General features: G+C 32.4%; 2 protein-coding genes and 2 long non-coding RNA genes across 4 annotated transcripts; 2 read left to right on the top strand and 2 right to left on the bottom strand.

Moving 5' to 3' along the window:
* Positions 1 to 17,730: 17,730 nt before the first annotated feature.
* LOC115874761 lies at positions 17,731 to 18,171 on the top strand. The gene is made up of 2 exons (XR_004048888.1): positions 17,731 to 18,017; positions 18,105 to 18,171. It is a non-coding gene; the product is annotated as an uncharacterized LOC115874761 (long non-coding RNA).
* Positions 18,172 to 20,157: 1,986 nt separating this feature from the next.
* Positions 20,158 to 20,449, bottom strand: LOC115874760. Its single transcript, XR_004048887.1, has 2 exons — positions 20,295 to 20,449; positions 20,158 to 20,235 (listed from the first exon to the last, which is right to left on the bottom strand). It is a non-coding gene; the product is annotated as an uncharacterized LOC115874760 (long non-coding RNA).
* Positions 20,450 to 43,014: 22,565 nt separating this feature from the next.
* LOC115874481 (zinc finger protein OZF-like) lies at positions 43,015 to 44,301 on the top strand. Its single transcript, XM_030889630.1, has one exon. It carries the CDS (start codon positions 43,015 to 43,017, stop codon positions 44,299 to 44,301), a length of 1,287 nt encoding a protein of 428 aa, XP_030745490.1.
* Positions 44,302 to 50,941: 6,640 nt separating this feature from the next.
* Positions 50,942 to 59,678, bottom strand: LOC115874758 (microsomal glutathione S-transferase 1-like). Its single transcript, XM_030890037.1, has 3 exons — positions 59,315 to 59,678; positions 59,140 to 59,219; positions 50,942 to 51,507 (listed from the first exon to the last, which is right to left on the bottom strand). Exons 1-3 carry the CDS (start codon positions 59,441 to 59,443, stop codon positions 51,264 to 51,266), a joined length of 453 nt encoding a protein of 150 aa, XP_030745897.1. The 5' UTR covers positions 59,444 to 59,678; the 3' UTR covers positions 50,942 to 51,263.
* Positions 59,679 to 72,089: the final 12,411 nt, after the last annotated feature.

Below are 72,089 nucleotides of genomic sequence, written 5' to 3'. Positions count from 1 at the left end.
ACATGGCATGAATTAGTACTTACAAGTACAGCAGCAGAAAAGAAATTTAGGTCTTACATACTTGTTAAAGAAGAACATTTACAGGAAATAAATGATTATAAGCCGCCTAAGAGTACACAATCACCCTCAGAAGAAGATGCTGTGTAAGTATAAATATCACTATAATACTATATTATCTGACAAATGAATCTGAAGCAGCAAAAGTAAAGCAAACAAAAATCAGAGTTTTTTTTTCAAGTTTAGTTATCTACTATAAATTTTATATACCTATATTAAATGTCTAAATTCTAGTTGGTTGATTCCAGCATATACAGGGTGTTTCAAAAAACATGTGCCATCTCTCGTGGGGAGACTCCTCATGTACAGGGTGGACCATTTTGGTTGTTTCTATAGGCTATCTAGGAAACCGTGAGAAATATTCAAATTTTGATACTGCAGTCTCATTTGCTTATGTTTGTTAAGCTCAATATAACATTCAAACATATATTTCTCAAAATTTTCAAATTTACTATTTTTTTAATATTTAAAATGCACACACTTCCATAGACAAACAAATAAAAAGAGACTGGCAAATTAAATGGCAAAGAGAGGGACAACGTTCCCGTAGCGCATCACAGAACGCAAAATTTCATTCTATTTATGTTGATCTGCGCATTGCGTCTATTGGGCCCACTATCTCAGTCTAATATAACAAGAGAGAAAAAAGCAGCCATATAAAACGTAATTTCTAAATAGAAATTAGAACAATCAATCTGTGGAACAATCGCCTTTCGTTTTCGTCATCATGACAACCAAGATGACAACATCATGACAATTTGTCATGTTTGTTAATATGTTGTTAATTTTTCTTTTGGTGATTTATCTTTTTTTCTAAACTCTCCATTTTATTGACTTATGAATATGGATAGGGAACAAATTCCTTTGTTCCATATAGGTACTTATATTTTGTTACTTATAATTTTAGGTTATACTATTTATTTGTTATTTTATTTGCTGCAGGAGCCAGTATCATCTATTTTTTATATGTATTGGTACCCCCTTTCTCTGATAGATATGTTAAAGACAACCTGTAAAATAAAAGTAAGTAGTTATATTTATCATCTTATTAAGAAAAAAGTAGAAGTAGTAGTGTCAAAAATATTTCGAACCTCTCTTAGCATAACAAATTAATACAATTAATTTTTTTCATTTTTGGGTAGATAGTTTATAGCTGGTTTATAGTAACCAGAAACTTTATTAATATACCTATTTTACTTTTGTTTTAGGATTAAAACTGGACTTGAAAATGGTCCAGGATCATGATTTTCGTAAAGTCTTCTTTGCTTGGATATTCACTTTGTTATTGCAATTAGGCAGTTTTTTCGGGCTTCGGTGAACTATCCTGACACACGATTTTTCTTAGAAAATGAAGTTTATGTTACTTTAAAATGAACTTCTTGGATTCTTTGGCTAAAATCTGATGCGGAAAAACACGTTTCATATAAAAAAAACATTCTTAAAAATGTTATTTTATTTTTATAGCAAATTCCTGGGCAAATTCCATAACCGATACTGAACACAAAACATCCCCCTTTAGAACTTCGTCTGTCATGTTAAGAAATGAAAGTAAATAATAAAGCACCTCTCGTGTTTGTTCGCACGCTAAAAATTTCAATTATTGCCTGTATATATTTTTTAAATTTACATTTTTTTAATTGTAAAGTAATATATTACATTTAAATGGAATATATTACATAACAATTATGTCAATTACAGGATTACAAGCTTGTTTTTTAACATTTTTTAAATAAAACGAATTATAAAATTTCAATATATGTATATTTGTCGTAGGTATGAAAAAAGTAAAATATAAAATGGACAAACGCTTACTTACATTGCAATAAAACTTCCACTTTTCGTTTTGCAATCTAAACGCAATTATTTCTATTTCACAAATAAAAATATCCGACAACACTAAAATCACTGAAACTTCCGCGGCTGACAACGAAAACTGAAAAATATAACGGCACTTTTTGTTTTGGACCTGCATATCAATATAACGCTGTACCATTATTGTATTATTTTGAAATAATATAAAATATCTAATTATAACTTGTAAATTTTAATAGTTTAACATGATTTTAACTATTTCTGACATTAACTAACTTTTTGTTATCAAGATGACATTTTAGACGGCAACTGACATATATGTCATAATATTTATATTTTAAATATGTAAATATAATTTAAATTAATATAATGCAACTTTATACTAAGAAAACATTTATACATTCACAAAATACAACAAAGTATAATAATATAGTTTGAAAACAATGAATATTGAGTTAAAATTAAAATAAAAATTAAAAAAGTTAAGCGCGACCCCTTGTGTCAAAATTAGATAATTAAATTTTCGCAGTTTTTTTCACCATTTGATGACCGGTGGCGCCTCTAGTGTTTGTTCGGGCGGTTGGTCTTTTACTCCCGCTTATGGCCATTAAAGAAAAAGTTCTAAAGGGGGATGTTTTGTGATACTGAAAGAATCGCGGACTTGTTTATATCCGTTTCTATGTTTACGCTGTCAGTAGTGAAGGTCGAGTTTAAACAAATATTGCGAATTGATACATGGTTGTCAGATCAGCTAGTAAATTATCCGGAGTTTCATGCATATTTTTTTAAGAAAAAAATGACGTCATAGGTTTTAATTTTTTTTTAATACGAATTAGATTACTTTAGTTTATCAAATTGACTAAATTACTGCCGCGTTGCGCCGAGACAATTGCTATAGTTATAGCTCTAACAATGAAAACACGCTGTAAGCTGTAATCCACAAAAGCAAAGAAAACACGCTGTAAGCGTGTTTTCATTTCTTTGGTTTGTGTTTGACTCAGGTTGACTTGGTTTGGTATTGGTTGGTTTGGTTTGGTTTTGTATTGGTTGGTTTTTTATTGGTTGGTTTTGTATTGGTTGGTTTTGTATTGGTTGGTTTTGTATGGATTGGTTAGGGTTTGGTCGGGTTGGTTTAGGTTGGTTTGGCTGTTTTTTTTTCCTTTTTATCTGTTTGGTTGATATTTTGGTTTAAACAAGCGTGTTTTGTTTGCTTTAGTTTTTTTTAGTTTTCCCATTCACACATTACCAACGCATTTTTATTATTAAAAATTGCTGTTTTTTTAAAATAAAAATAAAAAACAGAAAAAGAAAATTCAGTATAACTGGCAACATTGCTTTTCCGTTTGTCGCTGTCATGTTAAATCAAGTGTTAAAATTCTCTATAACGTCAAATATGTGTCAAAAACTACTAAAATTCAATTAGAATATTTTAAAATTCTGTGCATAATCTCCATTTATTTTTATTTAAAACTACTACTAAAAATGGTTACTTTTTGATAAAAAAAAGAAAAATGCAAAAATCGTGTGTCAGGATAGTTCACCGGACCCGTTTTTTCGAAAATGAAATGTTTAATGCCCTTTAAAAAAAATGGCCGATCGTTTCCTGCAACAGTCAGTTCTTCTGCATTTAAAATTGGTAGGTGGGTGGAATAAACACTGTTATTTTTTGTTATTATATTATAAAAAGTTTATTTATTTTTATGTATAAATAAATATGTTTATAAAACAGTACAATTTTTGCTTTTTTTATAATTTCCCTTATAATAGTAGTATTCTTTCGTTCTGAAAGAAACTGCAAATTTTCACTTAAACTGATTTATTCCCTACACCACGTTCCCTTTACATGGTATAGGGAATAAATCAGTTTAAGTGAAAATTTTCAGTTTCAGAATGAAAGAATACTACTAATAGTGGATAATTTAAATTTCCCGCCCGCCAGAATGTGCGTAATGTCTTACGATACGTTTTATACCTATCTCTTTCTTTTTCATATAAAGCACACATAATAAAGAAAGATAGCAATAAAGACGTACGTCCTGCCATTGTCCTGCTAATTGGTTTCAAAATTGTTATTCTGAGTGGCGCTACGGGAACGCGGTCCCACTCTTTACCATGGGATTTGTCAGTCTCTTTTTATTTGTTTGTCTATGCACACTTCAATCTGTTGAAATGAAATGTCACGCATCCATCAAAGGTATGCCCCGATCACCATGACAACCGTTTAGTTTTTTACTCGGCGCGGCCTACTACTAACTGGATATTTTAAGGAAAAATTGAATCTTGAGGTTAATAGTGAAAATAAATATATAGGGTAGCGCAATGCATTCGCCTCGGTTGATTATACGAAAACGGAAAGATGTAGAAACAAAATATTTTAGGGATATATGTGGGGAGACAACGTGCACAATTTAAAATTATTTTGAAATATACAGGGTCTCAGAACTAAGATCCATACCAAAGTTATATTTTTTCTTATGGAACACACGGTATTTTATATAATTTTTGGATTCTTGGGCGCAAAAAAAGGCGTTTATTATAAAGGTTAAATATGTTTAAAATCTTTAGTTTTTGAGATATTTAAAGATATTTAAATTTACATGCTACAATGGAATAGACTATTAACACCCTGTACATTACTTTTCATAATTAATTCTTATGCTGAGTTTAAAGGTAGAGAAATAAACTTTACTGAAAAATGGTATTGGTTCCTTAAATTTATACAGGGCTATCAAAAGTTGCTGATCTATTTTAAGGATATATTTTATATAAAAACTTTGTTATTTCAAATGTTTGGTTTTGTTTGGTTGCCTGTATTTTTTTAAATAAATCGAAGCAATTCAAATGCTCTTTCAAACTCTATTAGGGTTTCCTATATCTATATAGCTCAGATTTTGAATAAAAAGCGATTTTTAAATAAAATTGTAATCAAGATGGCTGGTGTCGCCATGGCAATTTTCTAGTGACAGTTAGTAACTATTTTCAAAGTCGACATTAGTTTATGGACATTATTATTTATAATTTATAACAGTTTACTTAAATTTACCTACAATAGTTAAATAAGTAAGTATTCATTATTTATCAAGAAAAATAAAGCAGTATCTGCTGGCGGAACGAATAGATTTGGTTTGGTTTGGTTTGTTGGATGTTACTAGTGATATTATTTTGTGAGAAAAAATTGCTTCTTGGCCTCAAGGGCTTATGCTCAAAGATATCCAAATAGGAATCTTCCTGAGTTTCTTTGAAAAACTTCTTGTCCTATTTCGCCAGGTAGTGTGGTTTATAAAAAACCTATTAGGCAGAAACCTGTCGTTGGAAGTGAAGAAAATGAATTTGCCGTAATTGGCTCTTTTATAGAAAATCCATGTATCTACAAGTCATCGTAAAACAATTCAAAGACTACTTCTTCGTTTTTCTTGATAAAATAATAAACACATATTTAATAAATTAATATTATTTATTAAACTATTGTAGGTAAATTAAATAAAAATAAACTGGTATAAATTTAAATAAGGCCATAAACTAATTTCGATTTTGAAAATAGCTACTAACTGTCACTAGAAATATGCCATGACAACACTAGCCATCTTGATTACAATTTTATTGAAAAATTGCTTTTTATTCAAAATCTGAGCCTGATAGGTATAGGAAACCCTAATATAGTTTGAAAGAGCATTTAAATCTGCTTCGACTTATTTAAAAAATACATAGTGTTGCATTTGAAATAACGAAGTTTTTATGTAAAATAAATATTTAAAATAGACTAGCAATTTTTGATACCCCTGTATACATTTAAGGAAGGAATAACATTTTTCTGTAAAGTTTATTTCTCTACCTTTAAACTCAGCACAAGAACTAATTCTGAAAAGTAATGTACAGGGTGTTAATAATCTATTCTATTGTAGCATACAAATTTAAATATCTTTCAATATCTCAAAAACCAAATATTTTAAACATATTTAACCCTTATAATAAATACCTTTTTTTGAGCCCAAGAATCTAAAAATGAAATAGAATATCGGGTGTTCCATAAGAAAAAATATAACTTTGGTATGGATCTTAGTTCTGAAACACCCTGTACATTTCAAAATAATTTTAAATTGTGCACATTACCTCCCCACATATACCCATAAAATATTTTGTTTCTGCATCTTTCCATTTTCGTATAATCAATCGATGCGAATGAGGTGCGCCACCCTGTATAGTGTTATATATTTTCGAGAAGCCCATGCCAAACTGAATCAGGAAATTTAAAAATATACAGGGGGTTGTATTAAAAAAAAACATATATAAGTATAGTTAATATCTAAAAAAATATTTTTTTCGAAAGAAGTCTGACTACGCCACTGTATTCTACACAGAAAAGTGCCTTTAGAATGTTTAATTCATTTTTGCGTAGTTGTTGAAATAAACAAACTATCGAACATCTTCAAAAAGTACAAAATTTGAGAATCCCCCTGTAGCTTCGAAACCGATCAAGATAGCCACGATCCGTTTGCGCCATTGTGATTTTTTCAAAAAAAGAACCCGAGACTGCAGTATCAAAATTTGAATATTTCTTACAGTTTCCTAGATACCCTATAGAAACAACCAAAATGGTCCACCCTGTACAAGTCTTACTAATCTTTCAATTTATTATAATTTTCTTCCAAGTACTTTTAGTGATTGGAATAAAATTTTGACGGTAAAAGTTACTGTAAGTACTACATATTTTAATGCTAAAAAAGTGTCGATAAATTCATCAGGGACGTGCATATGGGTTATATATATATATAAAGGATTCTACAGCTCTGGCTGCCTTCCTTCCATCAACCGGGTCCTCCATTCGTCTCGATCATCCCATGTTCCCTCTCGTAGTCCTCTCCGATGCATAGACTCGTCCACTTCATCTCGCCATGATCTTCTTGGCCGCCCTCGCTTTCTTCCAATCGGGCTCCACTCTGTCACTCTGTTAATCCATCTATTTTCCGCCCTTCTAACATGACCGTACCATACCAATCTTTTCGTTTCTATGTACTTTAAGACGTCGGTCTTTCTCCCCATTCTTCTTCTTATTTCCTCATTCGTGACTCGGTCTCTTCTGGTTAGTCCACAGCATCTTCTCCAATACATCATTTCGGTGGCCAGAATTTTTCTTTGGTTGTTTTTGTTTATGACCCATACTTCTGCTGCATATGTCATGATACTCTGAATAATTGTTTCATATATCAATGTTTTAGTCTTTTTCCTGATATTTCTATCCCAGATAACGGAGTGCAGTTGTTGTATACAGGATCTTGTCTGTCCAAGTCTGACATTTATATCTTCTTCCGTAGTTGCGTTTTTTCGATAGTGTAAATCCCAGGTATTTAAAGTTATTGGTTCCCTTTATTTCCAGGTGGTCTTCTATTTGTAAATCAGCTGTATCTTCCTCTGTTGTCATGTACATGGTTTTCTTCAGATTTATTTCTAGTCCTACTTTTTCATACTCTTCATTTAGCTTCCTGAGCATATAACTTAGATCTTCCTCATCCTGGGCCATCACCACCTGGTCATCTGCAAAGCAGAGCGTGTAAAGATGTTCATTTCTTAGAGGGATTCCCATACCTTCACATTTGCGTTTCCAGGTTGTCAGTGCATGTTCCAGAAATATTTTAAATAATGTTGGCGATGTTGGACATCCCTGGAGCAGCCCCTTCGATGTTGTTAAGCTGTTTACTATCTTGTTCCCTACTTTTATGTGTATTTTGTTGTTCCTATATAAAGTCTTCATTGCATTTGTGAGTGTTATCGGTATCTCCAGTCTTTCCATCGCTTTCCATAGTTCTTTCCTGGGTACAGTGTCATAGGCCTTCTTTAAATCGATGAATGCTAAGTGTTCTGGTTTGTTCTTTGCTTTTTTTTCGTGCATATGGGTTATTACTGGAATATTTTCAAAAAAAGATCATGTGCGTCACTGACTTTTTTCTTTTGATATCAAAATTGTGTAGGCCGCTTAAAGCCAATTAAAAGTTATCTCTTTATATTTTGTTGAATTTGGCCTCCTTGATGAGAGAAACGCAATTTTATTAATGACAATTAATAAAAGTAAAATAAAAATAAAATTAATAAATTATATATATGTATACCGGGTGCGTCTCAAAAGTGGCTCACCCCTATAACTTTTTTATTTTTTCAGATAAAACAAGGATATTTGGTATGTTACTATATAACATAAATTGGGGGATTGATTGACGTATTCAAGTGTTTTCGGTCACTTCGGAAATGACTACAACTTTTGTTTTTGAAATGGCACCCTCGGTATTTTTTTACTATCATTCATATTCGGTCATTTTCTGACACACTGAATCGAATGACATATCATATGTCAAATTTTTACATTTTAGCATATGGTTTATTTGAAATTGTAACATGCGGTTCATAACGACAATTTGACTCAAAATACCAAGTGTGTGGTATCAAATTATTCGTAAAAAAAATGCCTTTTCCAAATATGCTAATGAGCCACCCTCGTTCCATTTAAAAAATTTGAGATATGATTAAAAATACGATTTGGGCATAGACAAGACATTAGAAACATTAGACAATCAAATCTATTTTTCCAAGGCTCCTTGATTAAAAATTAGTGTTTTTAACACAGCCATGGCACTCTAGATTGAAATTTAAAATAAAACTTGTTTTTGAGTGACTATGTCAAAATTTGACATAAGATATGTCATTCGATTCAGAATGTCATTTTCTATTGAATAAAGTAATAAAATACCGAGGATGTCATTTAAAAATCAAAAGTTGTAGTCATTTCCGGTGAAACCGGAAGTGACTACGCTACGGTGAAACCGGAAGTGAAATCTTAAAAAATAAAAAAGTTATAGGTGTGAGCCACTTTTGAGACGGACCCGTACTAATTTATTATTAAATATTATTTTAGTTAATATTATTTAGTTATCATTACTATTAGTCTAACCTACAGCAGTTTCAAATAAAAAAAATTGGCGCCGGGAGGCACGTATAGCCGCCCATACTAAAATATGTTAATATCTCGAAAACTGCGACTTTGACTGATTTTGATGTTATTACAAATTTTGTTGCAAATATTATTCCTAATCTTAATTTGAAAACCGCGTTTCTCTAGCTACTGTAATTTTGGAGTTACGATTTTTTTAAATTTTTAACCCATACCCCCTTACCAACCCCCCACCCCCACCAAAAACTAATGGCCAGATTCTCGGGTGCCACAGTATTTTTGTGCCAAATTTGGTTAAAATCGGTTCAGCGGTTTTTGAGTTATTCTGTTACAGACGGACAGACAGACAGACAGACACCATGAAAATATTTTGTATTTAGGTCATTTATGACCCAAATAACTCATTTTGAATGAAATTAAAAAACTTTTTTTTGCCGATCTTAATAGCCTACCATACCTATTGGTATGGTCGGCTAATAATGGTATTTAAGATAATTACAAAAAACCTAATTTTAAAAAGTTTAACATCCTGTAACTCTAAAAATATACATTTCCATACACATGTTTATAGGAACTTTTTTCATATTTTTTGATGAGAAATAAATAAGTACTTACTTAAAACTTTCGCAAGTTAATGATATTAAATTTTTTTAAAGGTTTCTATTAGACTTGGATCAAGGCATATTAATAAAATTGCGTTTATATCATCAAGGAGGTCGAAGTCGTCAAAATATCATGAGACACCTTTTAATTGGCATTAAACTGCTTACACTATTTCGCTAACAAGAGAAAAAAAAGTCAGTGGCGCACATGCTTTTTTTCGAAAAATATTCCAGTGATAACACATATGCACGTCCCTAGTCGCATTTATAGTAACTTTTATCCTCAAAATTTCATTCGAAATGCTAAAGGCACATGGAAGAAAATTCTAATAAATCGAAAAAATATTAAAACTTTAACACTCTGTAGTTACAAAACAAAGCAGAATCGGACCTATGTATGTTGATATGAAAAATAAATCTTATTTTAACGTGAGGAATTTAACAATAACTTATTTATTACCAATAACACCCATCTTAAACCAAATTGAAAAATATATGTAAAGTGCACCTAGATGACTAAACATCTGTATGTGCAGAATTAAATCTAAATTTTATTTATGCTATATAAACAATCAATGCTGATATACAATTGAAATGAAGTTATATTAAAAAATATTTTAAATAGACGTCCATTTATAAAAAAAAATAATTTCATTCGCTTTTTTTAAATTGATTACATTCACATAACTGATTAAGTTTTTAGGCTTTTTAACAAATGAACAATACAATCAAATGAACTTAATCCAATATCCAAACAATTATTATATGTTAAAAGTATAAAAAATATTTTAAATAGATGTCTATTATTTACAAAAATAATAACCAAACCAAAATCAAAGGAAGAGGGTTAAGTGTCAAAAAAAGGTTAGATATGTTTTTATTTAAATATGAATAACTCCTGACGGGGTAATCGGAATCCAACAACCTGGTTTTTTTAAAAGAGCGTACCTTACTCTTTATTGTAGATAGCATTTAAAAATGACTTAAGGAATAAGACTTCTTCGTCTGGCACAGTCTTTAATTCTCCTGAAGATTTAAACACTTACTTTGTTAATGTGGCTAAAAATTTAGTGAACACCATAACTCCTTCCCATGATTCACTTTCATATCGCCCTAAAGCAAATGAGAATTTACACAGTTTCTTCTTCACGCCCGTAGCATTAGATGAGCTCCGTAGTACAATTAAAAGTATTAAAAATAAATTCTCATCTGGGACTGATGGGCTTACTCTCAAAATGTTCTCTGAAATTCCGGAATGCACATTAATCTATCTTACTACTTTAATTAACGAGTCATTCCAAAAAGGAGTTTTTCTAAACTGCCTTAAGACAGTAATAATTATTCCTCTGCATAAAGGAGGAGGTAAAGGTCAAGCTTCGAACTATCGCCCAATTTGCTCTCCTGCCCACATTATCTAAGATCATTGAAAGATTGGTTAAAAAAAGGCTTCTATCTTTTTTCCTTAAATATAAAGTACTTTCTACCCATCAATTTGGATTTCTAAGTAACAGTTGCACAAATGATGCTATGTTCGACCTTTTTAATAATATATACTCTAGCCTGAATAACCATCACTCTACAGCCACAATTTTCTGTGATTTCTCTAAGGCTTTCGACTGTGTAAATCATAATATCTTAATTAACAAATTGCAATACTGTGGATTCAGGGGAGTGCCGCTCGAATGGCTTAAGTCGTATCTTGGCAACAGAAGGCAGCTTGTGAGGATTGATACGTATATGTCTTCTTGTAAGCCTATAGAATGTGGTGTCCCTCAGGGTTCAGTACTGTAGCAGCCATAACAATGTGGGGAATCTTATTTGGTCGTAGCTCTACCTGGAGAGTCAGTTTTTTATTTAAATCTTTTTTTGCGCCTTGCATATTTGAATTCGATTCTCATTTTACTCTCGCTACTGTACGCTGAAACAACTATTCTTATTGTATTCATTTTATTATCCTGTGGCCATAAAGTGTAAAACTGTACTTTTAAAAGTTAGTAGAAAGGCTTGATAGGTAAGATTGTACCATATATATAAAATTTTCCCCCTGCTAAGTAAATGTATAGTATTTTAGATACCAAGAAGAAGAATTTTGGAGTGTTTGAAGAGTTTCTTTTGACTTAAAGCGAACCCCTAACCCTTTATAAGAGTTTTGTTACATCTTGGCTACCCAACTACGGCCGAGTCTAAGAATGGCAGTTCGACGAACACCTCCTGCTGATAACAGTCGAAATTCACCACCCTTAACACGTCTGGGGGCGAGAAGAATGAACGAGGAGCTACAAACAACTCCCACATTTTCCCAGCGAAACGAGAGCGTCATTCCAGAACAGACTTCAAGTGGAAGACAACCTACTGGAACTGTCCGGCGTAGGAATATTCCAGAAAATGAGCGCATTCCTCTTTCGAATGCATCCAGAGGTTTGCCACGCTATCCTACACAGAAATCACCAATATATACATCGGGCATGGATTTTCAAGGTAGGAACATTCCATATTTTTTGGGTGAACAAGTAAAAGTTCCTGATTCTACAAGAATTGCACAACAAACTAATCAACACCCACGCCAACCACCACCGCCATATGATAATAGGGACTTTAATAACTTAGATAGTTTTATAAGAAATATTGTAAATCAATCTATAACAGATACCTTTAAAAATAACAATCAACAAACTTTACCTTTTCAAATTGATAACATTAGCGAATATAATAGAATTTTAGCAAACATAGATAATATGCTTCCAGAATTTCATGGTAATAATACGTTACACCCTATAGATTTCTAGAAAATTAAGTTTTTATTACAGAGAAATAATAACCTCATTTCTAGAAATAAAATTTTATTGGCAAAAAATTACAGGGTAGAGCTAAAGCGTGGAGTGAGGCATATCTTAAATCATTTCTTACTTTTACAGAATTTGAGGAAGCATATTTAAGATATTTTTTTTTTTTTTTTTTTTTTTTCAGAAATAAAATTAAAAATTTGGCAAGGAAAGTATGAAACTGGCTCTCAAGTAGACCATTTTACAAAATACGTAGCTATGGCACAATATCTCAGACCACCCCTGTCTGAGTTTGAATTAATTCAATGTATAGCCCGCCATTTTCCGGTAAATATATTTAGCGCTATAATAGGGCTAAAGAAATTGTCCGAAGTAATCCCAATACTGCAACAAGCGGAATATTATAATCATAGAACGGTAGACAGATCAAATTTTGGGTCGCGTTATGAAAAGGATAGGTTGGGACCCGAAAGAAAAAATTATGCAAATCGAAACGTATCCGCGGTGGATTTAGTGGACGATTTAGGGGTAGCGAATTTGGAAATATCGGGAAACGAGCCGAGCCACAGTCTTTAGGGCCGGAGACAACTGACAGTGGCAAAATGGCGCTCGCAATACCAAATGTAATATGGAAGAAGAGCCATGGGGCTCTGACTGTGAGTTTGACCATCTTAACATTGAAAATAAAAACACCAGTTATTACTGTTTCACTTTAATTTTTCTTCCAGCACCACTGACAGCGGCTCAGAAATATCCTGCATATCCGGTGACGTTTACGCTCAATTGGGAGATTTTCAAGAGAAAATTCCTAGTTTTCCGGTAACGGGGATTCGTATTACAGGGGCGTTTAAAACAAAACAACGTAAAATAGCGAAACAATTGTTTCTTGATTATAAAATAGCTAATAACTATTTTAGTTATGAATTTTATTAATTAGGCATTTAGTTTTTCCGATAATTTTAGGTATTGATTTTTATTTTCAGTGAAAAGTAAAATAAACTTAGAAAATAATACAATAACATTATTAAATTCTAATAAAGAGTTTTTTACAGTCTCAACAATTAATACGATTCATTTTTATATTCCTCCGAGCGATATTAAAAAAACTAGAACGATAGCCTTAAAAAAGAATATTCCTTAAATACTTTAAATACTGATCGAAATGGTTTTAATACAGAATTTATAAACGAAAATAAATCTTTAACATTTGAACAAAAAATCAGTTTAAGTATCTTCTCTTGAAATATAAAAATATATTTGATATACCGGGGCGAACCGAATTGTACTATCACAAAATTAAATTGATTAATGAAACTCCTTTTAAAGTTAAACAATATCCTATACCAATTGCACATCGTGAAGCTGTAGATAATGAAATTAAGCGAATGCTTGATCGGGGGGTAATTGAAAGGGCTTCCACCCAATATATTAGTCCGTTAGTCACAGAGGTTAAGAAAGATGGGTCGGTTCGCGTCTGTTTGGATGCGCGACATTTAAATCGGGTATTAGAAAAAGAATACGAGTTACCACGACCTATTGATGATATTATGAAGTCTTTGTTCGGGAAACCATTTAAAACTAGTCTTGATTTGTCGTCTGGATACTGGCAAATACCTCTGCGCCCAAGCGATAAAAAGTATACGGGATTTTTGGTTGGTACTAGGTGCTATCAATTTACGGTGTTACCTTTCGGACTTTCTACCGCTGTTTCTTCATTTTCGCGATGCATTTCTGAGTTATTGGGTTCAGAGTTTGATGACTTTGTTATACCGTATCTTGATGACATTTTGATAGCTTCCAAGAATTTTGAAGACCATTTAAATTATTTGGATCAAGTTTTTTCCCGTCTGAACGAAGCTGGGTTGACAGTTAAATTTCGAAAGTGTCACTTATGCCAGAAAATTAAATTATTGCTGCTATCAGGGCACAATAAATAATATAGAACCTGATCCTGAAAGAACAATTCAATGTGTTCAGGATTATCACAAACCGAAAAAATAAAAAGATATTCAGTCATTTTTGGGACTATGTAATTACGATCGAGGGTTTTGTGAGAATCTTTCGGGCGTAACAGAACCTTTAAGTAAATTATTAAGAACAAAAATAAGTGGGTTTTGAATACTGGACAGGACTGGGCTTTCGATGAGTTAAAACGGTTACTAAAGAATGCTACACTACTATACCACCCCGACAATACTGCCACTTATTACGTACAATCTGATGCTAGTGATTACGCAATAGCCGCTCAACTGTTTCAAAGGATAGAGGGAGAACGACGAGTAATAGCGTACGCTAGTAGACTTTTACTTGATCGGGAAAGAAAATACACATCCAACGAAAAAGAAATCTTGGCTTTTGTATTTGCGTTAAAGAAGTGGCGAATTTATTTATTAGGACGTCATTTCGAAGTGCTAACCGATAACCGAGCTTTATGTTATATTCAAACGTGTCGGTTACTCACGCCTCGGGTAACTCGGTGGGCTTTAGCTCTGCAAGAGTATGATTTTAAAATATCTTTCGTTAAGGGTTCGGAAAATAAAATAGCCGACATACTATCGAGAAACCCTGGTATTCGTTATTCGGTTCCGGGTGAGAAGTGTTTTAAAGTGTTTTCCTCGTCGATCAAGTTTCCTGATAAGCTGAACACGTTATTAAAAAAACTACCTGCCGCGCAAAAAAACGATAGTTATTTTGGGACAATTTATAAAAGTTTAGAGAATCAACAACTTGATGAAAAAGATAAATAAATTTGTTCTTAAAAATCAATTGCTTTTTGTAAGAGAATCAGACGATGAATCCTACCGTTTGTGCATTCCATCAGAATTAAAAATAAAATTATTTATGATTATCATGTTTCTTTAGGTCATTTTGGAATTTTTAAAACAGGGAGTATTTTAAAAATGATTTCTGTGGAAAGCAAGTATGTTTCGTGATATCAAAAAATGCTTAAAAGCGTGTGACATTTGCCAAAAGGCAAAATTGAGTTTATTACCAAAAGCTCCTCTTTCTCCTGTAATATCCGAGAAAAAAAATGAAATTATTAGTCTGGATTTATACGGACCGTTACCCCAGTCTACAGGGGGCGTTACATTCTTATGTGTGATTGTCGACTTATTTACGAAATATGTGACATTATACCCTTTAAAAAAGGCCACTACCAGAGCTATTTTAAACCGTTTAATATTATTTTAAAAAAATGGGTAAGCCTGAAAGGATATTAACTGATCATGGTTCGCAGTTTGCGTCAAAATCCTGGTCACACACTTTACAACCTCTTGGAATTAAAGTTGTTCATTGTTCGGTAAGACACCCTCAGTCAAACCCGGTTGAAAGATACATGCGCGAATTAGGTCGTCTCTTTAGAACATATTGCTTTGAGCAACATACGGCCTGGGCTAAACATGTACGGAAATTTGGTCAGTTTTTTAATTCTGTGGTGCATGAATCCACAGGCTTTACACCTTCCGAATTACATTTCAAGGAACCGCTTACCTCTTTTACACGAGAACTGGTCGATTATCCTGATAGTCCTAAGGTGCTTAGTTATGAAAAGAAACTTATTTTAGCTAAAGAGATCTTACAAAGCCGCGCTGAACGTCGGAAGATATTACACCCTGGTCGACATTATAAAGAATTTGCTACTGAAGATCTGGTGTTGCTTAAAGCGAACCCCGTTTCTTCAGCCCTATCATCAAAAACCAAGAAGTTTCTTCTTCTTTTTGAGGGTCCATATCGTATTAAAAAGAAGGTAGGCCTGTCAACTTATATTTTAATTATGGAAAATACCGACGAAGAGAGAGGTATGTTCCACGTGTCTCATTTGAAGCCTTATAACTCGGATGTGTCTAGCCTAAAAGAGTAAAGCTACTTTTATTTAGACAGGGGGCGGTTGTAGCAGCCATAACAATGTGGGGAATCTTATTTGGTCGTAGCTCTACCACCTGGAGAGTCAGTTTTTTATTTAAAAAAAAAATCTTTTTTGCGCCTTGCATATTTGAATTGAATTCGATTCTCATTTTACTCTCGCTACTGTACGCTGAAACAACTATTCTTATTGTATTCATTTTATTATCCTGTGGCCATAAAGTGTAAAACTGTACTTTATTAAAGTTAGTAGAAAGGCTTGATAGGTAAGATTGTACCATATATATAATTTTCTGCTAAGTAAAGGCGGGGTATTTTTAGATACCAAGAATAAAGAATTTTCGGAGTGTTTTTCGAAGAGTTTTCTTTGACTTGAGCGAACCCCTAACCCTTTATAAGAGTTTTGTTACAGTACTTGGCCCTATTTTGTTTCTGGTGTTTATCGACGACATTGCAAATCTAGACATTAGCGGTAAAATTTGCCTCTTTACGGACGATACTAGTTTCACTTGGAGCGATTATAATCTCCTATGCCTCAACCTTTCAAAAACTAAAGTTTTGTCATATAAAAGTACTATACAACCTTTTGTACTTAATAACACCACTATTGACGTCGTGGACTCTGTGAGATTCTTAGGACTTGTTGTAGACAACTCATTAAAATGGGACTTGCACATCGAAGCTTTATCAAAGAAACTAAGCGCTGCCTGTTTTGCGCTAAGATCAGTTTCTAAGGAACTTAACTCATCAGCCTCTAGAATGGTCTATTATGCCCTATTTGAGTCGCATCTTCGTTATGCCCTTCCATTCTGGGGTACTTGCTGCGCGACAAAATTGGATCGTATTTTCAAACTTCAAAAAAGAGAGAGCAGTTGGATACTTATTGGGACTAAACAGTAGAACTCACTGCCAGAATTTCTTTTTAAAAATTCAAAATACTGACTCTTCCTTCTTATTCATTTTTGAATCCGTTTGCTTAATCCGGCAAGCACATATTCTCTATTCCGAAAGGCCTTCTCACAACTATCCACTTAGGGATGCGGAGCACGATATTTATCTGCCAACCCCGGCTTAGCTAACCCCGGCTTATCTGCTCAGAACTAGTTAAGGGCTCAATACTGTTCAATGCCAAGAAAATGTACAATCATTTGCCTTCGAATATCAAGTCACTCTCATTCTTTCCCGCATTGCGAAATGCTTTCAAAGCTCTGAAATGATACTTACTGGAGAGAGCCCTATATGCGGTAAACGACTTTTGTTGATGTTTAATCATGGACAATTTTGAATTTTTAAAATTTTGATCATCTCACACACTGGTTAAAGGTCTAGTATTTAATATTTAATATTTTATAACTTTGATTTTATGCGATATAACATGATTTTATTCATTTACAGTTTTCCTTTTGTAAAATTTTCTAGATACGCCTGTGTTCTGCAATGTCCATATATGTTTTATTTGTAATTTTATGACGTAAATTTTTTTTAATTGATTGTATGACATTTTTTTTTATTATTTGTAGATTTGTTTTTGTGCTTTTTTGTTTTGTGAATGCTTTGTCGATGAAGCTGTTTCGGTTTTTTGTACAATAAAGCGTTTTTTTTAATATAATAATATGCGTTTGACAGTATAGACTAGAGGGCGCTGTCTTTCAATTTAACCTAAAGTCCCTAGTATGGAGTCTAAAAGGAGGAGGCGAATCGAACGCAAAAATTATGGGCCCAGTTTTTGAGATCTAAATGAAGTTCGAAAATCGCCGTTAGGGGCGCTTGTGATGATTGGGATACTAGAAATACACAGCTTCTTATGGCAAGAATAACTATTTTGTTATAAATTATAGAGCCAAGTTAATATTTTGGCATATTTTTACCAGAGTTAGCTTTTAGAAACGTGGTTTTTCTAATTGAGCAATGTGCGTGGCTAAAATTGTGAATACAAAACCCTAAATTTGAGTTTGAAAAGTTAGTTATGTTATATTAGATGCCGGTTTAATATATCCTTTTCCTAAGTTGATATTATAAAAATGTTTTATTATGTGGTTCTTTTAGTGCATACACGACCGAAGAAAAACATAAGCTGCTAAAATAAATCTTCCCTAGAACTGTTGTACAAAAAGATAGAAGTTCCAGCAACAAATTTATCACCAGTTCAACCTTTGATTTGATGTAAACAGTAATTCAACAGTAATTGTTTCTTGATGAGAAATGCGAACGAAATAGTTTATGGTGTGATTGTGTTAGTGTTTTATTAATAGTTTTGTTGATGCAGTTTAAAGGTTCATAGTTTTTCATTAAAAACATTTGAAATTGACATGTTTAAATGCAGTTTAGTGTGATACCATTTAATAAACATTAAAAATCTGAACTAGTAGTGGTTTTATGGCGATTGACAGATTGAATAACGAAAAATTAAGAGTATTTTATCAGGAATAACTTAATCATAAATGGAAACTGAAGACGAACGTTACCATTGCACCCTTCGATCGGTGTTATCTATTCCATAACTTTTATAGCTGAAACTAGAGAGTAGGTATATTGAGCTGAAACGTTTCCTGTGTTCAATAGCGTTTTTTCTAGCGTTGAATTGTAAGTTTTAATGTTATTAGCAAAGTTTTGCAATTGTCACTGTTTTAGACAATTAAATTCAAGATATATTATATTCAATGTCACCTAATAATTGTAAAGGTTTTTCTATTGATATTCACTTTATTAATATAAGGTAGGTTTGTAACAAAATATTAATAAATAATGTACTCAGTTTATTTTAAAAGCACAAAATACAGAGTTGTGAATATGTATATACGCTGACTTATTTCATCATATAAATATTTATTTAGCAATATTAATACATTACAACTTTTGTTTCTATTAACTAATTCCACTAAATTTAATAAATAAAATATACAATATATAAATTTAATATACAATTTAGAACTTAGATATTAAATATCTATATGTACTATGCCAAAAATAAAACAGGAACATCATATTATATCAAGAACACAAAAAATTACAATTTAAAAAAAAATTACTCCTAAAAAAATACCTAGCTACACACATACCTACATATTAATTTAAAGAGCTTACTCATATTCATAAAAACTATTCTAAATGGTTATATACAAAATGTTAAACATTTTTTATATCAAAAAAAAAAATATTTTCAAATTATTTCTTATTATTCCTCAATGAAAAAGAGTCTTGCGACGGCTAGTCAAAATCTAAATAATTTTTATAATAAATTTACAATCTGACATATGCAAACTATTTTCAAATTTGTGAACATAGTAACTCTACTGTCTGTAACATCAACTGGCACATTAGTAATATAACGAAGAATTTCATTCTCATTCTCAAAGTTAGGTTCTGAAGTTTGATTTTCAACATGATTAATAGGCAGACCTTTTACTTTTTTGAATTAGAAACTTTTTCAGTTGCTTCACTCCTTACACATGGTGGCTTCCTCTTTCTTTTATTACTAGAGAAATATGAAGTCAGGTTAGGAAAAATTCTTGGAATTGAAACCTCCTTTAATAATGGTCTACCCCGCTCAATTCTACTGATAGTTCCGTCAGTTAATTTGATCTCATAATGAGTCAAAATATCTTCATCTAGAAAAAGTAGTTCACAAACAGCATCTTTGCTGCTAAGTGTCTTGTCTGATCTAGGTATCGCCTTTTGCCACTGCTGTAGCAAGCTAGTATCCTAATAAAAGATATATAATTGTTAAATAAAATAAAAAAAACATTTTCACTATTAAAGCTGTTATTTTGAGAATACGATCTTGAAGTATAAATATTTAATATTCACTTTCAATAGCACTGTTCAAACTGTGGTTAATATAGGTACTTGTCAACAGGTAATTTTAATCTAGTGGGGTATTAAATTATTTAATTTTATAACGCGGCCTCCTAGGTTATGTTATACATGTTGATTTTTAGGCTATATTCTATTAATTTGGTTATAATTTAATCTGTACAATGACAGTATATAATTTTAATGTTTTTCTCTAACATCTATCCATAATTTTTATAAATAAATAGTCATACTACTTACATTAGGAGCTTTGAAAAGGCTTGGGTTTCTTTCACTCTGTTCTTTATTTGCCTTGTTTTTATTGGGATTCCCACTTGTACAGCCAGGTACAAAGCAATTTCTACCACGACTCATTGTTGTACTGCTAAAAAATCAGTAACAACTATAAATTTTATTAAAAACACAATTAAATCGTATACTAACAATGAAAATGTAGTATCCCAGTCGATCGCAGTGCCTCTGCTGTCAAACCGAGGAAGCTGCTTAAAAGTGGGGACAGAAATTTCAAATTTGCCCATTGCCGATAAATCTCCTTTTTTAAGCCCTCCATAGTCCCTAGATATATAAAGTACCGCAATTGGTTTGTTCAATGTTATTGGCGCCAAAATGGCGGATTTTTGGGGTATTTCTGGGAAAACTGTAGTGGTAGGACTGTTTAAATGTCACATTTGTCTGAATTTGTCATGTCAAATGTTGAGAAGCTGTCAATTTCAGAATAAAAATATTTATCCACATATTTTAAAAAATAATTATAAAACCACTAAAATGCTACAAATTTATTAGTTAATAATGTATAGGCGTCGATATCTTTAGTGAAGAAATATGTATTACAAGAAAAGGCCGCCATTTGATGTGTTTTCTAACATCGTCGATATTCAATACAGGTTAGGTAGTGGATTGAATTTATTTTATGTCTAGTGAATATTTTAACAATCTTATTTGTAGTATAACCTATTGGTACATAAAATTTCATTGTAGAACAAGACAAGATCACAATAGATCTGGGAAGGTCGCAGTGGGTCAGGCCCAGATCCACCTCTAGAAATCTAATATAGAACAAGACAAAGACCTTACTTGCAAACTACCATACATATCTTTTTAAAAAGGATGCTAAATGTAGTGTAAGTGAAATCTTTACGTAATCATTCCCTAAAAAGTTTAGTGTAGTTTAGTTTTCAACATTTTGCAGTAATAAGTTTAGATAAATCTACAATATATTATCATCAGACCAAAGGCAGGATAATTACTTAATAGAATAAGTTATGTTATGATACATATATATATATATTTGGATGACATCGCTTCAGGTGGTTTTACCAGTCAGTACTAACAGGGATATTTAACCAAAATAATGAAAAAGTCAAATTTGATCCTAATAACAAGAATGTTGTTTATGAATATGCTAACTATAGTTATTTTCATGGACTTAAATAGATGAAGTTTTATAGTATTTATTGATAGTAATTAATATTTTTTGTTCATATTGTACTTACTAATAAAAAGTAAAGAATATAATGTAAGCATGTAAAGTTATATTTAAAATAAAAAAAAAAAAAAAAATGTTATAAATAAAAGTGTGTGATTTTAAATTTGATTTTTATACATGGCATAAAATTGTTAAGATTGGCTTGAAGTTTTACATATTGTCGAGGTAAAATTATGCCTACTTAATTTATGTATAACAATAACTACAGTTATTTCAATGCTAAATTTTATAGCAGTATAACTTTTTATAATAATGATACTTAAACATTATGACTATGACACTTGTCGTTTAAAAATATAACATTAAATAGCAGAGCAGTATTTTAATTGAATTATGTGGTATTAACTTGCCTTTATTCAACTAATAATAAATTTATATAAAATCACTCCATAACATACAAACCTTAATTATACAGCACACATAAAGAGCCCCTATGCGTTCCAAGCTTCTTTCTAAGTTATTCTTGAATTAAGTGCACAATTACATACCTAAAATGCTGAAACTACCTGAAGTCATACTAACTGAAACAATCTTTCTATCAATATATTAATATATTTCAAAATAGCAGGTATGTATCATATCAATTTAATTAGTCATTTATTTGTTTCAACCATGGTTCAAAATATTCTCGTATAAAAGCCGGCCTTCAAATTTAAGTTTGTAGCTTATTCCTAGATTCATAGTTCCAAAGACTTTCGTTAAATCATGCTTATTTGTCAAAACTAACTACAACATAACTGGTATAATAGGGAAGGTTTACTTATGGTATAGGTAGCCCGTTCTCATCAACAAACAAAGTTTTTCCAATTGTTTCGACTGAATTAAGTAATTAAAATTAAATGTTATTCTAACTTTATTTCTTCTTACCTATTAACTTACTTCTGTTAGCGTACTTTGCGCTAAAAGGTAACATAAAATAAATGCTAATACAACTGAAAAACACTTGTACGGAAACCATTTGTTTATAACCTCTTAACACCATATAGGCCTAAAAAATTAAATTTATGAAATTGAATATTAATATACAACCTGATATTATGTTAAAATGAGGGTAAATTGTAGATAATAAACGTAATTCTATTACAATTAATAAATATTTTAATTTACGGCTTGCCTGTCAATGTTGGTCGGCCATATTGGCGCCGGACCGACCAGCTGCTTAAAAAGCCGAAACAGCGAAATGTTGGCCTCCTTTTTAAATTTGCCGCTAGTTTTGGCGCCAAAATGGCGGTAATTGCGGTACTTTATATATCTAGGGACTTTAATTTAACCTATAGTCTGTCCAACGAGAAGATCCTTGACAGTGATAGATGTGTCTGTCATTTTAATTTCAAAGTAGTTTATTTTATTTTACAAAGAAATAAGTTGGTACAACTAGAACGCATAGATATATTGAAAATATGGAGTGTAGAGGTAAGGAGAAACAACTCCGTGCATTAAAATATGGTCAAAAAAAGGGAAGAATTAGGATGGCGCTGCTGTAGCAAAAACCTAAAATTTAAGACATGCGCCGAACATTTTTAGAACAGCTGATTCAAAACTCAAAAGACATAAATATTTAACGTGAAGCAAACGCGAAGTCGCGGGTTTAAAAAATACAAATTTATTTTTATGTCACATGAAATAAATTACAGATTTTTATTCAGCAGCAATAGACTAGGCTCTTTTTTATTGCTCTCATAAGTTATTTCGCAAATGTCATTCAAGACGACGAAAACATTATTCTGATCGTTTTAGCTTAAAATTAATGTTATTATAATTAAGAAAAAATTATTTAAAGTAATAATTGGTGATGGGTTTAAATAAATATAATGCAGCTTAAAATAACTTAATAATCTACATTTATTTAGTATAAAAGTAAGTCAACATGTGGTTTTATTATCAATTATTCAGAAGCAATAGACTGAGCCTCTTATTTTTTTCGTAAATTAAAAATTAAAGTTATTTCGTAAATCTCATTCAAGATGAAAAAGCTGCTTAAAATTAATGTTAATTATAATTAGGAAACTTTATTTAAAGTTTAATTGATGATATGGAATTTAATAAATATAATGCAGGTCAAAAATAACGTAACACATTTTATTTAGTATAAAAATTAAGCCAATATAATGTATTTTATACTGTACAAGTATTTATTTACGTTTTGCCATCGTAGTTGCCATTCATTCAGAATAGTGGATTTTAATTGTTCTGATAGTCGGATGGCTTAACTACCTTAATATCAACTACTTCTAGACAAGAATCGTGTGCAGGATTATCTTTTTTTTCACTCCCAGCTATTCCAACATGGCTTGCATGGCTTCTTGGACGTGGAATAATATACCTTATAGCCCTTCCAGATCCTCATGTCTTCCTTGTAGTTCACCCAATAGAATCGTTCCTGCAGCTTCCTCCTAAGTTGGTAGTTGCTATTCATTCAGAATAGTGGATTTTAAATATATTTGTAGTCGGATGGTTTAACTATCAACAATAACTACTTTTTAATAATTCTTTTTTCAATCCTTTGCACTATAATTTGCATCCCACGTATTGTAATATTTTCCTTTGAATTTCGTTTCCTATTGTCCCACGGCTTGAGACGTAATGTTATAGCCCTTCCAGATCCTCATGTATATCCCTTTTCCTTGTAGTCCACCCAATAGAACCTTTCTTTTAGCTTCCTCTCAAGTTGGTAGTTTCCATTCATTAAGAATAGTGGATTTTAAACATGTTTTGTACTCGTATGGTTTAACTACTGTAACATCATAAATAAATTGTATACCAACACATAATGGCCAAACTTCAACAGACTGTAATATCCATAAACCTCATCAGAAGAAAATATTTTTGTCTAAAGTTTTTTTTCGTTATTAGAATAAATTACCTGGAATTTGTTAATTCATTACAACATTGAATAAAAGATGCAAAGTGTTTATACATTACCATAATAGATACCATTTAAAATTATGTGATAGCTGTGCTTGCTTGTAGGATCTAGACTGATAAACTCAATTTCTTTAATTGATATAACCAATAAAGTAGTAATGCGTTGAAATTTTGTTTTTGACGCAACAAGGTCCATTATTTCCATTATTTGATGCTGTTATTGCTCTACAAAATGTTGATCTCTATCAATGGATGTTTATGTGTATAATATTACTATTTATGTGGTATAATAATACTGTATGATCGAAAACACGGCGTGCAGTTGGCTTGAAATGAACATCTGGATGACATCTATATCATTTTACATATAAATGACAGCGATCTTCATTTATTTCATAGGCATCGCTGACGCTGTTTTTCATTCAATCAAATTGTACTTACGTATATAATATTCATTTAATGGTTCCTGTTTTAGTTGTTGGTGTTCATATTTTGGTTTTTTATTCTGTTGTTGCTCTACAAAATGTTAATATTTATGTGTATAACATTACTCTTTCTTTGTATAATAATACTTTATGTGTATAATATTCATTTAATGGTGCCTCTCTTGCTTGTTGCTGTTGTTGCAACTCAGAATTTAAATTAACCTGAGGCAGTAGGTAGAGCTTCATCCTCCAACATTTTCCTATGTAAATACTGCAAGTGGACAGTATTTCTGATGATAATTTTATCATAAACTTTAACATCTTGTTCTTTAAAACGAAACTGCCATACCTTATCTGTAGATTTTAAAGCAATATCTAAATGCTTTTGACCATCGCTGTAATATAATTCTTGTTTGAAAATCAATACCTAATATTATCCTGATGATTTTGATTTTTGATAGATTATTAAAATACAGCACTTACAGTTAACTATATTTCTTGAAAGTACCTACAACTTTATTTATTTCCTACTTTTATTTGTTTATAAAAATGCCAACAATTTGTGCATGTCTGTCAAACTTTAAAATCATTAAAAATAAATTTTATTCAGGTTGTAACTTTATAGTAAGGATTGTAAAATATACTTTGTAACATGTATGTCAATAATCTTACGAAAAATGTTTACTACACTTTTGATTGACTCATGGTACAAAGAAAACAAGGTATGATCGATAGCGGCTGCAATTTCGTTAAGTTTGCGCATACCACCTGTGACGTCATATGCCAAACAAAAAAATATCCGTATTGTTCAATTGCCACTAATAAAAAAAGACCTAAAATAGGGAAGAATTAGGACATAACCAAAAAGTTATGTCAAATCATTGAGCTTGACATTTGGAAAATTATTTTCACATTTATTATGTCATCTGTTTGACAATATGAAATTGGCGCGGGAAGCTTGCCGACCAATGGTGCCGTTTAATCACCTGTGACGATTTAATGGACCAAACCTGCTCGCAATATACATACCTAAGTATTCTTGTATTATTGTGATTGACTCTAATTTTTGAATATAAATTACAAATAATACAATACTGATATAATTATTTGTATTCCTTACAGGCTTTTGCTTTGTCTATTATTTTTTCCATACAGCTATTTCAATAACTTGCAACAGCACACATTTAACCATTGTTAAATAATAAATAAAGGCCAAAATAGTTGATTAAACAAATAATTGATTTTATATTTTAAAAAATAAAACAAAACTTTTTTGGGTAATGTTTCGGTTATAATATGTATTTTATTCTCTGAATCTGTGGTACTTCATTTTTATAGATTTATTGCGTTTTTGCGCCACCTGTGTCATTTGTGCGAACCATATTCTTCCAATTTTTGTGACCACATTTTCAAGTAAAGTCCCATAAGAGATATTTCTTCCTATACCTCTAACTCCATAATTGAAAATTTGATTGACAAGACGACAAAATTGGATTACTTCAAAATATTGTGAAAAAACTGTATAAAAGCTGAAAAAATGTAATTGAATTATATTTATTTAATAAAAACGGTATGTTGTTAATACAAAAAAACAGCACAAGACATACATACCAAAAAAACTATAAAAAGACGTATTTATTTACTTTCAAGCTTTATGAAACTACGCGCATTTATTGATTTTTTATCAATATAAACTTATGTACAAATAAAAATTTGTATATTTCCCAGGAATAAATAACAAATAGGGTAAATTAAAACAAACTTTTATATAAGTAATAACACTACAAATTTTATACCTTTAAAGGTTGATTAATTAACCTTTTAAATTTCTTAATTTTTTTAAACCAGTACCTTTTGACATTATTTTTCTATAGTACTAAAATCCATTATTTACCTTTCGTGTGATGTCGATATTTTACAGCTGCTCCAGTTTTTAGTTTGTGTTTAGTTTGATCCTTTCTACCATATACGAGATTGCACTTATCTACGACGAAAAGGTATACAAACTTTATCGATGGCAACTTCATTGGTGTGTAAGACTTTCAGCCTGGGCAGCGAGTATTATAAACTGTGCTCTGAGTCTGGGTCTACAGTTAATTTTCACTCGATTTTTCCTCCATTGACTTCAAAAGACACCAAACACACGCTATGATACGAATCAAAAATAGCATTTCCAAAATGCAGGGGTATTTAACATAAGTGACACAAAAATTATACTATATAATTTGGGCCAAGACTTTGACAAGCGTCAAAATGACAAAAATCTAAGGCGAGTTCATACGCAACGGCATCCGTTTCTTGTGTCATGTTCCGTCAAACTTAATAAAATTGAATACGATCTGTCGATTTAAATTTTAAACCATAAACTGTTTTAAAAACATTCATGCAATAAAATGGAAACTTTTATTATCAATTAATTAAAAAAAATTATTAGAAACTTTTTTTAGTAAATAGATAGGATTGGTATGCGGACCGTATCATCTAGCTTTTTCTTCTGTCAATCTGTCTGGGTCGAAATCTTACCTTGAGAAAAAAAACAGCAGTATTAATAGGCCAAGCCTCAAACCCTGTAAAGTGTATGTGGAAACCATTATAATTAATACTTTTTACAGGGTTTTCACACCATACGACACGGATAGTAATTGTAGCTAAGAACGATTGGATTTTTACGAATTGTAAGTTTTGGTTCGTTGAAAGACTATTAGAGCTACAATTTAAAAATAATTTTACGAGATACAGAGTGTCCCAAATAAGTAAAAAATAATATAGTTGTATTTTTAAATGGAACACGCTGTATATTATTCTATTTTTAGATTCTACGATCGAAATAAAGGAAAAATTGATTAAGGTTTATTACACTTAAACCTTACCTTACCTTATTTTGAAATATTTTCAATTTTGTGAAATTGCGGAAAAAAATTTAATGCTTCATTTCTCCAAGGGTATCAAAGTTTTTAATACTTAATATTTACTGAAGATTATTTATTGATCAGATATTGTGTTGGAATATTAAATATTATACTACCTTATACAGAGTGTCCAAAAATTTATATTAAATAATTACTAGCTTTAACCGGCAATAACTTGTTTAATTTAAATGGAACACCCTGTACATTTTACGCCAATCAGATGTACAATTTAATTGTCTATCAAATTGTATTATATTATTTTTTACCTATCTTTTCAAGTTTTCGTAGAAACTGAATTTTCTTATAATTTAGACCTCATTTATCAATATTGACATTTTATATTTTTTTAAAGCAACATATGTACAAAATATACAGGAAATAAAAATAATAATATTGCTAGTCCATTTGTTTACAAAAAGAAAACTATTTGAATCTTTGTAAAAGAGTATACCAATAAAAATCTCTTGATTTTATAACTATATTATACTTTATTTTAACACATCAACCTCTAGAATGGTCTATTATGCCCTCTTTGAGTCGTTTTAACTTGTTTTATTCGGTATATGGTAATATATAAATTAGGTGACTAAAAATACACTAAAATAATTAGAAAAAAAATTTTGTACTTATTTAGTAATTACGTCAATATTAATTAATTGACTTTCTAGTCTATTTTATTTTATGTACAAATATATTATTAAATTTTAAGCATTAAGTAATAAAACACTTTGTGGGGGGCCCTCTTATATCGTAAGAGGTTACGAAATATACTCCTGGTTACACCACTTACAGAAAACAGTGTAAGGGGTGTAAATAAATTGTATAATCACTGTTTTTTATAATAAAAACTATAAAACATTTCTTATTTCTGAGATTAAAAAAACAAAACAATGCATTGGTTAAAATAAGTACATTCAATACATATGTATGTGTTATAACATAATATAGCCATTACTATTGTCAAGAAAAATGGCGCATCCGCCAGAAATTAAAAATGTATTACTGGTTGCCTGCACAACCGCAACGTATCCGCCAGAAATTAAAAGACTTTTTCAGGCGCCATCTTTTAGTCAAGTCGAGAAGTAAGGGAATCAGACAATAGAATTGTCTGGTATGAAGAAGTACGCTTTCCGAGAATTGGGGAAATTTCGAGAAGCAGTCAATAGAGTATATAAGCCGGAGCCATCGACAACTGAGAAAGTTTTTGAAATTTGAATATACCGCGTGGAAATTGAAAATCGGACAATTTGGTGAAGGAATCTTATAAATAGTTAGTTTGTTGTGTGTTATAAGTTAGTAATTGTGTATAAAGTGAGAAAAATAAATTCGTTAAGTATTTTATTGTGAGTTTAAATTAGTGGACCCACGGAATCCGTAACAATTGGTGTCGGAAGTGCGATTCAAGAGGATTTTAAGAAGAAATTAAGTGGATTGGAAGATTTTTAGACCCAATTAGAGTATTTTTATGGTTGGTACAAGAGAACAAGCGAAGAAAATGGAAGAAGTAAGCAAATTATTGGGCGATTTTATGGAGAATATGAGAAGAGAGAGGCAGAAGAACAAGAAAGACTCCGTAAAGAACGAGAAGAGGAACGAGCCCGATTGGAAAGAGAAAAAGAAGAGGAAAAACTACGACGTCAAGAAGAACAAGACCAACTACAGAAAATGCTTATGGAGAATCAAGAAATTAGACAAGAACGGTTGGAGAAAATTGTAGAAAATCTAGAAGTGCGTCGGCAGAAAGATAAACAAAAAGAACAGGACCGGCTTGAGAAAATTTTCGAAGATTTAAAAATTCAACGACAACAAGACAAACAAGAAGAACAGGACCGGCTTGAGAAAATTTTCGAAGATTTAAAAATACAACGACAACAAGACAAACAAGAAGAACAGGACCGGCTTGAGAAAATATTAGGAAATTTGGAAATTCGTGTGGAGGAGCGACGTCACAGGGAAAGACAAGAAGATCAGGACCGTCTTAAGAAAACTTTGGAAAATCAGGAATTTCGACTAGAGAAGAATTTTGAAGACCTGGAAAAACGACAGGAGAACCATTTCCAAGAAGTTGTAGAAGATCTGGAGGAACGCCTTCAGCAGAAAATGGAAAAATTGGAGATGGACCTACAGAAGACCAAGGTGCAAGTAAGGACACCTGGCGTTCATGGAACTGCGAACCTCAAGGCCCCAACCTACGATGGACAAACCACCTGGACTATGTACCACCGCCAGTTTGAAGCAGCCGCCGCTGCCAACGGATGGACCGACCAGGAGAAAGCAGCGGCACTTGTCATCGCGCTGCGTGGCCCTGCCCTGGAACTGTTGCAAACTATTCCTGCAGCCCAACAGCAGGAATACCAAACTTTGGTCGCTGCACTGGACAGAAGATATGGCGACCAACATCGACGTCAACTTTACCAGGCCCAGATCAAGACACGCCTGCAGAGGTCCGGAGAGAGTCTTCAGGAATTTGAAGCAGACTTACGTCGGCTGGTACACCTGGCATATCCAGAAGCACCGGAAGGATTTAGGGAGGAACTCGCTGCTCAGTGCTTTATCAGCGGACTGAGGGACAATGAATTACAGAGGGCGCTGCAAATATCGCGATTTTCTACCAGCAGCGAAGTACTCGTCAGGGCGCTGGAAATAGAAGCTGCATTTAGCGCCATTCCTAAACCGAAGATAGGCTCGGTAACGGTTGAGGAACAGCCAAAGAGTTCTCACATACGTTTGGAGGAGATGTTTAATAAACTATGTGAATTACTAGTGAACAAGAGAGTCAACAACACCCAGACAGAGAACCAGAGAAGATCCCAGGATATTAGGTGCTATAGATGTGGCAGGAATGGCCATATCCAACGGATTGTCGCATCCAAATGCCATTCCGTTCATCATTAAGAGAACATCGGCACATCGGAAGATCCCAGGACATAAGTTGCTATAGATGTGGCAGGAATGGCCACATCAAACGGGATTGCCGCGTCCAAATGCGATTCCGTTTACCATCGAGAGAACATAGGCACCAGGAAATCAACACTAATGAGCGAGTATTGGCTGAAGAAAACAGAACCCCTAGGATGTTTTCCGTTAGAGTCTAGGAAAAACCGCTGACAGTTTGGTGATCAACGGAAGGTCAATGGTAGAAGAATTCGAATGACTGTGGACACAGGCGCTATGGTATCGTTGGTGCGGACTAACTCAGTGCAAGGATTGAAGATGATGCCTCTTAGAAGAAGAGTGTATTTACGTACAGTTACGGGGGAAATGGCCGTTGTACGGGGAGAGGCTTTCATGGAATTGGAGTTAGGGAATTTGAAGTTTCGGCATAGCGTTTTAGTGGCAGACATTGAAGATGATTTTATCATGGGTATGGATGTGATCAGTCAACATGGTTTTTCGTTTGATCACCATAGAAACATCCTGAAAATCGGAAATGAGGAATTTTCTGTATCTAAAGAGAAGAGACCAGGAAATATGGAAGCAAGATCAGCGGAAATTGTGATGATACCTGGTGATGCCAAGAAGACTGTGTTCGGGAAAATGGAGAAAACCTCTGAGTGCCGCGTAGGACGGGTACAAATTATCGACAACGAACTAGATCGACGACGAGCTACCTGGGATAAGAAAATGCAACATCGCGAAAGCACTATCAGAGTAAAGAATGTTAAGCTTAGAGCTGATGAACAGTGGACGACGACACAATTGAGGAAAGATCAAATGGAAGATCCAGACATCGGAGCAATACTACGGCTCAAGGAAGGTAACGGCGAGAGACCACCGTGCCAGGATATTGCGGACAGAGGGCTGGTTTTCAAAGCTCTCTGGGCTCAGTGGAATTCACTGGTGATTGAGAATGGATTGTTAAAGCGCACGTGGGAAAGTGCGGATGGCAGGACCGTAACAACTCAGTTACTGGTACCAAGGAAGAAAGTCACCCAGGTATTGGAAGAAATTCATGGTGGTAAAACTGGAGCCCATCTTGGGGTAAACAAGACCCTGAGCAAGCTGAGAGACCGTTTTTACTGGGTGGATTATTGTGAAGATGTTAAGAAATGGTGTCAACGTTGTAAGATTTGCGCAGCTAGACAAGGACCAAGTACTCGATCTGGAGGAAAAATGGACAAGATAACGTTGGACGGTCGTTCGAAAGAGTCGTTAGGAAGGAAAGATTATTGGGAATTCATAAGGCCGTGAGAAGTAAGATTACGCTAGCCAGTGACCGGATGAAAGCTCGTTACGACCTCAGAGCTAATTCTACGGGATTTCAACAGGACGATAGAGTATGGTTGTATAATCCACAGCGCAAGAAAGGAAGGTCCCCAAAGTTAACTCCAGCATGGGAAGGTCCTTATACAGTCATCAAGAGGATAAATGATGTAGTGTACCGGATTCAACGCAGCCCTAGAAGTAAGATGAAAGTAGTTCATCTGGATCGATTGAAGAGATACCAGACAGGAAACCTTGATCGGGACGATCAAATTTAGAGAAGGGGCAATGTCAAGAAAAATGGCGCATCCGCCAGAAATTAAAAATGTATTACTGGTTGCCTGCACAACCGCAACGTATCCGCCAGAAATTAAAAAGACTTTTTCAGGCGCCATCTTTTAGTCAAGTCGAGAAGTAAGGGAATCAGACAATAGAATTGTCTGGTATGAAGAAGTACGCTTCGAGAATTGGGGAAATTTCGAGAAGCAGTCAATAGAGTATATAAGCCGGAGCCATCGACAACTGAGACAGTTTTTGAAATTTGAATATACCGCGTGGAAATTGAAAATCGGACAATTTGGTGAAGGAATCTTATAAATAGTTTGTTTGTTGTGTGTTATAAGTTAGTAATTGTGTATAAAGTGAGAAAAATAAATTCGTTAAGTATTTTATCGTGAGTTTAAATTAGTGGACCCACGGAATCCGTAACACTATTATACTATTATTATTAAAATAATATGTGTGTAACATATTTCTTTAACGAATTAACCTGTAACAGACATTTATATGCCCAGTATATTTTTTTTGTTTAACAAACCAATCAGGAAAAATCCAAAACCTACCGTTATAGGAGGTATAAGATGATTAAACTTATACAACGACAACTACTTATCGGATAACAAATTAATTACTACTGTCAGCTAGTTCAGCTACTGTCTACGTAGAATATATCTAAAGTACCTACACCTACCTATGATGTAGGTAGATTAAAGCTTATTTTGACGTTACCTCTCACTTCGGTGTCACAAGCTGAATTTTTCAGGGATGGAAGTACAGTACATGATATGGGGACCCTTATTCCGAAAGTAGTACAAAATTAGACCGGGTAAAAGGGCACTATCATCAAAAATCGATATATTAAAACCACCGTATAGAGAAAACAAATACTTATTTTTGATCCAGTACACAATAAAGTCTTCGTAGGGAGTAATTTTTTATAATTATTTACAAAAAAACATTTCCATTAGCGCTTATGACCAAAAAAAACTTTAAACATGAATAATCATTTCAATCATGCGAAAATTTGGTTTAAAAATAGATTTTTTTTAATATAACTTTTATTTAACGAAAAACGAAGGCCTAAATGAAAAAAAGAAACAATTTAAAAGTTTCGATTATGTCTTGACAAGGTATCAAAGCAAACCCCATATTTTTTGCTTTTAAACTAATAAAGATATATCAATAAACAATTAGCGATGTAATGGTTTTTGCGCACGCTGGCCGACTGCCGCCGCTGCGCCGAGATTTCCTATACCCTTGTATATATGACGTCATGGTGTGGCAAATGTAGCATTTTAATTCGATTTGGGCTCCCTTATATAGGATAACAGAAACATTTTCAATGTTAAAATATTTTAACAATTTTTATTTTTAATGAAATAAGCAAACTATACCGACAATATTAGTATCTGTACGCTTTGAAAATTTGTTAGGTATATCTTTCAAAATAATCTAAAATGTCAATATTCCATGAGTATACTGATACTGATAAATAAGGTCTAAATAATGTATAAGAAAATTAATTTTCTACGAAAACCTGAAGAGATATGTAAAAAATGGTATAACACAATTTGGTAGAAATTTAAATTGTGCATGTTCTCGTAAAATATACAGAGTGTTCCATTAAATTTAACAAGTTATTGCCGTTTGAAGCTAGTAATTATTTAATATAAATTTTTGGACATTCTGGATAAGGTAGTATAATTTTTAATATTGCAACACAATATTTGATCAATAAATAATCTTCAGTAAATATTTAGTATTAAAAACTTTGATACCCTGGGAGAAATGAATCCTTAAATTTTTTACTGCAATTTCACAAAATTGAAAATATTTCAAAAACGGTAAGGTTTAAGTGTGACAAACCTTAATCAAATTTACCTTTATTTCAATCGTAGAATCTAAAAATAGAATAATATACAGGGCGTTCCATTTAAAAAAATACAACTATAATATTTTTTACTTATTTGGGACACTCTGTATCTTGTAAGAATATTTTTAAATTGTAGCTCTAATAGTCCTTCAACGAACCCAAAACTTACAATTTGTAAAAAACTAATCGTTTAGCTACAGTACTCCGTGTCGTATGTGGTGAACAACCCTGTATATTTATTCCTAATATTATTATTAATTCCTCCTTTTTATACTTATTCCTAATATATACCGGGTGCGTCTCAAAAGTGGCTCACCCCTATAACTTTTTTATTTTTACAGTTAAAAAAAATTAAAAATAATAATAATTAAAAAACGAGATTTGGGTATGTTAGTATATGACATAAATTAGGATTGATTGCTGTATTCAATTGTTTTCGGTCACTTCCTGTTTCACCGGAAAGGACTACAACTTTTGATTTTTAAATAGCACCCTCGGTACTTTTTTACTTTATTCCATGGAAAATAACACTCTGAATAGAATTACATATCATATGTCAACTTTTGACATTTTCGCATATGGTTTATTTGAAATTATAACTTGCGGTTCGTAACGAAAATTTGACTCAAAATATCAAGTTTGTGGTACCAAATTATTCGTAAAAAAATGTTTTTTCCAAATATGCTAATGAGCCACCCTCGTTCCATTTGAAAAAATTGAGATATGATTAAAAATACAATTTGAGCATTTTCTAATTGGCCAGGACAAGACACTAAAAACATTAGACAACCAAACCTATTTTTCCAAGGCTCCTTGATTAAGAATTACTGTTTTTAGCATAACCATGAAACTCTAGATTGAATTTTAAAATTCAATTTTGTTTTAAGCGAGAATGTCAAAAGTTGACATATGATATGTCATTCTATTCAGAATGTCATTTTCTATCGAATAAAGTAAAAAAATACCGACGGTGCCATTTAAAAATCAAAAGTTGTAGTCATTTACGGTGAAACAGGAAGTGGACAAAAACAATTGAATACGTCAATCAATCCTAATTTATGTCATATACTAACATACAAAATCTTGTTTTTTTTATCTAAAAAAAAAATAAAAAAGTTATAGGGGTGAGCCACTTTTGAGACGCACCCGGTATATATCAATGATTTACCAGAGGTCGATTTAAAAACCCATTACTATCATTAGCTCGGTGCATATGGATTTGACGATGGTGCAGAATGAATCTATCAGAGCCTGTAAAAAGGCAGAGAGTTGGTTTTCGGCAAATAGACTATTGATTAACAAAGATAAAACACATACTATGGTTTTTACTTTAAGGACTATGGGCAGAAGTATTGCAAATGAACCAGTAAAATTTATAGGTGTATACTAGGGTTGACACCTGTCCTTTTTTGAAAAGGACAGTCCTTTTTTGGAACAAATTGTCCTTTTGACTTTTTTTGAGCTAAAAAGTCCTTTTTATTTACGTATTTTCCCTCACAAAATTATCTACAGCAACCAGCAATATTCCTTTCATCCAAATTTAATTTAGACATGTTATAAAACTTATAAATGTTTTTTTTAAACGTCACAAAAGAATAAACTTTTGCTACGTGATTTAAAGTATTTAAAGTCATTTTAACGCCTAGGCCTAAAAGTAAAGCACTTTTGCGTCTAAGCACAAAAGTACGAAAATATATTATTAAACTGATATAAAGTGTCAACAGAGTAAATTCAACTAGTGTAACCATAATTTCTCGATATATAATTACTTCCAGAGTATTATTTTAAATCTTTTTATATTATTTGCAACGTTTGAATTTGTTTAAAAAATTATTTGTGAATGTTTGAAAAAAATAATATGTTCTATTCGGAGTAAAAATTACTTTTTGTGCTTTGCCTGTAATGTCAAAAATATAAAAATAATGTATGTAATAAAAAAGAGCTTTTCAAAATTTTAAAGTAACGATTTATAATCAGAGGTACCCAATCAACAGGTTAGCTCTATTCAAATATTCAAATATATCTCTTCGCTCTTCTATAAAACTTCCACATTCTATTACAGATTTGCCCATTACAAAATGTAAGTCTGTTCTGAACACATTCTTTGTTGATCGGGCGTTTTCTTCTCTTAGTGAGTTTCTAGAATGTGATATTAGCAGCATTATGTAAAAAGCTTGTTAATGTTTAGTTTTTAATTGTCTTTTAAATATTGTGTTTGTATATTTTACTGTTTTTTTAACTTTGTAATTTGTAATGTCTTTTATTTACTTTCGTATTTTGTTCTTTTAATGAGTTTTGTGTAACACTTATTGACTTGTGTATGCATTTGATATTTAGCACCAATAAACTATTTGAATTTGAATTTAACAAATGTTGCCCTTTTCTAGAAAAATAAATGCAATAGTATGTGTAAATTTAACTGATAGTAAAGAATAACAGTTTAAAAAGTCAGTGAAAACCGCATTTTGATATTTTTTCAAACCGAAGATATATGTATAGCAAAAATATAATAAATGCGAAAAATAAGCCTTTAACTACCTCATTTTTATATAACCCTCTTGATTATAACCATTCTAATAAAATATAAAATAGAAACGATTAATTTATTCTAATATCGATGAACAGGAAACGAGGCCTCAGTGAAGTCATGCCAGGCTTTGGAAAATTCTGTTTGAAGTAAAACTGACTTTCGAAGTAATAGTTTAAACTGTAAAGGGTTACTAGATCAACATTTCGATAGTCTCAGCAGCAGCATTTGAAAGACAGCGCTCCCTAGTGTCTACAGCTCCTTTAAGGTGTGTCTACTGTCAAATGCATATTATTTACTGTCCTCCATTCACTCAGTTGTGCAGCTCCGAACTGTTCAAGAACGCGATACTCTCACTCCATTCAATTGAGTCATAAAGTTCCAGAACTGTTCCGCGCCATATGGAGGCACCAGGCTATCACAGCTCCTTTTAGAACGGTTTTCGAGTAGCCCAGGGCGTAAAGCACTGGAACTTGAAATTTGCGAATGGAGGACAGCAATTATTGTTTATAAGGTACAATATAGAGTAAAGGTGGAATGATACGGTTAAACTTGGACCAACACATGGACTTGGTACACTTGGATGCTGCCATATAACTACTTATAATAATGCTGCGCGCGTCTCACTTGTACGCTGTTTGTATAGTATTGACTGATTGATCAAAGTCGAGTTGGAATTCTTTTTTACATCAACGTGATCAAAGTTAGTAGGCTGCCGTTCAACTTACTTGGATGCTACGAATCCGTCCCACTCGACTTTGATAAAACGGTTGATACCATACAAACAGCGTAAAAGTGAGACACGCGACATCTATACTATAGGTATATTTATAATGGCAGCATCCGGATGAGTTGATGTTTGACCGTGTCAAGCCGGCTCACGGTGGGGTATTAGCATGAAAAAGGTGATCGAAATTCGAAAAATCAAATGTGTTTAATTTTTCCCAAAAAAAGATAAATGATAAGTTAAATCATGTCTGCCATGAATGGCGTTGCTATGGGTGTGTTTAGTTGCATTCATTCGTTTCAACGAAACGTCAAAGTTGTTACTTCTCACAGATAAGAGGAAAATGGCTAAATTTTATGTCTAAAATTATAAATTGTTTATGTTCTTGTACTCTTTTTACGTTTATATTATTGTTTTGATTGAATATGGCTCAGCAAGCTGCAGGTATGTATTCTACAAAAACGTATTATTAATTTTGATATTCTCTATACTAACGATTTTTTTTGCAACTAAAAGTTGGGCGTTCAGAAAATTTGATTAAATTTGTGACATTTTTATTATACTTAGAGATTTAGTTGCGCATTTCGAAGAATTCGGCATATTGTCTATATACGTTTTACTTAGTAAACATTGGGCTTTCATACAGTAAAATAAAATACTGCGACTTTTTGCGACTTTGCTGATAAAATGAGAAAAACATTCTTGGTTTCCTCTAATTTGCCAATCAGTGATATACTAATGCGAGGTGTAAACCGCGATGGAATTGTTGTGTACAAAGCGATCGCATTAGTGCCATTAGCAGTATAGCACAATTTGGCATTAGTAGCGACTTTAGTGGTATGGGCATTGCTCGCGGATCAGTCGTAGCATGAGTAGTATTAGTTGCGATATTACTACTGGTATTAGTGGCATTGTCCGTGGAAACACTGGAACAGTGATTTTTCTTTCTTTTTTTAGAATCGACGAATTATCCTTTATTTTGTTCATATTATTTCCTCTTTAATTGAAATTAGCAATAATTTATATAAGGTCTACATAAAAAAATTTCGATCAACTATCTGTGTCAAATACCCCACTGTGCGGCTTAAGGAACGCTCTTTTGAGCGAGCCCTAGTTTGCTGGGTTCCGATTACCCAGTCCGGAATTATTCATATTCACCCCTTTACTTGACAGTGTAACCTGTAGGATACGCTAAACGTATTTAATTTATTGGACATATGAATTTAATTCATATGTCCAATACAACCAGGAATGCCATGTTTTATTATTCTAGTAGTATACTTTTAAAGCTTTCTGAATTCCCTTTATTGTGCCTCTGGAGGATTCGTCATACCTGAATATCATGTAATCAAAATAGCCGCACGTGTTCAAGCAGCTGATGAAACTCCGGTGAGTTTTCTCATATTTATTAGAGATTAAGGTTGTTTCTTGCTTATTTTGTTAAAGTATTTGTTTGAAACGTTTTTCAGTGGCTTAATTATTACATTATTATTTGTTGACTAAAAGTTACGATAAACAGGTATGCATCTCCTGTATGAGAGTACATTGCTATAAATGGGCGCGTTCAGCGAACACAGCAGCTAACATTCAGCATAAATTTTCGATGACCTTTATGACATTTTACGGTATTCCCTAAACGGCAAACAGCAGCAAAAAGAACATGACACAGCAACTGTCTCATGCGCTCTCTGGATTTTTGTTTGCTATAAAAATTTGAGAGAAATATCATATATAAATAAAAAAAATATATAAAGTAAATCGTCATCGTCAAATCGGTCTATAATCGGTGCCGGTGTTTAGTCTTTAGAATAAAAATTATTTTGAAAATAGAATTATTACAATGGCTGATCATTTTATAATAGAAAATGTATTATTTGACAATACAATATTAAACATTAAATTTCAAAAAAGTCTTCTTCTTCTTCTTCTTCTTATTCATTTTTAAGATCTCGCGATCTGTTAATTTTGATGGGTCCTCTGTAACAGTTCTTGGGAGGTGGACTGCCAGCTGTCCTTCCATCTCTTAGGTGGTCTTCCAGGTTCTCTTTTCCCTGTTGGTTTCCCTTCTAATGCAATTCGTGGCAGTCTTCTCTCATCCATTCTTCTCACTGGGCGTACCAACCTCTTTTTCTTTGTCTGCCCCACCTTACTATGTCTTGCACCTCACATTGTTCCCTGATGTCGGTGTTCTTAATTCGGTCTCTTCTTGTTTTTCCCATTATTGTCCTGAGCGTTTTCATCTCGGCTACTCGTAGCATGCTCTTCGTTTTGTTGGTTTCCTCTCTGGTTTCTATTCCGTATGTCATGATTGGTCTGATACAAGTCTTGTATATCTTTACCTTGCTATCCCATCTCATGTATTCGTTCGCCCATATTGTTTGCCTTAAGCAGCCCGACATGGCAGTCGCTTTGTTGATCTGGCTTCTTAAGTCCTTCGCTGGATCATGGTGGCTCGACAGATCCATACCCAGGTATTTGAATTGTGAGACTTGCTCGATGATTTTGTCCTGAACTACCAACTTACATCTCACGGGGTCTTTAGCAAAGGTTATGCTTTTCGTTTTTTCTGTAGATATGGTCATATTCATCGCTTGACTGACCTGGTAGAATCTGTGAAGCTGTTTCTGCAGGTCGTCCTCCGTTTCCGCGAAAATGGCTGCGTCATCGGCGTAGCATACCATGCTGATTCTTTTCTGTCCCATTCGGTATCCTATATTTAGTGATGATACTTCCTCTATAATTCTGTCCATTAAGAGATTGAACAGAAATGGGCTAAGGCTGTCACCTTGTCTGATGCCTCCTGGTGTCGGTATCTCTTCCGTATAAGTGTCTCCTGCCTTTACTCTAGTCCTGTTGTTCATGTTTAGGTTGTGGATCGCTCTTACAATGGTGTCTGGCGCCTCTCTCGCCATTAGTATATTGACGATGTCGTAAAGGCGCACCCTATCAAATGCCTTGGTGAGGTCGATGAAGCAGACGTATGCTGGTGTATTAAATTCAATTGACTTTTCTTTTAGTTGTTTGATAATGAATATGGCATCGGTCGTGGATCTGTTTCGTCTGAAGCCTTGTTGTTCTTCCTTGTTTGTTATTTGTGTTTCAAGTCTCTCCTTCAAAATACCCGTAAAGAGTTTCATGCTTGTGTTCAGCAGTGTTATGCCTCTGTAGTTGTCTGGGTTCGTCTTCTGTCCTTTCTTGAATATAGGGATAGTTATACTTTTGTGCCATTCCGTAGGTATTTCCGATGTTTCTAAGATTTTGTTGTAAAGGATTTTTAAATGTTTTCCTAGTTCAGGTCCGGCGTATTTCAGAAGTTCATTTGGTATAAGGTCTGTTCCGGGGGCTTTTCTGTTTTTCAATTTTTTGATTTTTGCCATTACCTCTTCTTCGTTCAGTGTTATTTGATGGTTTGTCTCGTAGTTTTCGACGTTTATGACTTCTTCGGTGTTGTAAAGTTTCCTGAAGTAGCTCTCCCATACATCCTTAGTAACTCCTTTTGTTTGCACAAACTCATTTACTGGCTTTTTCCTGTTCTTAAGCATCTTCCAGACTTTCTTCTGTGCTCCGTATAGGTCGTGATCCATATCGCTTGTAAATTTTGCCCAGTAATCCCGTTTTATGGCTTTGATTCTGGCATTGATTCTGTTTCTCACTTCTGTATATTCGACGCGTTTTTCTGTCGTTGGTGAGCTCCTGTATCTGAGATAGGATTTCTTTTTCTGTTGAGAAAGTTCTTTAATTTCGTGACAGAACCAGGGTTTTTTGCTATTATTGGTTCCATTTATGTTGACTTTTCTTTTGCCAATGGATTCTTCGGCTGCCTCTACGATACACGATTTGATTTTATTCCAGCAGCTCTCCACATCGCCTTCACTCATGTTAAGTCCTTTCAGTTTGTTTGTTAATCGGTTCTCATACAGGTTTCTCGTGCTATCATCTGTCAGTGATTCAATGTTGAATTTTTCGATGGTTACTGGGGGTTTTTTGGTCCTGTGGGGCTTTTCCATGAGCATTTTACACAGTAGTAGGCTGTGATCTGTGCCTATGTTCGCTGAGGTGAGTGCCCTTACATCTATTACTTGTGATGGTATAATTGTCCTGTTACTTATTACGTAGTCAATCATCGACTTTTGATCCCTGGTGTTCCTAAATGTATATTTATGTTGCTCTTTGTGGGGGAAATACGTGTTGTTTATTCGTAGCTCGTTTCTTGCACAGAAGTCTATCAGGAGTTCTCCATTTCGTTGGTTATCTCTTCATTGTATTTTTGTTTTATACCTGGTATCACTTCCCTGCCTATTCTGGCGTTCAAGTCCCCGAGTATAATAATTTTGTCCGTGTTGTTTAGTTTATCTATAGTATTTTGTAGGTCTTGGTAAAATGTTTCGCTCTCCTCTATGGGTTTGCTTATATCCGGTGCGTATGTGCTTATTAAGTGTGTTTGCCTGTGGTTGATTTTTAGAGATACTTTAATGATTCTGTCGTTAATGTAGTCTATGCTTTCTATACATTGTTCGTATTTCTCGTGGAGTAGAATTCCTACTCCCGATTGTGCTCGATCTTGTTTAGCTCTTCCGCTGTAGGCTAATATGTAGTTATCGTATCTTGATGTGCCCTGTCCTTTCCTCTTCGTTTCTGATAGAGCGCATATATCGATCTTGTGTTGTTTCATTTCGTTAACTATCTCCTGGTCTCTGCCATTCCACGATGTTATATTCCAGCAGGCAAGTCTTGTTATGGTGTGTTTACTTCTCCCTAGTCGTCTTTTCCTTTTCATAGCGTGTGTCGTCATCATATGGTTCCGATCGTTTTCCGAGGCTATCCCTTCAGTTCTGTGAGCAGTATGTTTCTTTTACCTCAGGCAGGGTGCTAACCTAGCCTGAGAACCCTCCTCCTTTATCCGGGCTTGGGACCGGCACTGGCTTTTACTGGGTTACTCAGTTCACCCAGTTTGTACCAGAGGCAGAGTTTTCAAAAAAGTAACAGTTTATAAATAATTTTACCTACACACCTAAACAAAACAATTTAAAATAATAGGAACTGGTACTTAGATATACCATATGACCGACCAAGTCACCTTTCACGCATTTTTTTTCGAGGTAAGTTAGAAAACTGTAATTATGTTTTTCATAAAATCAATGTTTCAATCAGCTATCAGCTTTAAAGGATCTTAAGTTTTTAACTTTTTCGGTTGACGACGGACTGCCGGCCGTAGCGGTAAAAGGTAATAGATTTCTTAAAAAGGTAAAAAAGTAATAGGATAGCATTCGCTTTAGACAAGCCGGTAACTCCATGGAAATTGATCATGGCATCACAGATCCAACCAATCTGATTGGTTTTGATTCTAGCATATTGTATTTTATATCTAAAACTTTATTTGTGAATATTATATATAGTACACACGTTCTAACAATTATTACTATATTTAGAAAATCACTAAACAAAATGTAGGCACTTATAGTAAAACAATATTATAAAGTTTACTTCAAAATATAGAAATTTCTTACATATTGTCGTTACATACCGCATACCTCTGGATATTTTATGAATTCAACTATAGCTAGGTATGTTTATATAAAACTTTCCTCCTATTATTGCCCCGTTGTTTCAGATTCATTTGTCAAACTGTAGTTACCTTATAACAAAACTCTAGCCATTTTTTATATAATGCTAACTTTTGTCTTTGAAATAACTAGTTATTATATTTTGGTATTTGGTAATCCTGATATTGATACATTTTTTATAGGAATGATGTATGTATATATAAAGATTTACATACTGGAGACTTCGGAAGACACAAGAAAAAGATTTGTCAAGAAAACCAAATACCACTTAGTGTTGATTTAGATATGGAAGACCCTGAATCTATAATACCAGTAAAGAAAGATACACTTTTAAGGAATTTTTGTTCAAAATTTCTTAAGGAAAGTGTCAGTTTTGAGAATAATGTATATATGTTTGAATGTTCTTTATGCTCTACTAAATTTAAGACTGAATGTGATATATCAAATCACATAACTGAGAAACATCCTGAAATTAAAGATGATCAAATACTTTTTTTTGAAGACAAGCACAAAAGTAGTAAAGATGTTAATTATGAAGGTATTGAAGAAGGACTGGCTCTTAATGAAGATTCAGATATAGAAGACCAAGGTTCCATAATACCAGGAAAATCAGATACCTTTTTAAGAAATTTTTGCGTTGCTAGTCCAGACAGTATTAAAAAAAGTGAACATAGTGTTAGTTTTGGGAATTATGAATGTTCTTTGTGTTCTATTAAATATAAGACTGAACGTGACATATGCAGACATGTAAATGAAAAACATCCTGATATTAAATTTGATCAAATGCGATTTTTTGACAATAAGCTGCAGAATAATAATAAAAATAAGAGAGCTATGAGAAAAAAGAACTCTACACACAGGTTTACTGTGAAACACATGATGAACAAGCCTCAACAAAAAATTGACCAGAATATAGTGAACAAGGCGAAATTTACTGTAGAAGGGAGAGTTTTTTACAAATGTAACGAATGTGGTAAAAATCTTCATTCTGTATACACCTATGTATGGCATATGAGAATACATACAGGTGAAAGACCCTATGTATGTGATCTTTGTGGTAAACAATTTAGAGTTTCCCAAGGTTTGGTTAGACACCTTAAAGAAACTCATGAAAGGATCAAGAACTTTGAGTGTGATATTTGTGGCAGGTATTTTTCTACCAAAAGAAATGCTGAGGAACATAGGAGGATCCATACAAATGAAAGACCATATGTTTGTGCTTTGTGTGGTAAATCTTTCAAACAAAAAGCTTCCTTGTTTGTGCATAACAGGTCTCACAGTACAGAGTTTGCTTTTTCTTGTACTTACTGTTCCAGTAAGTTTAGAGCTAAACAGTCTTTGATGACGCATATAACAAGACATACTGGTGAAAAACCGTATCCTTGTGATGTGTGTGGGAGAAGTTTTAGAATAAAATACGAACTTAAAAGACATAAGTTAGTTCATTCTGATGAGAAACCATTCAGGTGTAAGGTGTGTGGTCAGAGCTTTAGACAGAAAAGATATTTAAGAAACCATTTGAAACTTAATCATCATTTAGCTAATCCTAACGAACTTATTGATAATGTATAAAATGTATTATAATGTGGTGATCTGTAATTAAATCCCCCAAAAAATTTGAGCTATTCAGATGATTTCAAAAAATAAGTTAATAAAGAAATAATAAAAATGCTCTGTTGTAATAATTTAAAGGCAACACATTGCTTAATATTCAAGTTTACTATTTGGGTCTCTTGCATTTCAATTTTTTTGAGGTTTTGACGTTAAAAGGACGTTTTTTGACATTTTAAAAATATTTTTACATTTACAAGTACTTATAGGGCGATTCAAAATTATCTTCATGCTAAAATTGGAAATTTTTAAATAAAGGGTATTCCAATAAGATGTTTCGGATGTTGAGAACAAATAAAATAAAAGTTTCATACCATTCCTAAAAGTTATTTATGGCACTGCTTAGCTGGACAGTGTATAAATTTGTTCAAATTTTCCATTACTGCTGAACACATTCACGAATTATTCGCCTAATTTCTTGTTTCAATTGTTAAATGGTTTGCGGATTGTTCTCGTAAGCTTTGCTTTTCACAACCTTTTATTTTATTCGTTATCAACATCCGAAACCTCTTATTGGAATACCCTTTAGAATGTATACTTTTAGATGTGTCAGAATTTGTCATAAATTCCCATTCCAAAAAATTTCTGTTGTAATTTATAATGGCTTTGGAATTAAAATTATTTTTAGGAGATTAAATTTTTAACATGTATAACAGCATTTTACGGCTTACTTTTGAAATTTTCTGATTAATTGGCCTTCCTAAACATGTTGTATGGTGATCACCTTGTGTATAATTTGTTGACAACTGAGTTTTTTACAAGCAATTATACAATATCATTGTCACATATACTTCCTATTAAATGAGATTTTTTTAATGTATAGTTTTATTTAATATTTTTTTTAAACAGAGTCGGTGTTTAAACCTTAACCATCTACCAAGCTAGCATGAAGAAGTTTCCATGAAGCTTCAGACTTCACTATACAGAGAAGACCAGGCTACTAATAACATAGCAACTTGACGGACGAATTTACGCTTACCCGATTGCGTTCGTACTTGAGATTCACTGCCGGCTAGTCGACTGGTTAGGCAGTACGCAGTTGCAGTTGTGCTTGGACGGGTCGGTCGTGACAGACTAGGAATACGACGCGAGGAGTGCCGAGTAATTATTATTTTCATTTTAAGTGTTTACCTTTACTTAAGGTAACATTTAAAATAAAAATACTTAAATATTTATTATGAGTGTGTTTACAAGCCAAAACTAAAAATAAATAAATTCTCTAAACCCAAAACTCATTTTCAAAATTAAAAAATACATCAATAAAATAAAAAAAAACTAAAATATTACTCTAAATAAAAAAAAGTTGTAACAAGTGTTCATAAAGACCACCTTCTTGTGCTAGACAGAAGCCTAGGCGGTCGTAAAATACCGGTTTGACATTGGCTAACATATTAGGGCTAATAGTTTGGAAAGCCTTGCGTATTTTTACTTGAAGCTCATCCAGATTATTAGCCCTATTATGACCATACACTTTGGATTTTACATAACCCCACAAAAAGAAATCATTGAGAGAAAGATCTGGTGATCTAGCGGACCACAAAATAGTTCCATATCCACTAATTAAACGGTTGGGAAAAATGCAATATTCAAATCAAATATTCTTGAACAATACGGTCATTGTGGGCAGGGCAACCATCTTGTTGAAACCAGACATTGTGGAATCTTTCTTCCAATAACTCACGAATTCTAGGCACAATCTGCTGCTGTAACAAGTCCAAATACTTTGCAACAGTTAAATTACCCTCTATAAAAAATGGACCAATCATATGCTCCCCTACAAAGCCACCCCAAACATTTAGCTTTTGAGGATATTGCGTGCGTACCTCAAAATATCTGTGCAAATTTTCCCGAGACCAATATCGCACTTGTGTAGGGTTATGACGACTCAATAAATGAAAACTTGATTCGTCGGTGAAAACTATACGCCGAATAAAGTTTTCATCTAAATTGGCCTTTTCCATTACAGATTCACAAAACGCCATACGCCGAAATTGGTCTTCATGGAAAATTTCTTGAGTTTTGCGCGCTTTATACGATCGGTATCCATTCTTTTTAAGGACTCTTTTAACCGTGCTAGGTGAAGAATCTGTTACCTCATCAATTTGATTACTTGAAAACGTGGGATTCTGATCCGCGGTAGTAAAAATGAACACTTGCTTTAACTCCTGTTCTTCATTAATCAACATATCAGGCTTTTTGTGTTTTTGTGGGGACACGCACCCATGTGTTTCAAAATTATTAATAACTCTTAATATAGTAGGTAAAGATGGAATTGACCTGTTTACAAAAGTTTGTGGAAAAATTGTTTGTATATCCCGATAAGCCCTATTTTGGAAATACCATTTTACAATTTGAATTTTCTCACGAACTTCGTAAACATCCATTATTTTACTTAAAAAATAAATTTTACACGTGAGCTGTCGCGAGAATCTATGTATTCGTTTTGACTATTAAAACACGAATTCTGAAACATTCTTATCACATATCTACCTATTTTTATTTTATCGCATTTTTTCGCTTGCTTTTTATCCGGCGGACGGGTATACGCTAAAGCCGGAGTCTCATGCATCCGAAATCCGATGACACGACGATCCGACGGTGCTCCTATTGGTCGAAATATTTTGACACCAATTTTTATCCGATATTTTTAACTAATTGTCCGACGTCATATAAAGTTAAATTTTGTTTAACTTTTGTACGATATCGTGTGTTTTTTAACCTCACTTTTTTTGAAAACATTGGTTTTTAAAATCGAGTTTAGTGGGAAGTGGGCAATTTCGGGATATTTGGCGAGGAAGTTATTTTTATAAGTGTTTCTCCAATAATACATGGAATAATACATAATAATAATACATAGGAATGACAGGTCTAAATGTCACAACTGTCAAATTTCGGAACGAACTTTCGGATATATGTGACAGGCTTTTTTTATTTCACACGATACCTTCAAATTTCGGATGTCGTACCATCGGATTTCGGATGCATGAGACTCCGGCTTAATTCGTCCGGTTCTGCCTATGTTACTACTACGGTGGTCCGGTCTGTATGTATACTTAATAGAAGCCTTGTTTATACAAGGATAGAAGTTAACAAAAAAGGATTGCCAGTTAAATAGTTTTCTTTTTGCTGCCAGGGTTATACTCTAGAAAGAAGGAACCTACTTTATTTACCCTGATTCCAAACTTCGGTCCCAACCAGCAACCATATAATCGTTTACCTACTACATATTTAAATCAATTCCTAAAAGTTTTTCTCAGTTTTTAATAAATGTCGTCTACCACTTCATATATAAGGGTAAAAAAATGGCTGGAGAGAACAATGTAAATTTATAAAAAAACAACAATTTATTTTTTTTTAGATTTATCAAAAAATAATCGCAGAAAATACACATGGATGTTAAAAATTTTAAAGGAAACGAAGTAGATATTGAAGAGTGTTCTTTAACTATACAAAGGGAAATAAATAATACTTTTGAATAAAATGTAAGTCCCATTGATGAACAAATGTCTGAAACAATAGCTAATTCAAAATATGAAAACCAGAAAAAGGACGAAAAAATGTGATATAATTCCTTTATTTAAGTGTTAATTTTGTAGTAAAAGTTTCTATAGAAAATACATGTCATGGAGAGACATAATGATAAAACAAGCAGATTTACATGATAAAACAAGCAGCAATTTTAAATAAAAGAGAAGAAATCATTAGATACTTACAAACAGGTAGAAAATAATAAAGGAATTATGATATATAAGTGCGAAAATTGCCAGAAACTCTTTAAACATCATTGCAGACTTACTAAACACTTCAAGACAATTCACAGTAACAGTAACACCTTACAGAACTGTTGTCATCTATGTGGAAAATAGTAGCCAATCTGGCATCAAAAAAGGTCTAGACTCTCATTAAATTACCCCCGCTCTCATATTTTGCCAGTCGTATCCCCCCACCCCACCGTTTTTGAGAATCTCAAAAAAATTTGGATTCGATTTTCTGGCTGAACCGTAGGTTCCACAGAAAATAGTGGCGCAACTAAAACAAAGATACGAAGATGGTCGAAAAATACAACATTTTAAAATTCGCGTTGTATTTCAGGAACTAAGAAGACTGTACGGAACTAAGAAGGTGTACTATACTAGGTGTGCAAAAAAAATACTGCTGTTAAAAATTTATCATAAAAATATATAATAATCTGACGTAAGCCTTTTATAAAACTTTGCGACTTAAATCTTTTAGATGACTTAAGTCTTTTATAAAAAGATTTAAATATATTTTTGTCATACGCTCCCAAAAACAGCTATTTTACGGACTCATTTCAGTCCGTAAAATGTTTCTTTTTCGGCCTAGGCCGTAAAGGTCGTCATGGCAACCTTTATGGACTAAAATGTCTAAATTCGTTATTTGGTTATAATCGAATGACATGTCAAAATGCGATGAAATAAACAAACTCGTTACTAAGATATGAATTTATAAGCCAACTTTTTCAAACATTATAATTTCAAATATGGAAAATTTGCAAATATGCGTTCTAAAAAACTGTAAAAAGCGTATGACAAAAAATAGTGTATGTAACACGTACCTAAATTATGTTTTTTAGGACTCATCTACTATTTCGGACTCGGCTAACGCCTCGTCCGCAAACAGTAATGATTCGTCCTAAAAAACATCATTTTAGGTACTAGTTACATAAATAGCTATTAAGTCATTAAAATGATTTAAATCAAAAGACTTAAGTTAACCTTTATGAAAAATGTTGCATCTATGGTTGGAACTTTGTTTTTCATAACGAGTTACTTATTTTACTGCAGCTCTGTAATGTACTATAGTGGCTCACCCCCTTTAACTTTTTTATATTTTCGGATAAAAAATCGAGATTTAGTGTGCTAGTATATCAAAATAAAAACACTAAATCCGAAACAATCCGACCGAAAACAATTGAATACGTCAATCAATCCTAATTTATGTCATATACTAGCATTACAGTTGAGGGTTGGAACCTTTGGTGTTACACAGCACACTAAATCACCACAATACACCAAAACACTTTTACTTTTACACTGGACGCGCGTTTCGCTAACCATGTTAGCATCATCAGCAGATGATTATAAACTGTTAGTTAGTAGTTTATAATCATCTGCTTATGATGCTAACATGGTTAGCGAAACGCGCGTCCAGTGTAAAAGTAAAAGTGTTTTGGTGTATTGTGGTGATTTAGTGTGCTGTGTAACACCAAAGGTTCCAACCCTCAACTGTAATGCTAGTATATGACATAAATTAGGATTGATTGACGTATTCAATTGTTTTCGGTCACTTCCAGTTTCACCGGAAATTGATTGAATTTGAATTTTAAATGGCACACTCGGTATTTTGTTATGCAGGGTGCAGCCATACTATCCTAAAAACGGCGTATCGGCGTAACGGCGTAACGACCTTGAATCGATTTCCAGTAATTCTATTGGCTGAAATTTTTGACAGATGAATGTTTCAGCCAATAGAATTACTGGAAATCTATTCAAGGTCATTACGCCGTTACGCCGTTTTTAGGACAGTGTGGCTGCACCCTCAGATAAAATTTCTGACAGATGAATTTTTCCGCCAATAGAATTACTGGAAATCTATTCAAGGTCGTTACGCCGTTTTTAGGATAGTGTGGATGCACCCACAGAAGGTCATTTTCTATCGAATAAAGTCAAAAAACACCGAGGGTGCCATTTAAAAATCAAAAGTTGTAATAATTTCCGGTGAAACAGAGTGACCGAAAATAATTGAATATGTCAATCAATCCTAATTTATGTCAAACTAAAATACCAAATTTCGTTTGTTTATCTGAAAGAATAAAAAAGTTATAGGGGGTGAGCCACTTTTGAGACGCACCCGGTATATACCCTAGGTAATAATATATCAGAGAAGAACAAGCGTAAATATATTATCTTCATTTCAGTAGAATACATGAAAGTTTTTAAATAGTTAATTTTTCTACACGCATCTTAGACACTTAAAAACCGGCAACACTGTAGCCGCTTTTTATTTTGTCTCTGCCTGTCAACCGGTCATTTATATTTATCTCTGTCTCTGTAGCATGAATTAAAATACAGACATTATATACTTTATAAAGGTTGATTCTCACTATACCTTCCATATCAGCTCCCTTCCGTTTACATAAAATATCATATCTATGATCATATCATGTAAATGATTAAGACAATGCACAATGCCCGTTCCGTTTCCCTTCCGTTCCATATTCTTTCCTTCCATACATTTTTTGGCGGACGGACCTAAGCGTATCGAAAACAGCGTTGTCAAGTTCTTACATTTGTACCAGCTCTGTTAAAATTTTGCTGATATTTATTCATTCTTTCACCTCTAATTAAATCTATTACCTTTTTCAAAAGATACAAATTTTTAAGGTACGGAAAGGAAGCTTACGTATAGCGTCAATACAATAAAAAATACGGATCGAATATGGAATGGAAATGGAAGGTATAGTGAGAAACAACCTTTATACTGACCAAGCAGGTAAAGAGTCCAGGATGGTATACGTATTTTAACCAGTAATAAAATATACAATACTCTTGATAATTTATAACAAAAACCAAAAAAAAAGAACAAATATTGTTATTTTTTATTACAACTTTAGTTTCTAACATTTTTACAAATATAAAAAAAAGCATTTAAATACTACACATATTAAAACAATACAATCGAAAAAACGGCGTCAGATACGGCTAGAAAATGAGGATCGCTGTCATTGTTTCTTTATGACTGTTATTTTATACGTATAATTATATGGGAAATGTCACTGATCATCATTTCGCAGCTAACTGGACGCCATTTTCTGATCATATGGTAGAAACTAAGTTCCCAAGAAATTACAAAAATTAAGTTTAGTTGTCAGTTCAAACTTATTATCGGTAGTAAAACAACATTTACCAAAAGTAACTCAGTGTAGAGACGGCCATATAAATGGTAATAGCATATCCAGTACCCCAAGAGAATGCTCTAGCAGGTTGTGGTATAACATAAATTGCATAAACAAAGGTATGGATATATCTTGCTAAAGTATATGCTCGAAATAATAATAAGGTAACTGCATATGATGGATTTGTTAGTATGTATCCTAAACTGATCACTAAAAATATTGGTATGTTTTCAACATCATTAAGGTGAGCCCTAAAATGGAAGAAAATCAATTACATACACAAGATTACTTGTGAAATGTGACTCAAATAACTACTAAAGAAAAGTTGCCTAAACATGAACTTTAGTATTATACAGTGACAGTAATAGCAGAGAAGAACAACCGTAGAGAAGCCATATATGTATTACTTTTTACAAATATACTCAGGGTTCCCTATTTAACCCCGTGTGCAATTTCTGTGCCGTAAGAAAAAGACAACATAACCCAGCTCCATATTAAAACTGCATAAGTCTATTTCACCCGGATATGGATTGAACTGCGATTGCGCCAAACTCCGATTGATTGTTGTTTTAGTTCTGTTTGGATTACTTTTTATTTGTGCGCGTAAAAGAGTGATTTTGTTTAGTTTATTGTTTCCAACTATTTTTTGATATTTTTCCAACTCCATTTACGCGGTTAACGATTTTTTTATTAATATCTAGGGTTCTAAATTTAACACACATTCACTAAATTTAAGAAATGATTTTGTTTTCTATCCATTTAAATTTAGTATTGACATTATATATAGTATATTTTATTTATATTTAATTAAATAAATTTTTGACAATGTACAATTTCTATAATTGTATAAAGTATTGTTTTAGTTTTGTATGTTTGCTGTTAGTTTTATATGTTTTTCTATTGTTAAGTGAAGTTTTGTATGTTTTTTATATTCTTTTTTTTTAAGCTTTGTCAACAAAATTGTAAAATTTTTTTATGACAATAAAGCAATTTCTTTCTTTCTTTCTTTCTTTCCATGATAATGTGTTATAAATAATAAAAATATAAATAAAATTGAAGGTTAGGGGAAATGTCAGTCAACCACTTCCCTTTAAAAACATCGACCAATTAAAACTTCTTCAGGTGAGGCATGCTCAGTTAAATGAATATCCGGGTGAAATAGACTTATGCAGAATTCCATATTGTTCTTTCACTGTTTGGGCTTCACTTTTTGGAGATTAGGCTGAGTATATTTGTAAAAAGTAATACGTATATGAGAGAAGCGACAAAACGAATCCCGCCTAAAAATTTGGAGTGGGAGGTAAAACGGCCAACTGTCATCTCAACGGATTTTCGGAACACGGGCAGCGTTGCCATTGTTAATGCTAAAGTCCTGAAATCTTACTATTTTTTTTATTTGCGTAAATAATCTTTTTGAATTAACTAATCTATCTTTTATCCTTACTTATTATAATCGTATTTAAAGAAAGAACTAACTTTCAGAAGTAAATATTATTAAAACTTAATATAGATGCAGGTTGTTCGCTTTTAAATTAAAATCCTTCTTATGAATAGGTGCCTTCAAAGTTTTTGAACTAAAATAATAAAATAAAGTAAGTGATTGGTACCGATGGTATAACAAATTATCCATCGAAAAATTTTAGCAAAATACGTAAATTCATTTTAAATATAGTTTGTTACGTTTTGACTTTGTTATTTTAGTAAAATCGACATGTTTTTCAATGTAAAAAATTACTATTTTTTCATAAAACTATAATGTTCACCAAACAAAAGAAGTACCGTATGATCAAATAAAAACGGCGTCCAGTTGGCTTGGAAATGACGATCGATGGCATTTCCTATATAAATTTACATATAAAATGACAACGATCTTCATTTCATAGCCATCGCTGACGCCGTTTTTATTCGATCATACGGTACTTACATGATTGTGCTATATTTTCTTCCCGGTTTTGAAAATAAAGTTAACAATTGAACGGAATCGGCAAAATAACTTTTGGATAATACAGAATTGCATTTTGAGTACAGTTTAATTATTTGCCTTTTAAATATCAAAAACGTATAGTTCGACGATTTCAAAATACTGTTGACCAGGAAGTAACAAAAGAAGATGGATCAATATGATAAAGGTACATTTGACATTTAAATTAAAAAAAATATATATGTACATGTAGAACTTTAACATGTTTGAACTTTTAGTACTTAAGTAACCTACTAAAAATGTGTGTAATGTTAACATATTTTGAGACGCTTATTAAAAAATTAAATTAGAAAATCTTCAGTCCTGGCAAGTGATTTAAAACAATTTTGCTTTTTTACAATATTAAATTACCATTTGGATGTATTTAATGCGATTATTCAGTTAACTGGTAAGTCAGAAATTACACACAAATACTTTATTCGTAAATACAACTAAGATGTAAACGTATTTTTGTATTTTTAGATTTCAACTTTTGCAAAGACCCGCCGATAGAACTTGCCTGGCAGCGTACCTGTTTAACTAAACGTATTATTTCCTGATAATAATATCAAAACACGTAAGTACCTCTATAATTTATGATGAAAAATGTTTTTGATTATGTTTTATATTATTTAAATACTTTCTAACCTCAAATAATAGTAAGATTCTTGTTTATATCGCACAGCCCGTTCAAAACTGTATTGTCTTCAAAAAATGTTTACAAAACAAACAATTATTACAAAAACAATGTCCTTTTAATCTGATTTATATCTCAGAAGGACGCCAGTAAAATTTTATTAAATCAACGTTATATTATTTGGCCATTAATATGCAAAAAGGAGCATATTGCCTTAACTTAAATTTTCTTTTTGTCATACGCTCCCAAAAACAGCTATTTTACGGACTCATTTCAGTCCGTAAAATGTTTCTTTTTCGGCCTAGGCCGTAAAGGTCGTCATGGCAACCTTTATGGACTAAAATGTCTAAATTCGTTATTTGGTTGTTTTATTTTGTCATTCGAAATTTGTCACAAAATCACATAAAATTATACATATATTTATAATTAAATTATTAAATACTAACAATATCAAAAGCTAAGTTATTTGTTTAAAGTAAGTACCTAGGTACCTATTTAAAGAGGCTTTTAAATTAAAATATTCTTAAATTACAGTCACAAACATTCAAACCATCGTCAATTTGGTCGAAATATTCCATGCTGAGAGCAGTGTTAAGTGTTAAAGAAGATATTATATTGACAAATTTCCAAAACTTATTGCTTTTTTGAAGAGGAATTCGGTTGGTTACGAGCCTAAAAAGTCTAAGGTTTTGTCCATAAAAGAGATCGGTGATTTTTTGGCCACGGCTAGTGATGAAACTTATTTACTTACTAAGGTAAGTTTGCGATAATGATTTTTAAAATATATAGATGGTTTCTTATTCCATTGTATTTGATTTTTAAATTATTAAATACTAACAATATCAAAAGCTAAGTTATTTGGAAAAATAAAAATGAAATGAACAATTTTGTGCATTTTGAAAACTTGCATCTGCAATCGAAACGACTCCTCCATTGGCAGGTAAATTTACTTTCTGATGAGGTGGAGTAAATGCGAACGATGATGTACTTGGTAATACATCCGTGGAAGTGGTCGCGATTTTCTTTTCCCCCATTAGCAGTTTGCAAACTTTCTTCTTTTTCTCAATAGATTCTTCTATGTAACCTTCGGCCACTGTGGACGACCTAAATAATTATTGTTGTTTAGAACAAGATCGGAAAATATTAAAATTTTTACCTCCAACCTCCTAGGCGTTTCAGCGATGTAAAATCCACATCTGCATCTGCAGCAAGAGTAGCAGAACTACGTCGGAAACAATGACCTGTATATTCGTTTGGGTTCGACAACTTTAAAAATGCTGCTACAATCGATGGCATCTTCCCAAATGAATGAATGCCGACTCGTTGCACGGTGCATTTTCCTTTACGATAAGAGATGAAGACATAATCATGTGGTACATTTTTTGGCCTAAGACAAGCATATTTTCTATACAACTCAACTGGATTGACAACGTTCCCTTCGTTCACCACCGGAAACACTCTTTTGATATTAGTTTTTGTATCCGCAAGGGTAACTAAAAGGCAGCTGTTGTCTTTTTCTATGATGTCTTGCACTCGTAGAGAGTACAATTCTTCTCTTCTACATGCTCCACAAAGGCCAATGACAAGAGCTACCTAAAAATCAAATACAATGGAATAAGAAACCATCTATATATTTTAAAATCATTATCGCAAACTTACCTTAGTAAGTAAATAAGTTTCATCACTAGCCGTGGCCAAAAATCACCGATCTCTTTTATGGACAAAACCTTAGACTTTTTAGGCTCGTAACCAACCGAATTCCTCTTCAAAAAAGCAATAAGTTTTGGAAATTTGTCAATATAAATATCTTCTTTAACACTTAACACTGCTCTCAGCATGGAATATTTCGACCAAATTGACGATGGTTTGAATGTTTGTGACTGTAATTTAAGAATATTTTAATTTAAAAGCCTCTTTTAAATAGGTACCTAGGTACTTACTTTTCGTGGAAATAATTTAGCAATACATCTTCATTTACAACGAATACGCCATTTTTGTCTTTCCATTCATTAAAAACATCATATTCTTTCTGGTAAATGGCACGAGACTTCACAGGAAGTAAATCCAACACGATTTCTTTGGCCTTATTAGCAATATGTTCGGGATTTTGGAACATTTTAAAATTGTTGATGAATTTGTGTGATTTTGTGACAAATTTCGAATGACATGTCAAAATGCGATGAAATAAACAAACTCGTTACTAAGATATGAATTTATAAGCCAACTTTTTCAAACATTATAATTTCAAATATGGAAAATTTGCAAATATGCGTTCTAAAAAACTGTAAAAAGCGTATGACAAAAAATAGTGTATGTAACACGTACCTAAATTATGTTTTTTAGGACTCATCTACTATTTCGGACTCGGCTAACGCCTCGTCCGCAAACAGTAATGATTCGTCCTAAAAAACATCATTTTAGGTACTAGTTACATAAATAGCTATTTTGATGCATTTTTTGGTTGTTTATGCACGTTGGCTTGGTTTATGTTTTATTCAGCTTATATTTATTTGGTATAACAGTTTTTTTTTGGCTTTGGAATGGCATGCATTGAGGCTAGATAGTGTTTCATTAGATCAGTAAAGGAATTTAAATTAGCATATATTTTTTGTGATATTAGTGTGTTATCATGATACAGGTAGTTGTATCATAGTGCCTTATGCATGTTATTTACCTATTATATACTTATGTATTATCAGTAAATAGATGATAATATACTACTAAAATGTCTTTTTAATAGTATGTTTATCTTTCCAATTCACTAGTTATTTGCAAAATGTATTTTGAACTAATTTAAGTCATTAATTGATCATCTTTCTTTTTCAGGTTCCGGGATATTCTTTTTCATTGTTAAAAAAAATATATATTTCAATATTATTGTAATATAAATCGCAGCTCTAAAAAATAAATGATATTGTTTACTAATGTGTAATTTATTTACTATGAATTTTCTCTGAAAATAATAAGCCTTTAATAATATCATTGATTTGCTGTGTAAAGTTAATAGACATATTTTTAATACATTAAATTATATTAAAGTAATAAAAATATGTTTATTAACTTTAAACAGTAAGTCAGTGATACTTATAAAAATATATTTTTTTTAAATTTCCCCTCTTTTAAGCCCCGCCCCTCCAATTCCCCTCAATTTAGCTAGTACTGCCAGGCGACACCAGGTGGCGTCTGTTTCCATTTTTTAACATGAAGTTAGCATTTCTTTAATGTACCTATTCTCTGTGGAAAACTAATTTGACATCATTAAAAAATTAATCCTATTATTTATTTTGTCGTTTGTTTTAACGCTTCTGATAACAGCTGAGAAATTTCTTAAAATTGTTTTATTTATCATTTGATTTAAAAAAAACATCCAGTTTTTTCAAATATTAATTTGAAAGCAAACAATATTATCAAATATATAAAAATAAGGAATATCCCTAAAAGATAGTGTTGAACGCGGTAAATCGACAAATCGCGGAAACCCGTAAAATGTTAAAAGATAGTTACTATTCAAAATTATTCCTAAATATTTTTAATATACTTTTTACTAAACACATTTTTTATCAGTGTACCTATATCTTTTTTCATTTCTTTTGTCTTCATTGAATTTCTTTCAGTGTAATAAACCGGCGATCTCTCACGTACCTCAGGGTGCATCCACACTATCCTAAAAACCATATACATATAACTTTATATACTCAGCCTAATCTCTAAAAAGTGAAGCCCAAACAGTGAAAGAGAAATATGGAATTCTGCATAAGTCTATTTCACCCGGATAGTCACTTAATTGCGCATGCCTTACCTGAAGAAGTTTTCATTGGTCCGTGTTTTTAAAGGGAAGTGGTTGACTGACATTTCACCTAACCTTCAATTTTATTTATATTTTTATTATTTATAACACATTATCATGGAGTTGGAAAAATATCAAAAAATAGTTGGAAACAATAAACTAAACAAAATCACTCTTTTACACACACAAATAAAAAGTAATGCAAACAGAACTAAAACAACAATCAATCGGAGTTTGGCGCAATCGCAGTTCAATCGATATCCGGGTGAAATAGACTTATGCAGCATTAATATGGAGCTGAGTTATGTTGTCTTTTTCTTACGGCACGGAAACAACACACGGGGTTAAATAGGGAATACTGAGTATATATAGTTATATGTATATGCTAAAAACGGCGTATCGGCGTAACGACCTTATAGATTTCCAGTAATTCTATTGGCTGAAAAATTCATCTGTCAAAAATTTCAGCCAATAGAATTACTGGAAATCGATTGAAGGTCGTTACGCCGTTACGTACCCTCAATTTGAAGGTCACAAAACTTGGTCCCCCTCACTACAATAGTGCCGACGGTTTTTGTTAGTGATGGGAATAATCGAATTATTTTCACCATCGAATAATTAGTAATAATTCATATTTCACAATCGAATTAATAATTCGAATTATTTAGTAGTATTAACCTAAAAATAAATTCGTCCCAGCTAGTGCTCGTCTAGGGGCTATTTTAAACAAATCTGAACCATTGCCATACCTATATTCTATCACTGAATAAAGAATAAAAAAATAAATCTTTATTCAATGTAGGTATTCTATTAACTGTGCCGAAGCAGTTTAATAAATTAAACCATAATTTAAAGTTTTAAATTTAAAAGTGCCGAGTTTATGATTGTTATTGTTATGGCCTTTTATTAACATTTCAATTCCTGTTGAAAACCTCCTCTCTAAAATTTCTTCTAAAACTATATAAGTATGTCCTTGTTTACGTGCGGTTCGTATTTCTTTTTATGTTATCAGTGAGATGGAAATGAACCAAATAATAGTATTCTTTCGTTCTGAACGAAATGAAAATTTTCACTTAATCTGATTTATTCCTACGTGGTATTGGAAATAACGATTTCTGGATTTTTCTATATCGGATCGTTCCTTTCTTTGTCGATTCCCTTTATAAATCAGTATAAGTAAAAATTTTCAGTTCGTTCAGAACGAAAGAATACTACTAAATAGTACTAATAATTACTAATATTCGTCCATAAGAGGTTATGTTTTATGTTCATTTGTTCATTTGTGATTCGGTTACCACAGATATAATATAAAATACTACTAATTTTTATCTCGATTATATCAAAAAAGATAATCGAATTAGTTAGTTTTAATTTACTATCGAATTAGTAGTATTATTTGATTCGAATTTTCCCAACACTAGTTTTTGTCGCTTCTCTATGATTGTTGTTCTCTGGTAATAGCTTAATATATTCTACACATTTATTTTTTACTAAAATACCTTCTAACTCTTTCAACATTTTCATTTGTTGACACTTTAGCTTTTGGTAACCTGACAATATCCTCAGGGCTAGAAAAAGTCTAAAAATCCAGTAGAATCCATTAGATTTAGCTCTAAATTTAATAGACATATACCCATACACTTTGTAAGGTATCAAGTTAAATTTAAAACTTACCTTCGTTTTCATTCTTTTAGTACCAGTCCACAACGACATAAAGAGCATTTTCAACACCAACAAGCTGGCATAAAAGAAATAGGCCCTTAACAGAGGATTATTCAGTACTTCTGATACAATTTGAGCCATTTTTCTCGGTTCGTACTCAGTTGCTAAAAAGCCGACTATACTCTGATACCGAATCGAACCTAGTTAGAAGTACCTGCTAAATATATATATTTAGTCACGATGATACTTTAAACCCTGTTGATAAGTAGTTTGACCGTGACTAGTCGATATCAGCATACAATTGATGACTTTTCAAATGTATGTGTTTGTTGATGTTAATTATTTTTTTTTCGAGAGTCGACTTGACATTCAGTTCAAATTCAAAGCACGTTCAAAGGATAAAGAGCAGTGTTGCCAATTGATATTGTTTAGCGCATTATCCCACTACAGTGCCTGAAGTGCCTGCTCAAAATTCCGCTCCATGCGGCATACGACTTGTATACGACAAAAAACACGCTAGAGCTAGAATGTTGTATAATTATTGCAATACGGTAACAAAAAATTGGTTCTTGATCTTAATAAATTAGACTAATAAAGTAAATTATGGTAAGTAGGGTTCGGAAAACTACATGTTACTCTTAAAAACTACATTACAACTTGTATAGCTAGAGACGTGAGAAATATTGTCGTGATCCTGGATTGGACCACCGTCGTCACCAATCTTGTAGTCGCTGCCACCAAATGTTGTAGTTCTCTATTTGACTCGTATCACCACTTGTTGGGAATGTTATTCTTTATTTTTTTATAATTAAATTCTTACTAAGTTGTTATTACTTTTTATTTTTAAACTTTTAATACAAACCAGGTTGAAGCTTCAGAAGAGAGGAAATATGGCTTTAAATATAGCATTGACGTCAAAAAATTATTTACACCCCTTATACAGAGGAAACACCCCTTATCAAGTTGAAATAGGTATATATATATATATATATATATATATATATGGTATATATAGCTATATATATATATATATATATATATATATATATATATCTTTTCTACAAAGTTTTAAAAAAAATTACTGACTAGGTGATTAAAATCTTATGATATTTTATATTCGTTATTTGGTTATTTTAAATTTTTTAGATTTTTTGTACTTTATACTTTATAGGTATCTAATAATTTTGATATTGCCACAATTTTGTTTTATTCATTATATTCTGTTTTTATGCGAATTGATAATTTTTTAATTAAATAAATAATTTATACCTTACATGTTTTATCAAAATTTACATTTTTATTATTTATAGGATTGCTTTTCTATCGTAATAACAATATATATAATGTAGTTTATTAAACTAGTTTTTATGTATTTAATTAAGAAGAAAAGACCTAGTTTTTGCAGAAAAACTACACGTAGTACCGATCACTTTTATTTATTATTTTTTGAACTTTTGTGAAGAAAATTATTTTCCGCCACAACGCCGCTACAAGAGTTCTACCCTGTTCTACTCTTGGCAACACTGATGTGGATAATTTTGACATATTTTAAGATTAATTTTAATATCTCATATTTTTGACTCAACGTTTATTTTTAAAAATTTATTGATTTAAAATTACTTTAAAATTAGATAATGTCCGAGGGTAAAGGTGTGGATCCGGTGGCTGACCTTGAAGCCCATATTTGCTGCATTTGATCATCGATACTACGCAAGCGCACATCGTCGATGTTGCCAAATTGCAGTTTATTTTCGAATTATTTGCAGTTGAAAAATTTCTTTTTGAGTGTTAATCAATAATAATACAATTTATCTGGATATCCAAAATTAAGGTAAGAAGGATAATGAAGATTGTGAAATGAAAGTATAATGAATATATAAAATCGATACCAATATTCTAATTGGACGTATCCCACAATTTTTTGGATTTAGCGTTTTTAACTAATATCAGTCCAATAGGTCTATTTCCGTCTAAATCTAACATGTCGTAAGAAACATTCAACTGGAAATATTTTTTTCGCGCCTATTCTAATACGTCGTAAAAAAAACATCTGATTTGTGTCGTTCAAATAAGTCGTATACCACAGTTTCTCGTCAAGTGACCGTTGGAAGTTATAGTGTTGCAATAATTGAAATAAGCAAAAACTGTATTTTAAGCGCGTGTTTTTTCAAGATGTCGAACGTAAGTTATATTTTAAGGTCTATTAGTTTCTTCAAGCATGGTAATTTTTTTATAATGTATAATTGTAGTAAAAATATTTGCCTTTAAATTATTCATGTATTATTTTTTCCAGATCTCCAATAGAGTAGCAAAAATGGTGGCGATGGCTTTGAATGAACCACCATTTAATATCAATGTACCCCAATTGCGCAACCCATCAGCAATAAATATCAATGACATGATTGACGACGTTTCCTACGAATTAGAAGTCATTAACCAGGATGAAAACAACTTAATTCAAGATTCTTTCGATAATCAGGGTGTTAACTTTGATTTACTTTCCGTTGATGTTTTAATGTCTGATACTCTGCAAATAATGAACTTAAATAATACCACTGAATTATTCCATGGAAGTAATGAGAATGTAGGACTAGAAAGTATACAGATTCAAGAATTAGAGGAACAAGCCAAACCTGAGGATAAAACTTTAAACCACGAATTAACACGACTTCAAAAATTGGATTACGCTTAAGAGGACCCAGACGAAGATTACTTACCTTTGATACAACTTAAAAACAAACTTTGCCAACATCAAAGTTTAGAAGAATCTGTAAATAATTCTGATCCTGACTATCTGCCGCCTCAAAAAGAAATATGCCAAGAAGAAGACTCAGAATACTCAGGTGAAGAAGAAAATGAAGATAATCTAAATTTGGTACAGTCCAAAGATGATACTCACCACCATGAAAATACCGAACACCTTAATTTAGCTCAAGACACACAAGCTCTTACAGATACGGGAATAACTGAAAAAAAAGGAAGAAAAAGGGTAATAGGGAATTATGGGATAAAAACGTTAATAAAAGGAAAAGAATGATGGGAGAAGAGTACATTGGATACACAAGATCGAAGGACGGGACCGTTAAACATGATATAAAAAGAAACCAAAGGAAGCTGGGACCTAAATGTAAATCAAAGTTTTGTCAAAAAGCAGTAAATCGTTTCTGCCACTTAATGTCTGAAGAAATACGACAAATGATTTTCAGTAAATTTTGGTGTATGTCCTGGGAACAAAAGAGGATTTATGTATTGCACATGACCAACTATACAGAAAGAAAAAGAAGTTATACAAAAAATCCATCCAGGAGAAAGGGATCATTTGAATATTACTTAAAAATAGAAAATGGGAAACATCAAGTTTGTAAACAGACCTTTCTTGGTACGTTAGGTATAAAAGAACGAATGGTCAGACATTGGGTCAACGAGGGGTCTGTGTTTGGAACACTAAACAAACAAGATGACTTAAACAAACAAAAAACTGAGAAAAAAGTTCAGTTGCGACTATTTCTAGATAGTTTGCCGAAAATCGAAAGCCATTACTGCCGCAAAAAGTCAAACAAATTATATTTGGAGGAAGACTTCAAATCAAAGACCGATATATTTCAATTATATAAAAATAAATGTTTGGATGAAGATGTACTGCCCTTGTCACTTAGTAGTTTTCTCAAAGAGTTCGATGAAATGAATCTCGCACTATTCAACCCTAGGAAGGATCAGTGCGATCTATGTTGTGGCTACAAAATGCTTCAAGTTGACGAGAGTGTCTACCAGGATCATATTTTGGCCAAAGTTCTTGCTCGCAAAGAGAAAGATTTGGACAAACAAAAAGCACAAGATCACGATATTTATTGTTTCACAATGGACGTACAAGCCGTCAAATTGTGCCCGCAATTACAGGCAAGTGCCCTGTATTATAAGACAAAATTGCAGGTTCACAATTTTACAATTTACAACCTGTCAACTCATGCATGCAAAAATTTTGTATGGAACGAAACAGAAGGAGAACTATGTTGTTCAGTTTTTGTAACCTGCATAGTCAAACTTATGACATCGGTTTTGGAGAGGGACAAGAAACCTATAGTTTTATACTCGGACAGTTGTGGCTATCAGAATAAAAATAACGTTCTGTCAAATGCATTATCCGTTCTAGCAACGAAATTTGACGTTGAAATTGAGCAAAAGTTTCTTGAGAAGGGTCATACTCAAATGGAGTGTGACTCTTCTCATAGTCTTAATGAGAGACGTTTGAAGGGAAAAGATATTTTACTACCGACAGACTACATAAATATTATAAAAGACGCTAGAAAAAAACCAATGCCTATGGAAGTGGAATACGTGGACCATTCATATTTTCTTAATTTTGATAACCCAAACCTGATGAGATATATTTCAATTCGTCCAGGAAAATTGAAGAGTCCGTTGAAGGTTGCTGACATAAGATGCCTGAAATATTTACCTTCAGGAGAAATTTTATTTAAAACCAAATACGAAGACTCTTATGAAACCTTACCACAAAGGCAAAAAGGGATTAATCTTGATGAATACATCCCACAGCCTTTATACAACAAAAGGTTAGAAATTTCAAAGAAAAAATGGCTTGATTTACAACAGCTAAAAAAAGTTATTCCAAAAGACACACATTACTTTTATGACATGATTAAATATTACGAGAAAACAGAGCAACCTGACAAGAAGAAAAATACAGAAATACAATTACTATCGTCTAACGAGGAAAATACCGTGCAATTAATAAAGTCGAAAACCAACAAAAAGCAAAATACAAAACAGCAAACAAAAAAATTCAACACAAAAAAGATTGATACAAGGAAGACTGTTAAAAAGAGAACAATAATAAATAATGAGAAATCTAAGTAGTTTATTATTATTAGATTAGGTTTAGTTTTTTTTTAATTTTTACAGCAATACTGTTCAATGTTCATTAAGCAAAAATAAATGTTACTTCGTATAATCATTGTGTAATTTGTCTTAACCCATCAGTCATTATGATTCAGGTAATATGACACTGAAAAAACATGTCGTATCCAATAAAGGGATGTAATCACAATAAGACGTACCCCACTTACTGTCGTCAATTAATGAAATAATTACCAGAAAGCAACACTGAGTCATAAAACATGTTTTAACAAAATTTTGGCAGTGAAAAAATTTAATTTTTATCGAAGACTTGAAAAATTAAACGTTTTTTTCTCCTCCTGTAAAATTTTAGATTCGTGGGATACGTCCTTTTAGAATACTGGTATCGATATGCAAAAAAAAAAGATTTTAAGATTTCTAACTTTATTAGAAGAAAAAATAATATAATCAACTTGTTATATCAAAACTTATGCGCATTTTTCCAACGAAGCAATCACATAAAACTGTTCAGTTTTCCATGCAGATGGCTTACTTCCCGAACAGAAGTTCTTTAATCAGATATCTTACACAACTGGGATAATAGGGAAGTCGTACTATAAGCATACAGATACAGAACATCGACCGCTAAATTGCTAGCAAATATAGTAAAATTTTGCTCTGGTAAGGAACTATATCAGGAATGTTAAAGGTTAGTTTATTGTAAAAATTAAAATTTGATTGCAATATAACTGTTGGCAAATGTTTAACGAGTAAATTAAGCGATGCTTTGCGTTGTCAAGGCGTTGCTAGGTACTTGTTTACTGGAACATTATTTTGTTTGTTTTCTGCATAGATAAAGGAAACAATTTGTGTCATAGAATACAATACAGTATTTAATATCGTGTACTTTGATATTCTTTTCTTAATTTACTGTAATTTCTTGTTTCTTATAATGCCAAATCTTGACAATATGGTGAAGGTTGAGTTTTGATCTTATTAGTTTTATACCTATGTTTATACAAGACCAAATTAAGACTTAGTTAGTTTGTGATTTATATTAAGATCTTCCTTATAATATTTGTTATGTCTTAATCCTAATACTATATTATGCTTTTGTCTGGAAAATAAATGTTAAAATATCTTAATTTTTGCATATCCTATTCAGTATCCTTCCATTAGGAAAAATATAGTTTATAAATCATATATGCTAAGAAAATCACATAAATTAGGTGTAAGGTAAGAATAGAGAAATCTTAAAGTAGCAGAAAAATTAATTCAATATATGTATAAGCAAAATTAAACAAGGTAACTGAAAAGGCCTTTTAAGGCCTCCGTAGTTTTGATGGAATGTTAACAAAAACCTATTATGAACATGACATGGAGCTACAGCATATAAAAATTAAAAAAAAAAGAAAAAACTTGGACACGTCCCAAACCCGAATTTTTAATAAAACACTTTTTAAACGAAGCATAATAATCTAGAGCATAATAATATAGAGCAAAATATCCTCAATCGTCATTTCCCAGACAACTGGACGCCGTTTTTTCGATCATACGGTATATGTTGACAAAAAAACACTGAAAAGCACATATTTGTTTTCTACTGAAAATAATTCCAAAATAACTTGCAATCTGGCAACATCGACGATGTGCGCTTGCTTAGTGTCTAAGACTATATGCAGCAAAAACTCGTTTCAAGGTCAGCCACCGGATCCACACCATTACCTGTCCGAGTTTTAGTTTTGTAAGGGTTTTCAAAAAAAAAGATTTAAAAAAAAAATTGTTCATATAGAAATCTATTTTATGAACCAAGGTTCCATGTGAAAAACCGTTAAGATCAAGGATTACGAACCCTGCCTATGAGGGGGCGGTAGTATCGCCTTTTTAAATCAACTTTTCAGAAATAATATCCTGGAAAATGAAAAGTCCAAGGGAAAAGCCTAGATCTCTGGGAAAAGTTTAGTATACCGGGTGCCGTCTCAAAAGTGGCTCACCCCTATACCTTTTTTACTTTTTCAGATAAAAAGCGAGATTTGGTTTGTTGGTATCTACATATATAAAATGCTAATGTTTATCTGTGTGGTCTCTACTGAAGTAACAATTTGCTCTAGAAAGTTGCTTTTTTTATATAAAAAGTATTTTTTTTGATGTCGTGGCGGATGCGCCAGGCTTCAACTAGTATGACAAATAAGGATTGATGGACGTATTCAATTGTTTTTTTGGTCACTTCCTGTTTCACCGGGAATGACTGCAACTTTTGATTTTTGAATGGTACCGTCGGCATTTTTTTACTTTATTGGATAGAAAATGACACTTCGAATAGAATTACATATTATAATAGGTATGTTAACTTTTAACATTCTCGCTTAAAAAAATCGTATTTTAAGTTTCAATCTAGAATGTCGTGGCTGTGTTAAAAATACTAATTTTTAACCAAAGAGCCTTGGAAAAATAGATTTGATCGTCTAATGTTTTTCGTGTCTTGTTCTGGCTGGTTAAAAGATGCCCCAATTGTATAATCGTATCAATTTTTTCAAATTGAACGAGGGTGGCTCATTAGCATATTTGGAAAAAGCATTTTTTTACGAATAATTTGATACTACACACTGGGTATTTCGAGTCAAAATGTTACAATGTCAAATAAACCATCATATGCGAAAATGTCAAAAGTTGATATGTGATACGTCATTCTATTCAGAGTGTCATTTTCTATCCAATAATGTAAAAAAAAACACCGAGGGTGCCATTTACAAATCAAAAGCTGTAGTCATTTCCGGTGAAGGAGGAAGTGACCATAACACTTGAATAGGTACGTCAATCAATAATCAATCTTAGCCCACGGCCACACAGAAAGCGTTTTTTTGCGTTTTTAGCGTAAAGCGTTTTTAGCGACTAAAACAAAATAACAGGATTATATAGGAGTGGCCACACCAAAAGCGTGTAGCGTTCGGCGTGTTTCTCAAAAAACGCAAATGAAAACAAATCAGTTTGTTTTCTGTAGCGTCTTTAGCGTTTTCTAAGATGAGACCCCGTCATAGGCGGACGTTATATTTAATAATACAATAAAAATAAGTTAAACGGTATGCATTTTTTTTTCATCATAGTGTATTACTTAAAAATATTTTTATAAAGAACATCTACTGTTTAGGAAGATTCTATTAAATTCAAAAATTTGAAAGAAATGTTTGAAAACGTGTAGTTTGAAATGTTGAAAATTTAATTAAAAAATAAGTTGAAAAAGTAATTAAAAAAATTAAAGGAATATTTTCTTACGCGTAAAAAATAGTTTTTTATACGTAAAATGTTTTTTTTTTCTGCGTAAAAAAGTTTTTTTAACAACAACAAATAGTTTTTGACGCGTAAAAATAGTATTTTACTTGTAACAAATAGTTTTTTTACAGGTAAAAATTTTTTTTTTTGGGTAAAAGAGTTTTTTACTAGAAACAATAAGTTTTTGACCCGTAAAAATTAGTTTTTTACGTATAACAAATAGTTTTTTACACGTAATTTTTTTTGTGTAACAAAAATAAAAAAACTATACACATATAAACTAAAATTCGCAAACTAAATGGCAAATAATAATAATTATTATTTTTACACATACCACTGGCACTAGCAGTAGATTGTGTTTGTCTCTGAATATATGCCCCGGCCCGTCCACAATTCAATCCCAGCATCTTTTATCTTCTTCTCTTCAACGCTAACGGCGCCGATCTCGCCTATCTCTTTCTCACAGGATTTTTTGTTGGACGGGCCGGGAATCCACGAGCTTGCGACGTTACTAATTGACATCTTGATAAAAACTGCAGACCTGCCGCGTCTTTTGCGTGTTTTTAATGGACACAAATCGAAAAAAGCGCCTAAAACGGTAAAATCGCAAAAAGCGCTTGAGACGCAAAAAACGCAAAACGCTAAAAACGCTTTCTATGTGGCCGTGGGCTTAGTTTTTGTCATATACTAACATCCAAATCTTTTTTTTTATCAGGCAAAATAAAAAAGTTATAGAGGTGAGCCACTTTGGAGACGCACCCGGTATAATGGGAAATATTGATAAAAAAATGGGAAATATGGATAATGAGAAAAGTAGATAAAAGTATATAATATTATAAAATTAGAGGATAATTACTGTAAAATTTAAGCGATTTGATGTAAAAAATATCTATTTTATTAAACTAAATTTGTTGTAAATTATACAGGGTCCGGCAATAGTGTGTCGGGCATCTGTAGCTTTAGAACTATATATATATATATATATATATATATATATATATATATATATATATATATATATATATATATATATATATATATATATATATATATATATATATATATACAGGGTGTCCTGGTAGAAATAAAGTGCAGATATTTTAACTGGTAGTAATAGTTCAACCCCAGAAAAAAAAAAAAAAAACTTTTATGAAAAAAAAAAATGTTGAAAATTCTAAACAAAATTCTAGATAAAATTAAAATGAAAGGCGTTAGTATGATATAGATCCGGCAGAACTGAAACTTGGATGTAGGTCCATGAAGCTTTATGTAACTTTGATCTGAATTTTTAAAATACTGACCTACCCATTTGTATATGATGCGTATGCCAAATTGATTCTTTACTAGGATTAATGCCGAATACATTTGCATTTTTTAATAACTCACTATTTAATATTTACTCAATTGTTAGAAACACTTTGGAACGCACTGTGTTATACAAATACTAATGTTTAACCACTAAACTAGAAGGAGGCTTGACCATTAAAGGATTTTATACCAAAAGAATTTTAAAACCTAACAACCTTTTCAACCATTTCAGTTCAGGATTCTATTCCTTGTGAGCACAGCGCTATCGTAGAATCAATTTCGGTGAGAAGAAAGCTAAATGTGTTGTGTTCTTGGCAAAGCAAAGTTAAAATTGAATAATGAGTTGTGGGTCTGTAATAATAAATTCCTTAAATTTAAATTTTTTTTTTATATAAAAAATAATATACGTTAAAAAAAGTTTCCACTGGTTAATTTCAGAATAGTTTTTAAAACCTTTTGTTATTCTTTTTCACAAAAATTTTAATTATAATAAAACCTAAGCATACAGTATATCGAAGTGTGGTGGTCGAACGCATCCTCTTCTTTTTCTGATTTTAGCGGACTCATTCTAGTATGCGGTATACTTTGGCCATCATTTCATTTGTCGTGACCCGTAATTAAAAACAAACAATTAGAACCTTTGTAAAATTGTTTAAAGTATCCTTACAATACGTATATCTATTCTTTAAATAGAAATTAATCTATTCTTAAATCTAGGCCAACATGGGTTTACATTAATTTATGAAAAAAATCATTTCAGATCAGAAAGCCAGTTCAAACTAAACCCAAGGGAATCGTTCGTGTAACGCCGACCTAGACATTTTCGTCGACGTTTACCTACGTATTTAGACATTTTTTTATAAGCCTTATTAATTAAACAATTCTAAGCCGTTCCATCGTGGCAGGATAAATTCAAGGCGAAGTTCATCACAGGTTTTAGGTATGTAGTTGAATAAATACATGGTTGTAGAAAAGTTAAATAGGTTCCGAACTTCAGGCTTTGCAAATTCACTTGAAGAATTATATAAAAATTTCACATAATTTATAAGTATTACATTAGTTTTTCAATTATTATAATATAATTTTAACCACCTCATTATATTTCAGAGTTTTTTCAGTTTAATTCAGGTATTTCGCCAGTATTTCAGGAACTTTATCTTTGTATACGCCATAATTAATAGCAAATAACCCTTCGAATAGTGTTTTAATAAATTAACACATTGTGAGTGTTAAAATAGTTGTGTAAAATTTTGTAGAAGATGAGAACGAAGCGTTTATTAAAGTACACAGGGCTACTTTTTAATAAAGGCGTAATTTCTTTTAATTAGAAATAAAAGTAAATGTCCAGATGGGTCAAATTCTAGGCGCCAGAGTACTATTATATAGTAGATTTCACAACACGCTGTAGATATTTCGAAAACAAACTACTAAAGGACGACATAAAATAAATATTCTCGGAAATAACATATTGTTTCGGTAAAAACATGTTTAAATAGTTTTTAACAAAAATGTCTAATAGTTAATATACAACTAGCAAATCCGATTATCTTAATCTTATATAAAATGCATACACTTTTCATATTATGCGTAAACAAACATAAATAAAGTGGTACTATATTATTTTAATTTAAAATTATAAACTAAGCTACCAAGGTATGTACTTAAATCTTTTAGCGACGTTAATATATGAGTTTTACAACCCCTAATAAAGTAATCATTTAGGGATACCCTTGCACCTAAAAAAACGAATACTTTCAATATGAACTAGCCATATTTCACTACCTGAATACTGTTTGACATCCACGTGGAATAGGATAAGTAGAGAGGCATAATCTCTAGCATGTGTAACGACTTGCATGACGATATCTAGGTTGAAAATGTTTCAAACATTCAGTTTGGATTGCGTGGAATCTAAGCACTAGGAGCAAAATGAGCCTATCTGGTTAAGTTGAGTTTATCCCTCCGGGCGTAAATGATAACGTCGGCGTTAGCGAGTTTCGGCGTAAATTAGTAGCGAATTATGCGAAATATCAAGCGGAATAAAGGAAAAATTGGATGCGTAGCGAACTATATTCAGCGTTAGATCTACTAAGGATCGCTTCGACACAGCTAATAGGATCCCAATCAACTCCATGGTAGACAGCTGTGGTAGACAGATTCATTTGAACTTCTAAGCAGCTGAGGATTGGATGATATGAAGTTAGAAACATCCTAGGATGGCTTGCAATGTCACAGAACAAGTACTGTGGAATAGCTAGGTTTGGCAAGCTATGGATTTGGTTATGGTAGATTCAAACGTGTATTAGGATAGGAAAAAGGAGTAGGGTTAGTTCTACCCGGTACTCTCTTTTTCAAGGTATACGTTAGTATGATAGCTGGAAAAGGCGTGTGGTGGTTGCTAAGGTATGAGTTTACCACCTGGGCGCTTTGTGAGTAGGGCGGACAAGACTTGCGAATAGGGATGAGTCCCGGTATTCGGTCTGGTTAGTTCGACCCGGATTGCTCTCTTTTCCAGTGGCTGGAATAGGCGTGGGCCCATAGTTAGATTTAGATTTTAGATTTATATTTTAGAATTTAGGTTTAAGATTTTAGAGTTGATATTTGACTTTATTTTGTTGCACGCAAGCTGCAGATTGCGTGTAACACCAATATATAATAAGTAATTCGTTTATTTTACCTTTTAAAATTTTCTTTAGTCCCTGAATAATTTATTTGTTCATCATGAGTTTTTGAGTATTGTTTCTGAGTGAGTTACGATATTTTATTTTTATTTATTTAAGTAGCAAATAAGACGTAGCTCCAGTATGAGCAGTGAACAATCTAACGATATTTTTATTTCAGCTTTTAAAAAAATGTCCTTTAAACGATTCTGATTATGTTTCTCCTTTTAGTGTGTTGTAATAATGGTAACAATTGGCTGATAAGGTTTTGTCAATTGGTTTTGTATCAATTGTCTAGTATCAGCAGCAATCAATCTCTAACATATATTTTTATTTCAGCATTTAAAAATGTTTGCCTTTAAAAACGATTCTGATTATTTTTGTCCTTTTAGTGTGATGTAATAATGGTAGCAATTAGCTGATAAAGATATGGCTCAGCAGCAAACAAGCTAATAAATATTTTTATTTCAGCATTTAAAAATGCCATTTTTAAAGGTTCTGATTATTTATGTCCTTTTAGTGTGATTCAGAGGAGTGAGGACACTCATAAGTCAGGAATGGCCGAATGTTATCGACGCCTATGATCCTTATGATAGGCAGTCGTTTTCACGCCGTGCCTGCACCCCGTGTCCGGTGATGTTGGGAGTAGCGGAGTAGTAGGCTTTGGAAACAGTTGAATGTCAGAGTTTGTTGAT

Source organism: Sitophilus oryzae, unplaced genomic scaffold, assembly GCF_002938485.1.
Source record: "Sitophilus oryzae breed Bouriz unplaced genomic scaffold, Soryzae_2.0 scaffold_1297_pilon_pilon, whole genome shotgun sequence".
Classification (NCBI taxonomy): domain Eukaryota; kingdom Metazoa; phylum Arthropoda; class Insecta; order Coleoptera; family Curculionidae; genus Sitophilus; species Sitophilus oryzae.
This window is presented reverse-complemented; position numbering and strand designations above follow the sequence as displayed.

Coding starts and splice junctions, on each gene's coding strand:
- LOC115874481 (XM_030889630.1), top strand. CDS start 43,015: ATGGAAGACCCTGAATCTATAATACCAGTAAAGAAAGATACACTTTTA.
- LOC115874758 (XM_030890037.1), bottom strand. CDS start 59,443: ATGGCTCAAATTGTATCAGAAGTACTGAATAATCCTCTGTTAAGGGCC. Junction 59,220..59,314: donor CTAAAAGAATGAAAACGAAG/GTAAGTTTTAAA, acceptor CTGGATTTTTAG/ACTTTTTCTAGCCCTGAGGA. Junction 51,508..59,139: donor AATGTTGAAAGAGTTAGAAG/GTATTTTAGTAA, acceptor CTTCCATTTTAG/GGCTCACCTTAATGATGTTG.